This window comes from Aristolochia californica, unplaced genomic scaffold (assembly GCF_029961685.1).
Source record: "Aristolochia californica isolate CCGP_79_NKW_82.1479 unplaced genomic scaffold, dmAriCali1.0.hap1 SCAF_11, whole genome shotgun sequence".
NCBI lineage: Eukaryota > Viridiplantae > Streptophyta > Magnoliopsida > Piperales > Aristolochiaceae > Aristolochia > Aristolochia californica.
In genome coordinates this window covers 2,980,725-3,051,384 of record NW_027181782.1, presented here as the reverse complement: position 1 = coordinate 3,051,384, position 70,660 = coordinate 2,980,725, and the positions used below count along the sequence as shown (strand labels likewise).

Genomic DNA, 70,660 nt, shown 5'->3' with positions numbered 1-70,660 from the left:
ACGGAGGTCAAGAGGGAGAGGAGAGGGAGGCCGAGATAGAAGAGAAGTCGAAGGCACCGAAGGTCGCGAGCAAGCGAGAGAGAAATTTTTTTTTCTCTGAAACCTCGTTCGACAGAGCTTCCTTCTTGACAGCCCGAGCCCGAGATGTAATTGAACGATGGTAAGTGAATTCAGAGCTCGACCCCTCTGAATTCACTTACCATCGTTTTATGCCAAAAACGAGGGGGAGCAAAATTCATCTGTATTTCACTTTCCCCAGTCACTTACGCTGCGCACTAACAGGTTTTACCTCCGTTTCCCCAGCGTAAGTGAAATACATTTCACTTATGCTATGCACTAATAGGGCCTTGAAGTATAAACATCAAAATGAGTCAAGCTTTTACAAAGGAATCGATCCCCTTATAATGGTGTCATCCCTTGCAAATTATAAGGAGTCGAATCCACTAGAATAAAGAATTTTGAACTCAAAACAAATCAACCCTTTTGTCCAATAGACAAGTAGTTGAAAAAGGAAATGAATCAATTCTATGTAAGGGATTGAGTACTATAGCTTACTGAATCTAGCAACATTTTCACAATGGAGTTGAGCCCTTGCAAGAAAGATGACTCCCACTTACGGACCTAGAGGTGGCAAAACAATCAGATGATCTTTACCACAAACCAACTCAAGGAATAGCTCCCATGTCCGAGGTGCAGCCAAAGATGGGGGACTTTGACAAATCTTTTTAGATCATTGAATAATTAGGTATTACACTAGGCTAAAAGAGAGACGGAATTTCTTTCGATTGCCAACTTCAGTTAAAAGAGATTAATAGTGGAATGTCCCTCAGCAAGAGTTCATAGACAATGACTTCCATTAGGAGAACATTAAGAATAAAAAATTATTGTCTCCTTGTGGTGTGTGCTTATTAATTATTTATCATATTTTTTCACACTAGGATTGATGGAGAGAGTTCTAAATCACCACAATCTGTTGATGGAGAGCATGAGCCTGTTCCAAACATGTAATGTGGGTGGGTGTTAGACTAGGTTGGTGGGTTGAAGGATAACTTTTAGAAAGTTGTGTCCATTGATAGTGGTTTGAGAAACTGGTACGGTTTGGGTAGAGAAATCAATAGTTGGGGTGAGCGATAGGGTGGGGAAAACCGAATAAAGTCTCATAGTTGCCTGCTTGTTTACATCCACCTGTTCAAACATCAAATGACTTCATGAGCAAACAAACAAAAGACAAAAGCATTACTTCACCTCAGTGCAATTCGCTTTGCAGAAAGAAATGTCCCTACTAGGTCCTACTTCTGGAACTAGAGGTGGCAAAACAATCAGATGATCTTTACCACAAATAAACCCTAGGAGTAGCTCCCAAATCCAAGGTGCAGCCAAAGAAGGAGGACCTTCACAAAAAAATTTAGATCATTGAATAATTAAGATAGTCGGAATATCTTTCGATTGCAAACTTCAGCTAAAAGATTATATTAATGGAATTTCCCAAAGCAAGGGTTCTTAGGCAACGACTACCAGTAGGAGAACATTGAGAACAAAGAATCATTGTATTCTTGTGGTGTGTGCTTATTAATTATTTGTCATATTTTTTTCTCTAAAGGATTAAAGGGGAGAGTTCTAAATCACCACAATCTATTGATGGTGAGCATGAGCTTGTTGCAGATAGGTAATGTGGGTCAGACTAGGTTGGTAGGTTGAAGGACAACTTGAGAAAGTTCGGTACATAGATAGTGGTTTGAGGAACAAGTACAGTATGTGCAGAGAAATATACAGTTGGGGCGAGAGATAGGGTGAGGAAAACTAGAGAAAGTCCCATAGTTGCCTACTTGTTTACATCCACCTGTTTAAACATCAAATGACTGCATGAGTAAACAACCAAAAGATAAAAGCATTACTTCTCCTAGGTGCAATTCCTCTTTGCAAAAAGAAATGTCCACTGCTAGGTCCTACTTACAGACCTAGAGGTGGCAAAACAATCAAATGATCTTTACCACAAACCAACTCGAGGAGTAGCTCCCATGCCTGAGGTGCAGCCAAAGATCCAGGACCTTTACAAAAATTTTTAGATGATTGAATAATTAGGTATTACACTAGGCTTAAAGAGAGTCGGAATTTCTTTTGAATGTAAACTTCAGCTAAAAGATCTAATTAGTGGAATTTCCATGAGAAATGGTTCTTAGGCAACGACTACCATTAAGGGAACATTGAGAAGAAAAAATCATTGTCTCCCTGTGGTGTATGCTTATATATTATTTATAATATTTTTATAACGGTAGGATTGATGGGGAGAATTCTAAATCAATAATCTGTTGAGGAGAGCATGAACTTGCAGCATTCAGGTAATGTGGCTCAAACTGGTTGGTGGGTTGAAGGATAACTTGAGAAAGTTGGGACCATATATAGCTCTTTAAGAAATAGGTACAGTTTGGGCTGAGAAATCAAATTTTGGGGTAAGAGATACGGTGGGGAAAACTGGAGAAAGTCCCATAGTTGCCTGCTTGTTTACATCCACCTATTCAAATATCAAATGACTTCTTGAGTAAACAACAACAAGATAAAAGCATAACTTCTCGTCAGTACAATTCCTCTTTGCAGAAAGAAATGTCCATTGCCATGTCCCACTTACGGACCTAGAGATGGTAAATCAACCAGATGATCTTTACCACAAACCAACCCGTGGAGTAGCTCCCATGTCTGAGATGCAACCAAAGATGGGGGACTTTGACAAATCTTTTTAGATCATTGAATAATTAGGTATTACACTAGGCTTAGAGAGAGTCAGAATTTATTTTGTTTGTAAACTAAGCAAAAATAGCTTATTAGTGCAATGTCCCTGAGCAAGGGTTATTAGGCAATGACTACCATTAGGGGAACATTGGGATCAAAAAATAATTATCTCCTTGTGGTGTGTCCTTATATATTATTTATAATATTATTTTAACACAAGGAATGATGGGGAGAGTTCTAAATCACCACAATTTGTTGGAGTGCATGAGCTTGTTGCAGACAGGTAATGTGGGTATGACAAGGTTGGTGGGTTTAAGGATAACTTGAAAAAGTTGGGTCCATTGATAGTAGTTTGAGAAACAGGTACAGTCTAGGCAGAGAAATAACCAGTTGGGCTAATAGATAGGGTGGAAAAAACAGGAGAAAGTCCCATAGTTTACATCCACTAGTTCAAACATCAAATGACTGCATGAGGAAACAACCAAAAGATAAAAGCATTACTTCTCCCTTTTCCAGAAAGAAATGTCCACTACGAGGTCCTTCTTCCTGACCTAGAAGTGGCAAAACAATTAGATGATCGTTACCACAAACCAACCCTTGGAGTAGCTCCCAATTCGAAGGTGCAACCAAAGATGGGGAACCTTGACACAAAAATTTAGATTATTGAATAAATAGCTATTACACTTGGCTTAGATAGAGTTGAAATTTCTTTCGATTGTAAACTTTAGCTAAAAGTGCTTATTAGTGAAATTTCTCTGAGCAAGGGTTATTAGGCAATGACTACCATTATGGGAACATTGAGAATAAAAAATCATTGTCTCCTTGTGGTGTGTGCTTGTTAATTATTTGACATATTTTTTTCACACTAGGATTGATGGGGAGAGTTCAAAATCACTACAATGTGTTGATGGAGAGCATGATCTTGCTGCAAACAGGTAATGTGGGTCAGACGAGATTGGTGGGTTGAAGGATAACTTGAGAAAGTTGGGTCCATAGATAGAGGTTTGAGAAACAAGTACAGTCTGTGTAGAGAAATCAACAGTTGGGGTGAGAGATAGGTTGGGGAAAATCGGAGTAAGTCCCATAGTTGCCTGCTTGTTTACATCCACCTGTTCAAATATCAAATGACTGCATGAGTAAACAACCAAAAGATAAAATCATTACCTCTCCCTCAGTGCAACTCCCCTTTGTGGAAAGAAATGTGCACAACCAGGTCGCACTTACGGACCTAGAGGTGGCAAAACAATCAGATAATCTTTACCACAAATTAACCTGAGGAATAGCTCCCATGTTTGAGGTGCAGCCAAAGATGGAGGACCTTGACAAATCATTCTATATCATTGAATACTTAGGTATTACACTAGGCTTAAAGAGAGTAAAAAAAAATTTGATCGTAAACTTCAGCTAAAAGAGCTTATTAGTGGAATTTCCCTGAGCAAGGGTTCTTAGGCAATGGTTACCATTAGGAGAACATTCATAACAAAAAAATCATTGGCTCCTTCTGTTGTGTGCTTATTAATTATTTGTCATATTTTTTTTAACACTAAAATTGATGAGGAGAGTTCTAAATTACCACAATATGTTGATGGAGAGCATGAGCTTATTGCAGATAGGTAATGTGAGTCATACTGCGTTGGTGGCTTGAAGAACAACTTGAGAAAGTTGTGTCCATATATAGTGGTTTAAGAAACAGGTACAATCCTGGCAAAGAAATCAACAATTGGGGTTATAGATAGGGTGGGTAAAACCGGAGAGTCCCATAGTTGCCTGCTTGTTTACATCTACCTATTCAAACATCAAATGACTGCATGAGTAAATAACCAAAAGATAAAAGCATTACTTCTCCTGATTGCAATTCCCCTTTGCAGATGGGGGACCTTGACAAATCTTTTTGATCATTGAATAATTAGGTATTACACTAGGCAAAAAGAGAGTTGGAATTTCTTTCAATTGTAAACTTCGGCTAAAAGAACTTATTAATGGTTTTCCTAAGAAAGGGTTCTTTGGCAATGACTGCATTTAGGGGAACATTGAGAACAAAAAATTACTGTCTCCTTGTGGTTTGTGTTTATTAATTATTTGTCATATTTTTTCACACTAGGATTGGTGGGGAGAGTTCTAAACCACCACAATCTGTTGATGGAGAGCATGAGCTTGTTGTAGACAGGTAATGTGGGTCAGACTAGTGTGGTGGGTTGAAGAATAACTTGAGAAAGTTGGTTCCATAGATAGTGATTTAAGAAACAGGTATAGTCTGGGCAGAGAAATCAATAGTTGGGGTAATAGATTGGGTGGGGAAAACCAGAGAAAGTCCCATAGTTGCTTGCTTGTTTATTTCCACTTGTTCAAACATCACATGATTGCATGAGTAATGCTTTTATCTTTTGGTTGTTACACTTGCAGTCATATGATGTTTCAACAGGTGGAAGTAAACAAGTAGGCAACTGTGAGACTTTCTTCGTTTTTCCACAACCTATCTCTCACCTCAATTGTTGATTTCTCTTCCTAGACTATACCTATTTCTCAAACCACTATCTATGGACCCAACTTTCTCAAGTTATCCTTCAACCCACCAACCCCGTCTGACCCACATTACCTGTCTGCAACAAGCTCATGCTATCTATCAATAGATTGAGGTGATTTAGAACTCTCCCCACCAATCCTAGTGTGAAGAAAATATGACAAGTAATTAATAAGCACACACCACAAGGAAACTGTGATTTTTCATTCACAAGGTTTCCCTAATGGTAGTCATTGCCAAAGAACACTTCATAAGGGAAATTCCACTAATAAGCTCTTTTAGTTGAAGTTTACAATTGAAATAAATTTCGACTCTCTTTAAGCCTAGTGTAATACCTAAATATTAAATGATCATTAAAAAGATTTGTCGAGGTCCTCCATCTTTGGCTTCATCTTAGACATGGGAGCTACTCCTCGAGTTGGTTTGTGGTAAAGGTCATCTGATTGCTTTGCCACCTCTAGGTCTGTAAGTGGGACTTGGCAGTGGACATTTCCTTCTACAAAGTGAAATTGCACTGAGAAGAAGTAATATTTTTACCATTTGGTTGTTTACTCATGCAGTCATTTAATGTTTGAATAGGTGGATGTAAACAAGCAGGCAACTATGGGACTTTCTCCGATTTTCTCCACCCTATTTGTCACCTCAATTGTTGATTTCTCTGTCCAGATTGTACCTGTTTCTCAAACAACTATCTATGGACCCAACTTTCTCAAGTTATCCTTCAACCCACCAACCCAGTTTTGACCCACATTACCTGTTTGTTGCAAGTTCATGCTCTCCATCAACAAATTGTGGTAATTTTGAACTCTCTCCATCAATCCTAGTGTGAAAACAATATGACATATAATGAATAAGCACACACCACAAGGAGACAATGATTTTTTTATTCTCAGTGTCCCCTAATGGTTGTCAATGCCTAAGAACCCTTACTCTGGGAAATTCCACTAATAAGCTCTTTTAGCTGAAGTTTACAATCGAAAGAAATTTCGACTCTCTTTAAGTTTAGTGTAATACCTAGTAATTCAATTATCATTAAAAAAAATTGTCAAGGTCCCTCATCTTTTGTTGCACCTCAAATATGGGAGCTACTCGTCAGGTTGGTTTGTTGTAAAGATCATCTAATTGTTTTGCCACCTCCAGGTTCATAAGTAGGACCTGGTAGTGGACATTTCTTTCTACACATGGCAATTGCACTAAGGTGAAGTAATGGTTTTATATTTTGGTTGTTTACTCATGCAGTCATTTGATGTTTCAACCAGTGGATGTAAACAAACAAGAAACTGTGGGACTTTCTCCGATTTTCCCCACCCTATCTCTCACCCCCAACTATTGATTTCTTTGCCCTGACTGTATCTGTTTCACAAATCACTATCTATGGACCCAAATTTCCCAAGTTATCCTTCAACCCACCAACCAAGTCTAACCCACATTACTTATCTACAGAAAGCTCATACTCTCCATCAATAGATTGTGATGATTTAGAACTCTCCCCATCAATCCTAGTGTGAAAAAAATGGCATATAATTAATAAGCACACATCACAAGGAGACAATGATTTTTGTTCTCAATGTTTCCCTAATGGAAGCCATCGCCTAAGAACCCTTGCTTAGGGAAATTCCACTAATAAGATCTTTTAGCTGAAGTATACAATCGAAAGTAATTCCGACTCTTTTTAAGCCTTGTGTAATACCTAATTATTCAATTATCTAAAAATATTTGTCAAGGTCCCTCATCTTTGACTGCACTTCAGACATGGGAGTTACTCCTCGAGTTAGTTTTTGGAAAAGATCATCTAATTGTTTTGCCACCTCTAGGTCTGTAAGAGGGACCTGGCAGTGCACATTTCTTTCCGCAAAGGGGAATTGCACTGAGGAGAAGTAATGCTTTTATCTTTTGGGTGTTTACTCATGCAGTCATTTGATGTTTGAACATTTCGATGTAAACAAGTTGGCATCTATGGGACTTTCTCCAGTTTTCCCTACGCTATCTCTTACCCCAACTATTGATTTCTCTGCCTAGATTGTATCTATTTCTCAAACCACTATCTATGGACCCAACTTTCTCAAGTTGTCCTTCAACCCACCAACCCTGTCTAACCCAGATTACCTGTCTGCAGTAAGCTATGCTCTCCATCAACAGATTGTGGTGATTTAGAACTCTCTCCATCAATCCTAGTGTAAAAAAAATATAACATATAATTAATAAGCACACACCACAAGGAGACAATGATTTTTTGTTCTCAATGTTCCCCTAATAGTAGTCATTGCCTAAAAACCCTTGCTGTGGGAAATTCCACTAATAAGCTCCTTTAGCTTAAGTTTACTATGAAAAAAAAAATCTGACCCTCTTTAAGCCTAGGTTCTCAAAAGATTTGGCAAGGTCCTCCATCTTTAATTGCACCTCAGACATGGGAGTTCGTCCTTGGATTGGTCATAGGTAAAGATCATCTGAATCTTTTGCCACCTCTAGGTCTGTAAGTGGGACCTAGCAGTGCACAGTTCTTTCCGCAAAAGGGGAATTGCACTGAGAAGAAGTAATGCTTTTATCTTTTGATTGTGTACTCATGAAGTCATTTGATGTTTGAACAGGTTGATGTAAACAAGCAGGCAACGATGGGACTTTCTCCGGTTTTCCTCTCCCTATCTCTCACCCCAACTATTAATTTTTCTGCCAAGACTATACCTGTTTCTCAAACCACTATCTATGGACCCAACTTTCACAATTTATCCTTCAACACACCAACCCAGTTTGACCCACATTACTTGTCTGCAGCAAGCTCATGCTCTCCATCAACAAATTATGGTGATATAGAACTCTCTCCATCAATCCTAGTATGAAAAAAATATGAGATATAATTAATAAGCACAGCCCACAATGAGACAATGAGTTCTTGTTCTTGTTCTCAATGTTCCCATAATGGTAGTCATTGCATAAGAACCCTTGCTCTGGGAAATTCCACTAATATGATCTTTTAGCTGAAGTATACAATCGAAAGAAATTTTGACTTTGTTTAAGCCTAGTGTAATACCTAATTATTCAATGATCTAATAAGATAACTTGTGGTTGCACCTCGGATATGGGAGAAACTCCTTTGGTTAGTTTGTGGTAAAGATCATTTGATTGTTTTGCCACCTCTATGTTCGTAAGTGGGACCTAGTAGTGCACATTTCTTTCTGCGGAGGGGAATTGCACTGAGGAGAAGTAATGCTTTTATATTTTGGTTGCTTACTCGTGTAGTCATGTGATGTTTAAACCAGCGGATGTAAACAAGTAAGCAACTATGGGACTTTCTTCGATTTTCCCCTTCCTATCTCTCACCCCAACTATTGATTTCTCTACCCTGATTGTACCTATTTCTCAAACCATTATCTATGGACCCAATTTTCTCAAGTTATCCGTCAAACCACCAACCCAGTCTGACCCACATTACTTGTCTGTAGAAATCTCAAGCTCTCCATCAACAGATTATGGTGATTTAGAACTCTCTCCATCAATCCTAGTGTGAAAAAAATGACATATAATTAATATGCACATACAACAAGGAGACAATGATTTTTGTTCTCAATGTTCCCCTAATGGAAGTCATTGCCTAAGAACCCTTGCTCTAGGAAATTCCACTAATAAGATCTTGTAGCTGAAGTACACAATCGAAAGAAATTTCAACTCTCTTTAAGTCTAGTGTAATACCTAATTATTCAATGACCATTAAAAAGTTTTGTCAAGGTCCTCCATCTTTGGTTGCACCTCAAACATGGGAGCTACTCTTCGGGTTAGTTTGTGGTAAAGATCATCTAATTGTTTTGCCACCTCTAGGTCCATAAGTGGGACCAGCCAATGGACATTTATTTCTACAAAGTGGAATTTCACTGAGGAGAAGTATTGTTTTTATCTTTTGGTTGTTTACTCATGCAGTCATTTGATGTTTGAATAGGTAGATGTAAATAAGCAGGCAACTTTGGGACCTTCTCCAGTTTTGCCCACCCTATCTCTCTCCCCAACTATTGATTTATCTACCCTGACTATACCTATTTCTCAAATCACTATCTATGGACCCAACTTTCTCAAGTTATCCTTCAACCCACCAACCCCGTTTGACCCACATTACTTGTCTGTTGCAAGCTCATGCTCTCCATCAACAGATTGTGGCAATTTAGAACTCTCCCCTTCAATCCTAGTGTGAAAAAAATATAACATATAATTAATAAGCACACACCACAACGAGACAATGATTTTTTGTTCTCAATGTTTCCCTAATAATAGTCATCGCCAAAGAACCCTTGCTCTTGGAAATTCAACTAATAAGCTCTTTTAGCTGAAGTTTACAATCAAAGTTTTTTTTACTCTCTTTAAGCCTGTATAATACCCAATTATTCAATGATCTCAAAAGATTTATCAAGGTCCTCCATCTTTAGCTGCACCTCAAACATGGGAGTTACTCCTTGGGTTGGTTAGTGGTAAAGATCATCTAATTGTCTTGCTTCCTCTAGGTCCATAAGTGCGACCTGGTCGTGGACATTTCTTTCCTGCTAAAGGGAATTTCACTGAGGAGAAGTAATGCTTTTATCTTTTGGTTGTGTACTCATGTAGTCATTTGATGTTTGAACAAGTGGAAGTAAACAAGCAGGCAAATATGGGATTTTCTCCGGTTGTCCCCACCCTATCTATCACCCCAACTATTGATTTCACTTCCAAGATTACCTGTTTCTCGAACCACTATCTATGGACCCAACTTTCTCAAGTTATCCTTCAACCCACCAACCCAGTTTGACCCACATTACCTGTTTGCAGCAAGTTCATGCTCTCCATCAACAAATTGTGATGATTTAAAACTCTCTCCATCAATCCAAGTGTGAAAAAAATATGACATAATTAATAAGCACACACCACAAGGAGACAATGATTTTTTGTTCTCAATGTTCCCCTAATGGTAGTCATTGCCTAAGAACCCTTGCTCTGGGAAATTCCACTAATAAACTCTTTTAGCTGAAGTTTACAATCAAAAGAAACTTCAACTCTCTGTAAGTCTAGTGTAATACCTAATTATTCAATGATCATTAAATTTTTTTGTCAAGGTCCTCCATCTTTGATTGCACCTCAAACATGGGAGCTACTCTTCGGGTTGGTTTGTGGTAAAGATCATCTGATTGTTTTGCCACCTCTAAGTCCATAAGTGGGACCTGCTAGTGGACATTTCTTTCTACAAAGGGGAATTGCACTAAGGAGAAGTAATGCTTTTATATTATGGTTGTTTACTCATGCAGCCATTTGATGTTTGAACAGGTGGATGTAAACAACTAGGCGACTTTGGGACTTTCACCAGTTTTCCCTACCCTCTCTCACCCCAACTATTGATTTCTCTGCCCTCACAATACCTGTTTCTCAAACCACTATATATGGACCCAACTTTCTCAAGTTGACCTTCAACCCACCAACCCAACCTGACCCACATTACTTGTCTACAGAAAGCTCATGCTCTCCATCAACAAATTGTGGTGATTTAGAATTCTCTCCATCAATCCTCATGTGAAAAAAAGACATATAATTCATAAGCACACACCCCCAAAGAGACAATGATATTGGTTCTCATTGTTCCCCTAATGGAAGCCATTGCCTAAGAACCCTTGCTCAGAGATATTCCACTAGTAAGATCTTTTAGCTGAAGTACACAATAGAAAGAAATTCTCTCTCTTTAGGCTTAGTGTAATACCTAATTATTCAATGATCAAAAAAGATTTGTCAACGTCCCCCATCTTTGATTGAACCTCAGACATGGGATCTACTCCTCGGGTAAGTTTTTGGTAAAGATCATCTGATTGTCTTACCACCACTAGACGTGTAAGTCGGACCTAGCAATGTACATTTCTTTCCACAAAGGGGAATTTCACTAAGGAGAAGTAATGCTTTTATTTTTTGGCTTTTTACTCATGTAATCATTTAATGTTTGACAGGTGAATGTAAACAAGCAAGCAACTATGGGACTTTAGCCGGTTTTCCCCACCCTATCTCTCACCCCAACTGTTGATTTCGCTACCTAGACTATACCTATTTATCAAACCACTATCTATGGACCCAACTGTCTCAAGTTAGCCTTCAACCCACCAACCCAGTTTGACCCACACATTACCTTTCTGCAACACGCTCATGCTCTCCATCAACATATTGCGGTGATTTAGAACTCACTCCATCAATCCTAGTGTGAAAAAATATGACAAATAATTAATAAGCACACACCACAAGGTGACAATGATTTTTTGTTCTCAATGTCCCTCTAATGGTAGTCATTGCCTAATAACCCTTTCTCTGAGAAATTTCACTAATAAGCGCTTTTACCTGAAGTTTAAAATTGAAAGAAATTTTGACTCTTTTTAAGCCTAGTGTAATACTTAATTATTCAATGATCTCAAAAGATTTGTCAAGGTCCTCCATCTTTGGCTGCACCTCAGACATTGAGTTGGTTTGTGATAAAAATTATCTGATTGTTTTGCCACCTCTAGGTCCGTAAGTGGAACATGGCAGTGGACATTTCTTTCTGCAAAAGGGAATTGCACTGAGGAGAAGTAATGCTTTTATATTTTGTTGTTTTCTCATGCAATCATTTTTTGTTTGAACAGGTGGATGTAAAAAGTAGGCAACTATAGGTCTTTCTCCGGTTTTCCCCACCCAATCACTTACCCAACTGTTGATTTCTCTACCCAGTTTGTTTCTGTTTCACAAACCACTATCTATGGACCTAACTTTCTCAAGTTATCCTTCAACCCACCACCCTAGTCTGGGCAGAGAAATTGACAGTTGGGGGTGAGAGATAGGGTGAGGAAAACTGAAGAAAGTCCCATTGTTGCCTACTTGTTTACATCCACCTGTTCAAACATCAAATGATTGGATAAGTAAACAACCAAAAGTTATAGGCATTACTTCTCCTAGGTGCAATTCCCCTTTGAAAAAAGAAATGTCCACTAACAGGTCCCACTTACGGACCTAGAGGTGGCAAAACAATCAAATGATCTTTACCACAAACAAACTCAAAGAGTAGCTACCATGCCTGAGGTGCAGCCAAAGTTCGATGTTCTTAGGCAACGACTACCATTAAGGGAACATTGAGAACAAAAAATCATTCTCCCTGTGGTGTGTGCTTATATATTATTTATAATATTTTTTTAACGCTAGGATTGATGGGGAGAGTTCTAAATCAACACAATCTTTTGAGGAGAGCAAGAGCTTGTTGCAGACAGGTAATGTGGCTCAAACTGGGTTGGTGGGTTGAAGGATAACTTGAGAAAGTTGGGTCCATAGATAGCTCTTTAAGAAACAGGTACAGTTTGGGCAGAGAAATCAAATTTTGGGGTAAGAGATAGGGTGGGGAAACTAGAGAAAGTCCCATAGTTGCCTACTTGTTTACATCCACCTGTTCAAATATCAAATGGTTGCTTGAGTAAACAAAAAAAAAAAAAAAAGCATTACTTCTCCTCAATGCAATTCCTTTTTGCAGAAAGAAATGTCCATTGCCAAGTCCACTTACAGACCTAGAGGTGGTAAAACAACCACATGATCTTTCCCACAAACCAACCAGAGGAGTAGCTCCCATATCTGAGGTTCAGCCAGAGATGGGGGACCTTGACAAATATTATTCGATCATTGAATAATTAGGTATTACACTAGGCTTAGAGAGAGTCAGAATTTATTTCATTTGTAAACTTCAGCAAAAAGAGCTTATTAGTGCAATGTCCATGAGCAAGGGTTCTTTAGCAATGAATACATTAGGGGAACATTGGGACCAAAAAATAATTATCTCCTAGCGGTGTGAGCTTATATATTATTTATAAAAAATTTTAACACTAGGAATGATGAGGAGAGTTCTAAATCACCACAATTTGTTGATAGAGTACATGAGCTTGTTGCAGACAGGTAATGTGGGTATGACTGGGTTGGTGGGTTGAAGGATAACTTAAAAAAGTTAAAAGATCTAATTAGTGTAATTTCCATGAGAAATGGTTCTTAGGCAATGACTACCATTAAGGGAACATTGAGAAGAAAAAACCATTGTCTCCCTATGGTGTATGCTTATATATTATTTATAATATTTTTATAACGGTAGGATTGATGGGGAGAATTCTAAATCAATACAATCTGTTGAGGAGAGCATGAACTTGCAGCAGACAGGTAATGTGGCTCAAACTGGGTTGGTGGGTTGAAGGATAACTTGAGAAAGTTGGGTCCATATATAGTCTTTAAGAAATAGGTACAGTTTAGGCAGAGAAATCAAATTTTGGGGTAAGAGACGGTGGGGAAAACTGGAGAAAGTCCCATAGTTGCCTGCTTGTTTACATCCACCTATTCAAATATCAAATGACTGCTTGAGTAAACAACAACAAGATAAAAGCATAACTTCTCGTCAGTACAATTCCTCTTTGTAGAAAGAAACGTCCATTGCCATGTCCCACTTACGGACCTAGAGATGGTAAATCAACCAGATGATCTTTACCACAAACCAACCCGTGGAGTAGCTCCCATGTCTGAGGTGCAACCAAAGATGGGGGACCTTGACAAATCTTTTTAGATCATTGAATAATTAGGTATTACACTAGGCTTAGAGAGAGTCAGAATTTCTTTCGTTTGTAAACTAAAGCAAAAATAGCTTATTAGTGCAATGTCCCTGAGCAAGGGTTATTAGGCAATGACTACCATTAGGGGAACATTGGGACCAAAAAATAATTATCTCCTTGTGGTGTGTCCTTATATATTATTTATAATATTATTTTAACACAAGGAATGATGGGGAGAGTTCTAAATCACCACAATTTGTTGATGGAGTGCATGAGCTTGTTGCAAACAGGTAATGTGGGTATGACAGGGTTGGTGGGTTTAAGGATAACTTGAAAAAGTTGGGTCCATTGATAGTAGTTTGATAAACAGGTACAGTCTAGGCAGAGAAATAACCAGTTGGGCTAATAGATAGGGTGGAAAAAACTGGAGAAAGTCCCATAGTTTACATCCACCAGTTCAAACATCAAATGACTGCATGAGGAAACAACCAAAAGATAAAAGCATTACTTCACCCTTTTCCAGAAAGAAATGTCCACTACTAGGTCCTTCTTCCTAACCCAGAGGTGGCAAAACAATTAGATGACCGTTACCACAAACCAACCCTTGGAGTAGCTCCCAATTCGGAGGTGCAGCCAAAGATGGGGAACCTTGACAAAAAAATTTAGATCATTGAATAAATAGCTATTACACTTGGTTTAAATAGAGTCGGAATTTCTTTCGATTTTAAACTTCAATTAAAAGTACTTATTAGTGGAATTTCCCTAAGCAAGGGTTATTAGGCAATGACAACCATTAGGGGAACAATTAGAACAAAAAATCATTGTCTCCTTGTGGTGTGTGCTTTCAATTATTTGACATATTTTTTTCACTCTAGGATTGATGGGGAGAGTTCAAAATCACTACAATGTGTTGATGGAGAGCATGAGCTTGCTGCGGACAGGTAATGTGGGTCCGACGGGATTGGTGGATTGAAGGATAACTTGAGAAAGTTGGGTCCATAGATAGTGGTTTGAGAAACAAGTACAGTCAGGGCAGAGAAATCAATAGTTGGGGTGAGAGATAGGTTGGGGAAATTCGGAGAAAGTCCAATAGTTGCCTGCTTGTCTACATCCACCGGTTCAAATATCAAATGACTGCATGAGTAAACAACCAAAAGATAAAATCATTACCTCTCCTCAGTGCAATTCTCCTTTTGATGAAAGAAATGTGCACAACCGGGTCCCACTTACTGACCTAGAGGTGGCAAAACAATCAGATGATTTTTACCACAAATTAAACTGAAGAATAGGCCCCATGTCTGAGGTGTAGCCAAAGATGGAGGACCTTGATAAATCATTTTATATCATTGAGTAATTAGGTATTACACTAGGCTTAAATAGAGTCGAAATTTCTTTCAATTGTAAACTTCAACTAAAAGAGTTTATTAGTGGAATTTCCCTAAGCAAGGGTTCTTAGGCAAAGGTTACCAGTAGGAGAACATTCAGTACAAAAATATCATTGGCTCCTTGTGGTGTGTGTTTATTAATTATTTGTTATATTTTTTTAACACTAGGATTGATAGGGAGAGTTCTAAATCACCACAATTTGTTGATGGAGAGCATGAGTTTGTTGCAGATAGGTAATGTAGGTCATACTGCACTGGTGGGTTGAAGGAAAACTTGAGAAAGTTGGGTCCATATATAGTAGTTTAAGAAACAGGTACAATCCTGGCAAAGAAATCAAAAATTGGGGTTATAGATAGGGTGGGGAAAATTGAAGAAAGTCCCATAGTTGCCTGCTTGTTTACATCTACCTATTCAAACATCAAATGACTGCATGAGTAAACAACCAAAAGATAAAAGCATTACTTCTCCTAAGTGCAATTCCCCTTTGCAGAAAGAAGTATCCACTGCTAGGTCCCACTTACGGACCTTGAGGTGGCCAAACAATCAGATGATCTTTATCAGAAACCAACCCAAGGAGTATAGCTCCCATGTCCGAGGTGCAGCCAAAGATGGGGGACCTTGAGAAATCTTTTGGATCATTGAATAATTAGGTATTACACTAGGCATAAAGAGAGTCGGAATTTCTTTCAATTTTAAACTTCAGCTAAAATAATTTATTAATGGAATTTTCCTGAGCAATGGTTTGTTGGCAATGACTAGCATTAAGGGAACATTGAGAACAAAAAATCAGTCTCCTTGTGGTGTGTGTTTATTAATTATTTTTCATATTTTTTTCACACTATGATTGATGGGGAGAGTTCTAAACTACCACAATCTGTTGATGGAGAGCATGAGCTTGTTTTAGACAGGTAATGTGGGTCAGACTAGGGTGGTGGGTTGAAGGATAACTTGAGAAAGTTGGTTCCATAGATAGTGGTTTAAGAAACAAGTATAGTCTGGGCAGAGAAAACAATAGTTGGGGTAAGAGATAGGGTGGGGAAAACCAGAGACAACCCCATAGTTGCTTGATTGTTTATATCTACTTGTTCAAACATCAAATGATTGCATGAGTAATGCTTTTATCTTTTGGTTGTTTACATTTGCAATCATTTGATGTTTGAACAGGTGGATGTAAACAAGTAGGCAACTATGAGACTTTCTTCGGTTTTCCACACCCTATCTCTCACCCCAACTGTTGATTTCTCTTCCCAGACTATACCTGTTTCTCAAACCACTATCTATGGACCCAACTTTCTCAAGTTATCCTTCAACCAACCAACCCAGTTTGACCCACATTAATGTCTGCAGCAAGCTCATGCTCTCCATCAATAGATTGTGGTGATTTAGAACTCTCTCCATCAATCCTAGTGTGAAAAAAATATGACATATAATTAATAAGCACACACCACAACAAGACAATGATTTTTTGTTCTCAATGTTCCCCTAATGATAATCATTGCCTAAGAACCCTTGTTCTGGGAAATTCCACTAATAAGATTTTTTAGCAAAAGTTTACAATCAAAAGAAATTTCAACTCTCTTTAAGTCTAGTGTAACACCTAATTATTGAATGATCATTAAAATATTTGTCAAGGTCCTCCATCTTTGGCTGCACCTCAGACATGGGAGTTACTCCTCAGGTTGGTATGTGGTAAAGATCATCTGATTGTTTTGCAACCTTTGGGTCCGTAAGTGGGACCTGCCAGTTGACATTTCTTTCTACAAAGGGGAATTGCACAAAGGAGAAGTGATGCATTTATATTTTGGTTGTTTGCTCATGCAGTCATTTGATGTTTAAACAGGTAGATGTAAACAAGCAGGTAACTATGGGACTTTCTCCGTTTTTCCCAACCCTATCTCTCACCCCAACTATTCATTTCTCTACCTTGATTATACCTGTTTCTCAAACTACTATCTATGGACCCAACTTTCTCAAGTTATCCTTCAACCCACCAACCCAGTCTGACCTACATTACTTGTCTGCAGAAAGCTCATGCTCTCCCTCAACAAATTGTGGTGATTTAGAACTCTCTCCATCAATCTTAGTGTGAGGAAAAATGACATATAATTAATAAGCACACACCACAAGGAGATAATGATTTTTGTTCTCAATGTTCCCCTAATGGAAGTCATTGCCTAAGAACCCTTGCTCAGAAAAATTCCACTAATAAGATCTTTTAGCTGAAGTATACAATCGAAAAAAATTCCAACTCTCTTTAAGCCTAGTGTAATACCTAATTACTCAATGATCTAAAAAGATTTGTCAAGGTCCCCCATCTTTGGCTGCACCTCAGACGTGGGAGCCACCCCTCAGGTTAATTTTTGGTAAAGATCATCTGATTGTTTTGCCACCTCTAGGTCTGTAAGTGGGACCTAGCTATGCACGTTTCTTTCTGCAAAAGAGAATTGCATTAAGGAGAAGTAATCTTTTGGTTGTTTGCTCATGCAGTCATTTGATGTTTGAACATGTGGATGTAAACAAGCAGGCAACAATGGGACTTTCTCCGGTTTTCCCCAAGCTATCTCTCACCCCAATTATTGATTTCTCTACCCAGATTGTACCTATTTCTCAAACCATTATCTATGGACCCAACTTTCTCAAGTCATCCTTCAACCCACCAATCCCATCTGACCCACATTACTTGTCTGTAGCAAGCTCATGCTCTCCATCAACAAATTGTGGTGATTTATAACTCTCGCCATCAATCCTAGTGTGAAAAAAATATGACATTTAATTAATAAACACACACCACAAGGAGACGATGATTTTTTGTTCTCAATGTTTTCCTAATGGTAGTCATTGCCTAAGAACCCTTGCTCTGGAAAATTCCACTAACAAGCTCTTTTAGCTAAAGTTTACGATCGAAAAAAAATTCGACTCTCTTTAAGCCTAGTGTAATACCTAATTATTCAATGGTCTCAAAAAATTTGTCAAAGTCCTTCATCTTTGGTTGCACCTCAGACAAGGGAGCTAATCCTTGGGTTGGTTAGTGGTAAAGATCATCTGGTTGTTTTGCCACCTCTAGGTCCGTAAGTGCGACCTGGATGTGGACATTTCTTTCTGCTACGGGGAATTGCACTGAGGAGAAGTAATGCTTTTATCTTTTGGTTGTGTACTCATACAATCATTTGATGTTTGAATAGGTGGAAGTAAATAAGCAGGCAACTATGGGACTTTCTCCGGTTTTCCCCACCCTATCTCTTACCCCAATTGTTGATTTCTCTGCCCAGACTATACCTATTTCTCAAACCACTATCTATGGACCCAACTTTCTCAAGTTATCCTTCAACCCACCAATCCAGTTTGACCCACATTACCTGTCTACAGCAAGCTCATGCTCTCCATTAATGGATTGTGGTGATTTAGAACTCCCGCCATCAGTCCTAGTGCGAAAAAAATATGACATAATTAATAAGAACACACTACATGGAGACAACGATTTTTTGTTCTCAATGTTCCCCTAATGGTAGTCATTGCCTAAGAGCCCTTGCTATGAGAAATTCCATTAATAAGCTCTTTTACTTGAAGTTTACAATCAAAAGAAATTTCAACTCTATTTAAGCCTAGTGTAATACCTAATTATTCAATGATCTCAAAAGATTTGTCAAGGTCCTCCATCTTTGGCTAATCCTCATACATGGGAGTTACTTCTCGAGTTGGTTTGTGGTAAAGATTATTTGATTGTTTTGCCACCTCTAGGTCCGTAAGTGGAACCTGGCAGTGGACATTTCTTTCTGCAAAAGGGAATTGCACTGAGAAGTAATGCTTTTATATTTTTGTTGTTTTCTCATGCGATCATTTGTTGTTTGAACATGTGGATTTAAACAAGCATTCAACTATAAATCTTTCTCCGGTTTTCCCCACCCAATCTCTCACCCAACTGTTGATTTCGCTGCCCAATTTGTTTCTGTTTCGCAAACCACTATCTATGGACCTAACTTTCTCAAGTTATCCTTCAACCCACATTACCTGTCTGCGGCAAGCTCATACTTTCCATTAACAGAATGTGATGATTTAAAACTTTCCCCCCATCTTCCTTTCCTTAAACCCATGTGTTTGCCCATTTGTTGGCTTCTATTGGATTTTGATCATTAAAAAATGGTCAAATTAAAATCAACATATTGTAAAACACAAAGATGCGACGTATGAACCCCCGAAATATGATTTACATACTGACACACTACACAGGATTTTAATACTTCACTATAGCAACATCCTTACCTGTGATGCAGTTAGCTTATATTGGAAATTTAAAGAATGAGATGAGTTGATGTGTTCAAACAAGCTTGGTTTTGGTTTAAGATAGATGTTGGATCAACCCAAAACTACAGGCATTTTCATGTCAAAGTCGAAGAATCCTCAATTTAGCATCTTCCATCTAAGAATTGTGAAGTTGACATCAATTAATCTTTGATCAATTAATTTTCCTAACATTTTCATTTCCCACTTTAAGTGTCAAAGACTGTTCAACCCAATGCATCAATGGGATTTGCCACATTTCTTCTACCGTTAGGATCATGAAACAAAACACATTAAATAATCTAAAACACATGTTCTTATCTTACAACAATGATTTATCAGAATAAACTATTGAGAGCAAATTGATTGTAAGAACTTCGAAACCAACCACAGACAAATTCCATGCACTCAAACCTTGTTTTCTTTCCGCCAACTAGTAAGCAGGAGACCCATTCTTCGAGTCTGTACTAGTGGTTGAGTCATGAGCTCAGAGCCTCAGACAGATTATATACAAGCAACAACCTGGAATGATTTGAAGAAACCTTTGCAAAAAATCTCATTGTTCATCAAACCCACCTTCATTAGAATATTCATCCACCCCATTGGCTCTGTTGGAATTGGAATAAGGAGGGTAGAGCGAGATAGGACTGCTACGAGAGTGCCGGGTTTGTGATGCTGTACTGCTTCTTGTTGCTTTCAACCGAGCCTTCCGACCCTGAAAAACAATTTGGTGTTCAGAATTCTTAAAACACAAAAGTAGATCAAGACAAGAATTTGGGATTGTAGAGATATATTCCCTCAAAAACACATTGAACTGTTATTAAGACATGAAAAATTACAAGCAGGTTCTTAGAATAATCACAAAAGTATGAATCAGTATAGCTACTTTAAGGAACCACCACATGAGCAAGGAGGTAAAACTCATACAAAGGTCACTTGCGCGCATAACATGTCTCCATTTGGAGGTCATTGAATCCCTTATGCAACTCATGCCTAGAAATTAACATTTGGAAACTCTTATCCACCTTGTCAATGACCCCCAACTAAATGGTGCATAGACTAACTAGTAGCTCATTTTTATAAGCATTGTCCAACTATGCTGGGCCAAATCTTCGTCCATTCTGCTCTATTATTACTAACTCCATTATCAGCCAGTGATCTTCAAGTCTTATACCACCTCTACCACCCATGTTATTTCTGTCTTCCTATAATCTCTTGTTTAACCTTCAACCCTAACATCCGATCTAACTAGAGTACGAATGGATCTTCTTCAAGAAAACCAAACCATCTGAAAGGACTCTTTGTATAATTTCACTTTCATCCTTTTCGGCATACACCAAATTGTCAAGCACCACTGACATTATTAGTCTGCAAGGTATAAAGTGTTTATTACATTATTTACATTTCAAAGTTTCTTCATTTTAAATGACAGCACTTCAATAGCCTGCAAACATATGACACATTTTCTTCAATTTATCCATTTAAAATTAAAGGTCATAAGATCCAGTCTTCGATCTGATAGCAGAGTATTGATTAGGATGAAGAAAACCAATGGTTCAATAACTAATATTGTTTATGAAACTGGCTTTTCTTGAGTGGCTTAACTCCAATTACTCACCTGCAGATCTAGAAGAAAAAGACCAAAGGCAAATTGAAAAAAAAATCAAATAATTCAAGAGAATGTATTTTGAAAACCAACCTTTCCCATGCACTTCTCAAGATGGGGGGCAAACCTTCCTGCCATAATAGAACGTCCACAGTTCATGCACTCAAATATCTCACTGGCAACAGCTGGATGTGTTTGCCCGAATATGTCAACCACATACTTGCTATTTGTTTCACTGCCATTGCTTGGATCTGCAACCCTAACTCGAGCTTGTGCTGACAACCTCAATTCTTCTTCCTCTTCTTCCAAATTGCGATCAAGCCCAAGTCTAGCAATTCGATGGCACTCCGATGCAATGTCAACAATTATGGAGTCCAGAAGATCCCCAAAGAAATGAGATGATAACTACAAGAAGAAAAACAGAAAATAAATAAATAAAGAGATACAACTGCATATAAATGAGTGGATGCTTCACACATATTTACAAAATCTTAAGAGCTAAATAAAAAATGAAAGCATACCAAAAACTTACTTGAGAATCAGGAGATGCATACTCATCATTTGGTGCTGACATGTATACAAGTGTCTATCAGACAGTGCCTGCTGACTTCTTTTTTCTTTTTCCTCTTTTTGAAAAGTAAATTCTTGCTGATCTTTGATGGGGTGCTCTTGCCGTGTACAATCAAAACATCTGTCTGACGCCCGTATTTTAGTAACTCGTTCTATGGGGAAACATGAGAATGAAGACATGAATGGATCAGCTTGAAAGTTCAAAAGGTTGGTAAAGCATACAGAGACAAGAAAGTTCACATATGAATTGACTATTGGGACCTAAACACCACAAAATATAAAACATATATGGTAAAATAACTGGTCCCATTAACAGTTCCAGAAGACCCCATTCTAAGTTATAAGCAACTATATTTAAGAGCAGGTAATGAATAAACTGATTCATGCAAAGCCACATTATTTCAACTCATAAAATTTTTGAGAAATATAAAAATTCATTTTTTTAGAGGCAATAAAAAGCATTGATTCAAGATAAAATGGGGAGGAAGCCTCCCGAATGAGAGCCTGGTGGTTAGCTTAGCCATCTCTTACACTGGAGGCAGCCAAGTGAAGACCTGGTGGAGCATGTAATTACAATACAGAGCAATGGAAACCTGATCTGGTATTCCCTCAAAGTAATGTTCTAGCAACATGAAGGGATAGAATTATTTTTCACCCGGCTAATTGCCACCTTATGATTGCCTTCAACCACTCAAGGCAGTGAGAGAATGAGTCCACAAAATGTTTAGCACAATTGAGAAGGCCAGTAACTCCACTTTATAGAGCTGATAGACCTGATGATTTTATAGTAAGGGGAGGGCATCGGATCAGATTTCACGGGGAACCCATCCCAACCAAACCCAATCCAAAAACCCTATGTTTGGGTTTCAGGTTTCCCTCCGCGGGTTGGGAACGGGGCAGGAAAAAAAACCGCAGGGTTTCAGGTCGGGGATGGGTTTTCCCAAACCCGACCCACAGGGACGAGACGGGGATATAAAATACGATAGGAAGGGTCGGAGATGGATTGGGTTGGGGATGGGGTGGGGATGGGATGGGGATGGATTGGCTTTATAGGGATGAGGCGGGGATGGATCAGGTTTATAGGGAACAAAGCGGGGATGGTGATCGGATCGGGTTTGACGTTTCTTTTTTTTTTGGGTTCAAGTTTCGGGGTCCAAGTCCAGGACAAGTTCAGGTTTCGGGAAACCCGACCCCAACCTAACCCGTGCCCACCCCTACTTATAGTTGTTAAGGAATAGTCCCACATGGATTAGTGAATACAAAGATTTTGAGTTTATTAGTTAGGAAAGAGGTTTCCTAAGGTGGCTAGTCATTTTGGGATGGGCCTTGGACCCAACTTAACATGGTATCAGAGCAGGTACTCATATGTGGGCCTGCACCTAAACTATCTACTTGTAGAGCCACAAAAATAAGGCCTACACCTAAACTATCTACTTGTATAGCCACAAAAATAAGGCCTACACCTAAACTATCCACTTGTAGAGCTACAAAAGAGGGCCTACACCTAAACTACCTACTCCTAAAATTATCTACCTGTAGAGCCACAAAAAGAAGGTCTACACGTGAGGGGGAGTGTTAAGGAATAGTCTCACATGGACTAGTGAGTACAGAGATCTTGAGTTTATTAGTTGGGAAAGAGGTTTCCTAAGGTGGCTAGTCATTTTGGGATGGGTCTTAGACCCAACTTAACAATAGTATCCAGTAGAAATCCCACCCATTAAAACAAGGAGAAACCTGAATCTTTTCACTCATTATTACTTGAAAGTAAGTGATACTCTTCTTTCAGGGAGATCCTCGACAACATCATTGACAGAAGTGAACTAGTTTAGAAGCATAAATTTTATCTGTTTCTGTAGAAACAGGAAAAAAGGGAAAACACAGTAACAAGAAATTCTACAGGTTCACTTCATATTCAAATACCTAAAAAGCATCCCATAGATAACATTTAGAATGTGAATAGACATCCAACATCACAAGTTATGAGAATGGATATACCAACATCACATGTGCATAAAAAAGCAAAGATGCAATTCACACATGCTGCATAATATATGCAAAAAGTATTTAACAAGACGTCCAGAAATCAAACTGAGGCTAAATAAATAGTCTTATCCACAAAATCTTGCTGTCAGATTCCAAAAGATGAGAAAATAGTCAGAGTCTCGATTGAATCTTCAGATTTCTAAACTCAGTCTCGTCCAAGGAGAGCAAAAACGCAGGCAAGAAATGCAACGAAACAAAAGCATGAAAATAAGATTAACCTTGTTAAACTCAAACCAAGCTATTTAACTAAACTTAGTAAGCCAACAATTAAAGCTAAGAAAGGACTTGGGCCAACAACCCTACTAGTCTCTGCCTTTCATCTGATTTCCTTCTCTAAACCGCAACCTATTGTTTTCTGGTTCTATCATCCCCTCCTAAATAACAATGAAATTGTCACTTCCGAAGGGGAATGGAACAGTATCTGAATATCTGCACATATTTTGGGTTCAGAGGGAATTGAAAAGGGGAATTTCAAGTGTCCTTCAGAAATTTAGTTATCTTATTAATAAAGTGAAAGAGCCATCTCTGCAAATTCTTTAAATCATTCTAACAAGGAAGTGATCGACAAGCAGTTTTTTGCTGCCAGAGGATGGAACATGGGAATTCGGAAAGAGATTTCACATTGGAATTGGAGATAAACGGGCTTCAACAACAAATGTAAGTGATATCTTTACCAATTAAATTAGGACCATTAAAACAGACTTCCATTATCAAGCAGTGAAATAAAGCTGAAATTAGGACCAATTAAAAAGGACCATTAAATTAGGGCCGAAATGGCTCTTTTGCTAACAGGTGAAATTAAGTATATGACGTGATAAAATAAGAAATGGGGAGTGCTTAAAATCTATCGTAGAAGAATCCCTGCAACTATTTCCCTTAGACAAGGTCCCTAGCTCGAACTACCAATTTTCCACCATTCCTGCCATAAGTTTTATCTATCCCTTAATTTACAGTCCATTTACTAAATTCCAAGAACAACAATCAAAGAAATCCTGATCTTACAGTCTTCTGAACAGAATTCCTAAACCAAGAATTAAGAATATTCTCCTCTCCAGGAGACAAGAACTTTCGAATAAGAAGAGAGAACTGTAAAATTGAAAGCCCAGAATGTACCCGCCAGGATAACAAGGAATAATCGACGCCGGCATTCAGCACATTCGCAATCTGTAGCCTTCTCCGTCGATTACTCAGCAAGAAGTGGTAGAGCGTCGCATTTCGCTTATCTATAGTCTTGATCGAAATCTTTGATCAGCAACTACAACAGAAAGAAAAAGAAACCATCACCGACAGCTCTGCAGCGATAAAGAGAGAAAAGTTTCAAGAGATCTCACCGATGATGGATGCGGGTTTACAATGTCTTCGATTCCAAAGATCGAAAGTCGAAAGAATCTTTATAAGGAATATTGGTATATTTTTCTAATTGTCATATTTTTCTCACCGATGATGAATAAATCATTTATTCTTTAGAGTACCGTGTGTTTTTCCCTAATTTGAAATGAATCCAAGATTTATTATGAATTTATTTTTTGAAATCAAGCTATTAAGGATTATTTGAGCTGCTATTACATTGAGTAGGTTTTTTGGATTGGAGTTCCTATATTTTTATTCTTGATTGTAAATTATGCTTATTGAAGAAGCTTTTAAATGTGTTGAAGTTTAAGCAAACAACCCTTGCAAGAACCGGTCAAACCTTGTGTAGGTACGACCATCCTCTTTTCAATTTTATGGAGCAAAGCAGGTTTAGCTGAGGAGAAAAGGTCGAGAGCCGATGTTTGTTGTTGTATGACCCATAAGACCTTGTGAAGGTAGGCAATGTTGGAAATCCCTATGTGGATCTAGCCTAGTGTGCCTAATGAGTTGTTGCAAATCCCTGTATGAGACTAGGCTTGTGTAGCCTACTTAGATACTAGAAAATTCTAAGTTGTGTGCCTAGGTTTTTGTTGTAAATTTATGTAATGGCTTACGTTATAAATTAGCCATTGTGGTAAATTAAATGGCGTAAATACCTGTATAGACAACATTGGTTGGTAACCCTACATAGTAAAACTCCAAGGTACAAAACATCTTGGGAGTGGATTAGCAGTTCGTAGAAAGGATTGTGAACTACTATAAATGGCTTCATGTTTCTTGTATGTTTATTGCTTAAGCTATTACTTGTGCCTAAACTTTGATTGTAAAATAAAGTTTTCACATTAATTTTTTAAAAGTATACACATACATGAACTTAATTAAAAGGAAATAAAAAATTAGCAAAACAGTGAACAAACCTATTCACCTCCCCCCTATAGGTTTATTCTTCACTGAATCTAACAAGTGGTACCAGAGCCAATGTACTCTATAAGTCTAGTGTTAGGTTGAGTCTTAAAGATCCTAAGTGGGGAATTAGGTCAATAATAACTTGGCCGTTATTATGTTAGGAAAGAGAAGATATGGTAGCATAGGAGAGCCTACATTCTTGGAGGGACATGACCCTTTCGCCTCTAATGTTTGATGGGACCAAATAACAATATCGAAAACATAGAATGAAAGTCTTCATTCAATCAGAAAACCTTGACATGTAGGAATCCATTTGTGAGGGACCCAAATCCTATCTCAAAATTGGATGATAAACTGATCCCCAAACCTGTTTGTAAATGGGACAATGTGGACATTGCCTAAGTAAATGATAATATCATGGCCATGGGCAATTGCTTAAAACATTCAACAATGATATAGTTGATTCAATGTCATCTTGTAAATCAACTAAAAAAATTTGGGACAAATTAAAGTTAAAATAGTATAGGAACATGGAGTGCAACTCTTCTCACTCTGAGTGCTCATCCATGCACTTATGCTTAATTGGTAATATCATCTCAGATGAAGATGATGAGATTAAGAATGAGAATGCTGAAGAAGTTGACTTGGGTGAACTACTAACCTTGTTAGATGCATCAATCATTGTTATCGAGAGAACAACCCCAAAAAGACAAAAAACTTAGTTTGCAACTCATTAAGTTAGAAAAGGATTTTGAAATCTTAAGAGAAGAAAGTTTCTTAAGGTCTAGAGAGTTCAAGAAAGAAAATGACATGCTTAATTCCAAGTGTGTTAAACTAAATGTCTTAGAAGACTTGAGAGTCATATATGAAAATTTATGTGAGAAGATATTGGAGTTCTAAGAAGAAAATGAACTCTTAAAATCCCAAAAATAGTGGGCTGAGAGAAGATAAAAAAAAAAAAGAGCATTGGGGGTGCTCATTAGATGAAGTTGGTAGTGACCAGAGGTCTTCTCATGGTTTTTTATGTCACTATTGTAGATATGATGGACACTATACATTTGAATGTTCAATTAGAAAACCGATCTTAATGAGGTGAAACAAGTTAGGAGGTCCAAGAGTATCCAAAACTTGTTTTAAATAATGCGGGCTATGAGACCCAATCAAATTTGGTGCCTAGGTTCACATGATCACCATGAATGATAAGTGTGGCCGAACTCAAGCTAAGATAAAAAGTAGTTTGAAAACCGTTACTAGATTGAGGTGTTTGGGTGTGAAAATCTGAATGGGCAAAGCAAGCCAATTTGGGAGACATTGACCTGTTTCATATGGCCCTAGACCATGGATTGTAGTGATGATGAGAGGAGTGAGACTATATATATTGAAATTAACTAACCCTCCTCAACTAATGCATATGATTTCTCCTTTACTTGAGTTGATCTACATAGAGAAATCAATGAACAATATTTGAAAATGAAGAATAATATTGGAGATTCTAAGGGACTCATCCACTCCATAGTAAGTAGTGTCACCAAGTTAGAAGTTTAGCACACTTAAATTTGAAATCCATTAAATTTGAGAAATTTGACCAATTGGATGATGGTCATCTTGAAGACAACTACCAGACCACACAGAAGTGTTTCGTAAGGTATATGAACTATCAGATGAACCATTACAAAAAAACGGAGGGTGGGAATATTTTTTCCATTTTACATAAGATTAATATGGCGTCGCCTTGCAATTTATTCAACACATCAACTCTTAACATAACTATTTGAAGAAAAATCTCAGTTAAATAATTGGAGTAATTATATTTTTTGATAGATAACCATATAAATCCACCAAAAGCAAATATTGCATCAGTATGTGACAATTATGATTCTTTAATCCCTATACGTTTGGGGGATCCACCTTAGACATGCTGCGATATATTTGAAGCGACTCTATCTAGAAACTTAATGTTATAAAGCTATGTATAAAATCATTTTTCTCCTGCTTTTCACTGATCAAACTGTAGAGAATACCAGATAGAGAAGAAAAATCTTTTCATATTTACATTGATGGAGACGAGCTCAATTTATAGATTACAGGAAAGATTAATCCTAAGAGAAGATAAACATTAAAGTGAGGATAAGATTTATCCTTGAGAGTAAGATACGTATCTGTTCTATCCTTTATCTCTACCACACACCATATTGTTCTTCTTCAAGGCCAACAAGAAATCAATTAGATCAGTAAGTTTGATTTTAGCCATGTCCTGAAGCACAAGCAAGGAAAAAAGTAAAACCAGTGTAAAGAGTTCTTAGGTGTGACATTGAGGAGTTTGGCCATCACAAAGGTCAAGACGAGAATAAAACGAAACCTTGGAACTCTATTATTACATAAGCACTTACCTGATTTCATGAGCAAACAAAAAAATCTCGTCCTCCATTACCTATCCTCCTCTCCCTTGTCCATCCTCCCAGAACAGATAGAAAATTACAGTGCCATACAATGGAATTACGACCTGGCTGATAGGGCGAGATCACCTGTCTTGGACAACTAGGTTTTGACCCACTTCAAGTTACAGATGTATAATCTGAACAAGAGAAGGAATTTAACTGAACCAGGTTTATTTGACCAGTCTTATGTGGGTTTTGTGACGCTGCTTATAATTCCAAGGAGTTCAGTTTCCATTAGCTAAAAAAGTAAAATTATCCACTGAAAGCAGCATTTTTCTAAGATTACAAAAAGATGAGATGGAAGATAGATGGTCAAGGAAATCATGGTCCTAACTCTAAATATAAAGGTTAGTTGGGGTTGATCTCCATGATCTTTGTTATAAATCCAAGTTAGATTGTATGAAATATTTGGTGATTTTACCACTAAAGGACATTCATACAGGAACATAAGATCCTACTAAACTCGCCGTTAAGTACGTGGAGATATAAATTTGGTCGAACCAGTCCAAATTTGAGGGGCACAGGTTTAAGACAGCTTATGAAACTCATTTCCCATTTCTGAATCAAGTTTAAAATCCATAACCCAAATTTGATAGGCACGAGTATGATTCATAGTACTACAAAAAAAACATATCTATTGGCATAAAAATGTGAGAATTGAATACCAAGTTCAGCTTAGCCTTGACAACTAAGTCCAGTTATTTAACAAGACTCATTAGGTTAAACTCACTAGGTCTTAGTGTCAAACCCAAACCCAAACTCAGATAATTAAAATGTTCAAGAGTATAAGTCCCAATCAGTCTTACTTCCAACTCAAGCAAGGTTTAACTCAAATTAAAGGGTCAGATAACAGGGTTGAACCTAATTTAATCACCCCTATTTGAAATAAAAAAATATCTCATGCTTCTGTTAGAACAACCTTTCATGAGACCATAGAAACCAAGTTTTATTTAAAAGCAATCCTGATCACAGTTCACAACTAACACTTCTTTGAAAATATGTAAACTGGAAGCAATTTTATTTCCACTAAACATGCTTCAACAAGTCTAATGTTTCCTACGAATGAAGAAATTTGGCTCATCCTAAATATCTAATCCTGTCTGAAATGAGCACTATAATCGCTAGCATCATAGCTTAAACTTGTCTAAGGCAGGCATGCCATCCAGACCCTTTCCATTGTAATGAGAAAGAAAATCCTGCAAAGGAATCTCCTTGTAGATGGGAGGGTGGTCTTCAGTTAATAGCTCCTTGATTGGGCCATACATTCTTGTTGGTGACCTATTCTTGATGAAAAAACAGGCTATAGAGATTCTTGGTCCTACAGGACTGGCTATTACCCTGTGCTCCACACTCTTGAATTTCCCATTTGAGACCAGCTGCAGCAAGAGAGCAGTTGAGTAATGAAAGACAAGTGTAGAACACTTTTGGCATAAAAGAACACTTCTAGTGCAGATAATCGCCTGAATGAAAGTAGACTTAACAGTCTCTCATATAAATCAAACACATTCCCACTGGATTCATGCATTAAAAGAAAAAAAAAGGGACTCGGAGGTGATTTACCAAAGTAGAAGCATGTTCAAGGAAATAAACGAAATAAAAATTGGTGAAACCATAAAAGTATAAGTTAAAAATTCTCCTTTGTGTTATACTAAGAAATTTACAAAATTCAGAAATCTTTCACTCTGGTGGCCTAGCTCATGAACTAGACAAGTTTCGTTCACCCATGAGTGTGAAATATATGCAAATGACCATCTTTGTCACCTCTATCAAAGATTGAATCATTCAATCCGATCTCAATTTCTGGGTGTTCGAAATATGTCTAGTGGTTATTGTTTTCCTCCACTTTCATCAAATATTCCATATTCAAGAACAGAGTCCCAACGGAACATGTTAGACTTTACCTGGCAACATGTGCTACACAATCTTCAACAATAACTTGTATTCACTTTAACTTGGACGAGGTAGCACTTAAAACAAAGTATGAGGACCAGAAGGTTGAGAATCATTAGCATACCTGCAGAAGATCCCCAATGTTGACTACCAGAGCTCCTTTAACAGGGGTGACATTCATCCAGTGACGTTGATGAAGAACTTGGAGGCCACCAATATGGTCTTGGAGAAGAATGGTGAAGAAATCTGGGTCCGAGTGCTTGCTAGCGCCTAGAGTCAGTTCTGGCTCAGGGCAAGCAGGGTAGTAGTGTAAAAGAAGAGCTTGGCCTTCGGCACAACCTATATTTTGCAGATAGGATGACCGCAAGCCAAGTGCTTCGGAGAAAAGATCCAGCAATGTGTTCCCAAGCGCACTAACATTCTTCCCGTATTCGATTGACTCCTCTCTGTACAGATACCCAGTGAGTGTCAAGTCATGAATGCATAAATGGGATCATCAATCCTCTCAAACGTTGATGTTAATTTTAGTTTTTAAAAAACACAAAAACAGAATTGTAAAACCTAAACCAAACCAGGTTGTTGAATAAGGTTCACTAGACAGGTTTGGTCACGGGCTCAGACTTGAACCTTCTGCTCCCAGTACCTCTTCCATTCCCTTTCTTTCTCGTGGGTAGGGATGGGCACGGCTCAGGTTGGGATCGGGTATACTAAAACCTGAACCCAAACTTGATCCCTGATCTTAAAAGAAAACCCAAAACAAACCCGAATCATCAAACCGTACTTGTAACCTCATCACCGCCCCGTTCCCGTAAACCTAGCTTAAACCCAACCCGAGCCACTCCAACTCTTTGTCATGGTGACCAGAGCCCTTCCCCCTGCCGGTGGTGGAGACAAGAGAGGGGCCGGCCATATCAGGACCTAAGCTCTCCCTGATCTTTGATTTTTTATTCTTTGAAACAAAGATATAATTGCGACATCATCGATCTCAACTGTCAGCAGAACCTTATCGAGGTCTGATTTTATAGCATTGTTCCAGATGCAAAGGGTAAAAGAAATTTTCATTGATTGCAGAAGCCTAATATATACGCTTTTCACTGATTGCAGTAGAGATACTACCTGAAAGTGAGTGGCACATCTTGGGGATCCAGGGGTTCCGGAGCCGTATCAAAATACAAAGTGTCTCTCCAATTTGCTGTCCGTACCTTGTATAGATCAAAATTGCTGTTGAACTTCACTTTAGCTTTCGAATCCCTCGAGTAGAATTTTATTTTTTCCACATCAGGCAGCTCATGAAATCTCCTCCCACCTTCAATCATCTCATCCAAAACACTCTGTTGGATTCCATGGTTCACCACCTGGAAGAAGCCCCAAGTTTCACATGCCCACCCAATTCTCTTCACAACCTCTTCCCGTCGATGACTCCCTTTTCCAGCACTCTCGAGGTCGATGATCGGAATATCGAGCTGACCCACTTCACCATTGTCAGACCTCAGCCTTCCAGCGAGTACTTCCGGCGGCTCGATGAAGAAACGAGGAATTTTAGTAATGCCAGCATCCACTAATCCCTTCACTCCTTTCTTCGATTCGTCGAAGGCCTTTATCTCTTTGTCCCGATCATACTCTAACCCAGGTCCGGCAGAGTAATACCCGGCATCGGCTTTTGCCATTTACCCTTCCTGTGATCTTGTGTAAATCGTTGAAGCTGTGGTGTATTAGAACTTTACTTCAAATGTGAGAAGAAACGATTGAGAACTAGAGTGGTGGTTCTCATAAAAAGCTTGCCTGTAACAGCCTAAAACGCTGCGCTGTCAGCTGACGGGGATACAGTTTTTTGCTGGCGTCTTTAACCATCGCTTCATTTTTCGCTGGCGTCTTTAACCATCACAATCAAAATCTATAACGTTTTGAATTCCATTGCCTTCATCTAGGAACCACACCTGCATGACAGCAAGTTAACCAGGCGGCTTCTCAATGACCAAATCGAGCAAGAACTTGTGTCAGGTGATTCTATTCTATCAATTCCATCGTTTGCAAATTCCTCAAACATCCTTTTGCATTTCTCGTGATTGAGGAATTAATTAAAGGTAAGGTACGCTAAAAAATGACGGAATGCTAGCGAGAACATTGTCATGGGCAGAGGGGCCATGGAGTCCACCATGTCATGCTCGATAGCAACGTTTTTCCGGCGTGTCTCGACGACTCCAGCGATTGACATTGAGATAATGGAGAGGACTAGCCCAACTCCAATGCGCTGAAGTAATGTGATGCCGGTGGGGATACCAGTGAATTTGCGTGCAAAGGGGACGAACACCCGTTCGTATAAGGGATGCAGCCGTTACTCGGAAGCCGAAGAGGTCGGGGTCCATGGTGAATCCTTATTGCACAGAGAAGGTGAGAAGCTGTGCCAACGATATATAATTCTTCTCTGGTTTTTTTCCTTCCTACTCCCTATTCCCTTTTTGCTCTTTATCCTCCTCCTCCTTTTTCCTCGTGGAAGAAAAGAAAAAATTGAAAAAAAAAAAGGAAATTTTTTATTTCTCTCAACGCAATTAAGAAATTTGCTAGGAGAGGATACCTTCTCCCACCAAATTTCCCAATTTCACTTGGAATTTTTTTTCTATTTTCCCTTGTTCTTTTTTCCTTTTCTTCTTTATTCTCCTTTTCCCCCCTACTTCTCTTTTTTTCTTCTTCTTCTTTTTTCCTTTTTTCCTCCTTTCTTATTTTCCCTTTTTTTCTCCTTTTTTTTCCCTCTTTTCCTTCTCCTATTTTTCTTTTTATCCTTTCCTTCCTCCTTTTCCTTTTTTCTTTTTCTTTTTTCCTTTGTTTTATTCATCCCCTTTTTCCTTTTTGCCACTCCTTATCTTTTTTTTTTTTGTCCATATATTTGTTTCCTACTATCCCTTCAATATTTTTTTCTTCTCTGTTTTCCCTTTCTCTTCAATATGTTCATTTGACCAGTCTTATGAAACTCATTTCCCATTTCTGAATCAAGTTTAAAATCCATAACCCAAATTTGATAGGCCTGAGTATGGTTCAAAGTACTACAAAAAACAAATATCTATTGGCATAAAAATGTGAGAATTGAATGCCAAGTTCAGCTTAGCCTTGACAACTAAGTCCAGTTATTTAACAAGACTCATTAGATTAAACTCACTAGGTCCTAGTGTCAAACCCAAACTCAAATACTTAAGAAGTTCAAGAGTATAAGTCCCAACCAGTCTTATTTCCAACTCAAGAAGGTTTAACTCAAATTAAAGGGTCAGATAACAGGGTTGAATCTAATTTAATCACCCCTATTTGTAAGAAAAAATATCTCATGCTTCTGTTAGAACAACCTTTCATGAGAACATAGAAACCAAGTTTTATTTAAAAGCAATCCTGATCACAGTTCACAACTTACACTTCTTTGAAAATATGTAAACTGGAATCAATTTTATTTCCACTAAACATGCTTCAACAAGTCTAATGCTTCCTATGAATGGAGAAATTTGGCTCATCCTAAATATCTAACCCTGTCTTAAATGAGCACTAATATTGCTAGCATCATAGCTTAAACTTGTCCAAGGCAGGCCTGCCATCCAGGCCCTTTGCATTGTAATGAGAAAGAAAATCCTGCAAAGGAATCTCCTTGTAGATGGGAGGATTGTCTTCAGTTAATAGCTCCTTGATTGGACCATACACTCTTGTTGGTGACCTATTCGAGATGAAAAAACAGGCTATAGAGATTCTTGGTCCTACAGGGCTGGCTATTACCCTGTGCTCCACACTCTTGAATTTCCCATTGGAGACCAGCTGCAGCAAGAGAGCAGTTGAGTAATGAAAGTGTAGAACGCTTTTGGCATAAAAGAACACTTCTAGTGCAGATAATCGCCTGAATGAAAGAAGACTGAACAGTCTCTCATATAAATCAAACACATTCCCACTGGATTCATGCATTAAAAGCTAAAAAAACATCACTCAGAAATGAAATTTAACTAGAATAGCTACCTAAATTTCTTATTTTCATTCTTCCTTCTTGGAGGTGATTTTCCAAAGTAGAAGCATGTTCAAGGAAATAAACGAAATAGAAATTGGTGAAACCCCATAAAAGTATAAGAAGTTAAAATTCTCCTTTGTGTCATACAAAATTGAGAAATCTTTCACTCTGGTAGCCTAGTTCATGAACTAGACAAGTTTCATTTAAAATTCTCCTGTGTCATACAAATTTGAGAAATCTTTCACTCTGGTGGCCTAGTTCATGAACTAGACAAGTTTCATTCACACATGAGTGTGAAATGTATGCAAATGACCATCTTTGTCACTTCTATCAAAGATTGAGTCATTCAATCTGATCTCAATTTCTGGGTGTTCGAAATATGTCTAGTGGTTATTGTTCTCCTTCACTTTCATCAAATATTTCATATTCAGGAACAGAGTCCCAATGGAACATGTTAGACTTTACCTGGCAACATGTGCTACACAATCTTCAACAATAACCTGTATTCACTTTAACTTGGACGAGGTAGCACTTAAAACAAAGTATGAGGACCAGAAGGTTGAGAATCATTAGCATACCTGCAGAAGATCCCCAATGTTGACTACCAGAGCTCCTTTAACAGGGGTGACATTCATCCAGTGACGTTGATGAAGAACTTGGAGGCCACCGATATGGTCTTGGAGAAGAATGGTGAAGAAATCTGGGTCCGAGTGCTTGCTAGCGCCTAGAGTCAGTTCTGGCTCAGGGCAAGCAGGGTAGTAGTGTAAAAGAAGAGCTTGGCCTTCGGCACAACCTATATTTTGCAGATAGGATGACTGCAAGCCGAGTGCTTCGGAGAAAAGATCAAGCAAGGTCTTCCCAAGCGCACTTATATTCTTCCAGTATTCGATTGCCTCCTTTCTGTACAGGTACCCAGTGAGTCTAAAGTCATGAATGCATAAATGGGATCATCAATCCTCTTAAACGTTGATGTTAATCTCAGTTTTTAAAAAACACAAAAACAGAGTTGTAAAACCTAAACCAAACCAGGTGGTTGAACAATGTTCAATCAGAGTCGTCTAGTCCGTTGTCTGGGTCAGAGCATATGAAGAGTTTTTATGTCAGAACCTAATCGAGGACTGATTTTATATGCTTTAAAAGGTATATGCTTATTCAGTATATGCCAAAGGGTAAAACAAATATTCACTGATTGCAGTCGAGATAGTACCTGCAAGTGAGTGGCATGTCTTGGGGATCCAGTGGTTCCGGAGCCATATCCAAAAACATAGTGTCTCTCCAATTTGCTGTCCGTACCTTGTATAGATCAAAATTGCTGTTGAACCTCACTTTAGCCTTGAAATCCCTCGAATAGATTCTTATTTTTTCCTCATCAGGCAGCTCATGAAATCTCCTCCCAGCTTCAATCATCTCATCCAAAACACTCTGTTGGATTCCATGGTTCACCACCTGGAAGAAGCCCCAAGTTTCACACGCCCACCCAATTCTCTTAGCAGCCTCTTCCGGTTGATGACCCCCTTTTCCAGCACTCTCGAGGTCGATGATCGGAATATCGAGCTGACCCACTTCACCATTGTCAGAACTCAGCCTTCCGGCGAACACTTCCGGCGGCTCGATGAACAAACGAGGAATTTTAGTAACGCCAGCATCAACTAATCCCTTCACTCCTTTCTTCGATTCGTCGAAGGCCTTTACCTCTTTGTCCCGATCATACTCTAACCCAGTTCCGGTAGAGTAATACCCCGCATCGGCTTTTGCCATTTCCCCTTCCTGTGATCTTGTGTAAATCGTTGAAGCTGCGGTGTATTAGAACTTTTCTTCAAATGAGAGACAAGAAACGATTGAGAAATACAGTGGTTGAAACGTGTGGCGCTCGCTGTTCCCATAAAAAGCTTGCCTGTCACAGCCCTCAAGAGTTATCACAAGACAGAGATTATCCAATTTCGTGTATTCGTAGAATAATTTTCACGTCCATTGGTCTATCAACAGGACAGGGAGGTGTACTTCATTCTCATGGGTCTTATAAAGAGAGACAAAAAGGAGGATAGGAAACTTCGATTAGAGAAAGTGGAGCAACCAACCACACTGTCACTTTTTTATTGTTTTTATGTTGGCATCACCGAAAGAATTAGTAGATCGTACAGATGACCATATGCAAATTCTTTTCTTAATATATTTAAATGATTTCAATTCTTTCAAATGTTTCCAGTACAATTGATTTCTCATTGCATTTCTCATGGTTGCGGAATAAAATTAAAGGTAAGGTACTCTCAAACAATCCCTCCCACCCCAACTAACCCCCTGCTCAAACTTTTCATAGTTCATCGTTCTCATCCGCTTTTTTCACCTCCACTTCCTTGTATCTGTACCATGAAGAGCACATATCAAGTAAAAGCCAAAGTTGAACACACTCAGTGCTGCCAAGAGCCAATAGAAGTAGTTCAGTTGGTCCCTGTTCAAGTAATTGCTGGCCAGCCACCCTCCGCTAACCTTGTTCACCGCATTCACCACCACTGAGCTCAAGTAGTAGCTGAATGCCAAAGAACACCATGATATGGCAGTCCCCAGTGACTTCATCCCCACTGAACTCTCTGCATAGAAGAACTCCATGAGTCCCACCAGTGTAAACATGTCATCTGCCCCAAAGATTGCATACTGGAATGCTAGCCAGAACACTGTCATGGGCAGAGGGGCCATGGAGTCCACCATGTTATGCTCAATAGCAACGTTTTTCTGGCATGTCTCGACGACTCCGGCGATTGACATTGAGATAATGGAGAGGACGAGCCCGACTCCGATGCACTGAAGTAATGTGATGCCGGTGGGGATACCAGTGAATTTGCGTGCATAAGGGACGAACACCCGGTCGTATAAGGGAACGAGGGGGACGACGAAGAGGAAGGGGATGACAGGAAACGATGCTGTCGGCACTCGGAAACCGAAAAGGTCGGGGTCCATGGTGAGTCCTTGTTGCACAGAGAAGGTAAGAAGCTGTGCCAGGCATGTTTTCATGAAAATTGTGCTGAGAATGATAGGAAGCGTGCGGATTATAATTTTTGTTTCCTCAACATGGGTCACTGTGCAAAGTCTCCAATGTGATGTTGAATCACAGGGGTGTTAGAGTTGATGTCTAATAATAATAAAATAAACATCATAGAAATAAATATTAAATCTTCCATAATTTTTTTTATCATGAGAGTCATACATATATCATAGAATTGAAATAATAAGAATAAAGAGAACATACCTTTCATCTTGAAGAATATAAATAGAACTTGAAGTGCACTAGATAACCTTTTATAATTTGTTTACAAGTGATAAGCTTGCTCCCATTCAGCCAAACTGGGTGTGCAAATAGCCTTAGCCTCATTTGTAAGACCATTGAGGAATTTATAGATTTCCAAAAGGTGTGACACTAACGACTATTCATAAGGATACATCCCCTTAGGAGAGATACATCCTCTAAGGAGAGATACATCTCCTTATGCCCAAGGGATGTGTCCAGTCAATGCACCCAATGAATCTACCTCTACAGGGGGATGTGTTGGCCATTATTCCCTGTATTGAACATTCAATGATAAAACATCTAGAAGTGGGCCCCACGCCTTTAATATCATGCTAATTTTATTTTATAAATAATATAATATAATTTTATAAATAATATATTTAAAATCATAATTCCACCACGGGGTTCTTCTGGATTGCAGCTCTGTCCAATAATCCGCATAAAGAAAAAAAAAAACAAGGGTCTTAAAGAAAGCTCTGCTCCATTTTCTGTTAAAAACCCAGGATCATCTGCTTTTTGTACCTTAGTTGATGAGTTCTCTTAAGGATTTCAGTCTCATCCTTAAGAGAACCCCGGTGGCTCCGCTTCTTTATCTTCAACTTCATGTAGTTTTTCGTCTAGGGCTGGTACAGGGAGCTTCCGATTCCTTCCAGCGGCTACAAACACCTGGTGAAATACGAAACATTCAATAATTAGTTGTCATGCCCAGTCAGTTTTTGAACAAGAATTACCAAGTCAAGAGGGCCTATACTCACAAACTCAACGGCTATGCTCATTGCTTACCTGCAGTACCCAAACAATAGGGCTTCTTCCATCAGGAATGTTAATTTTATAAAAAAAATTCCCCGAGAAGACAAAGATGACGCCCACAAAGAGAGCCATGGCGCAGATTCCAAATGCCCAAGCCCGGCCTTTGTTAGTACTCACCCACACCACAAAGGTGAGACCCAAAGCAGACCCGAAGGTGAGGCTGAAGACGAACCAGTTGAAGAAGCTGGAGAGACTCTTGGGGTCCCTCTCATCAAATTGGTCAGCCCCAAGAGAAGGCACTGATGCTCTGATCCCACTTGCTCCCAGTGCAACCAAGTATAAGCCAGAGTAGAGCATGGCCAGTTGCCCAGTGCTTGCAGCCTCACATGCGCTGTTGTTTATTACAGCTAGTTCTCTGCAAGGGGTTGGCTTCAGTACATCAAAGTGAGATTGCATAGTAAGTGTAAGGTACCCCTGGCATAGAATTGCAGGAAGCCGGAGTTAGAACTCTCAACTTCTGTCTAAACTGCGGAAAGTTAATTTCTAGTTTCTGAAAGCAGAAAGCAGAAAAGAAGCTTCAGTAACTGGTTGCAGGGACTCAAGAAGGAAAGACTGATCGGACAGGATGCTTACCACCATCTCAATGCATTCGAAAAGGATGCATGTCTTGAATCTATTCATATAGGTATCAGATATGAATCCTCCGAGAATGGCCAGCAAGAAAGCAGTCCCCATATAGTTTGTGAGAGTGTTGGCTGATTTTGTTAGACTAAAACTCATAAAGCCACTGAAGTAAGTTACTAAGCTCACTGCATTTGACATGAATGCCATGTTCTCCACTGCCTGCCTGCCTGTAAAGATAAATCGACACAAAAAATCCCTTTCAGCACAAGAGCTAGAATTACAAAACCAAGTTTGGTGAGAAAGAGAGAGAGACAGAGAGTTAATTTTTATAATTGTAAACTAATAGTAAGAGTAACAACATGTTAATACTTGTGCATAATATGAAAGCATAAACAATAAGATGCATAACAACTAAGATGCTCAGTCAAACTTTAACTTGGGTAGTTGGGAATATACTATGTTGTTTATATACTTGTGCAACACTTGAAGTGTCCTATAGGATAGTTTGGGACTCACAAATATATTTTACTATTATAAGTATTACAGTTTGAGACCGTTGTTGTTGCATTCACATGCATCTCCCACAAATTTCTTAAGTGTTATATTGTGTACTTCATTGACTAATATGCACTATGCTCTGGAAACAGAATGTGGTACAAGCACGCCAACTAGTTATATTGAAATATATTCCATACATATTGGAGTCACTTAAGTATCACTTTTATTCATGTTTTAAAAATCCACATTGTGAACTGGCATTGGACTGATCAATCAACATCTGTCAATGATCAATCAACCAAAAGTGCACAAGCAAAAAATATAAAGCATGATCAATCAATCAAAATCAATTGATCGATCAACTTCTTGAGACTGATCGATCATACATAACTTTGCCAACTAGGGACATAAAGCATGATCGATTATAGCAAAGTCATTGATCAATTACACTTGTTATGCACTGTCAAAAGGAATTTTGATTGATCGATCAACTTGATTTTAACTGATTTTTCCAAGTTGAACCAAATTTTGAAGGAAAGAAAGAAAAAAAGGTGAAGAGACAGAAATCTTCTGTCTAATGTTGGCTGACAAAGGGTTTCCTATTCATTATCATCTATTTATGTGAAGTAAGCCAATTCATTTTTTAGCCCAAATTGTCACTTGTCGATCACTTGCCAAATGGGTCCTAGGGTTTATGATGTTTAAAACGTAAGGGATGTGCGTCAGTCATTTGTTTTTGAATTGTCCTGTTCAATCGCACAACAATCCTCTTCGTTTAATTAAAAAGAACAAGTCGTCCATCGTTAGAACATGATTTAAAAAATCTGGATTGGGAGGGGAGGAACTATATCACCTACTAAGTTGCTTCAGTTTAACCCTTAACCAACCATTTAAAATAAAATAAAGAGTCAATAAAAGATTCCTACTAATCTACTGACTCGGACTACAGACTTGGGTTTTCAATAGTGTCTCAATTAAAAAAGTTAAAACTCGATATGCTTAGCTGAGGATATTCTAAGAATTGAGTTTAGTGCCTTTCACTAGAAATGATAATCCTAGGAAGAAAACACTAATTATATTTTTTTTAAAATTTATGAAAACATTACTATGATCCTTATAGGATATTGCCTAAATTTTACAAAAAAAATTATAATTAATATAATCTCCTCAAAATTGAAAATTTATATTTGGTGTGTCACTAAATTAACTTGGATTTGGACTTCGGCATTATAGTATCGTGCAAGGAAGGACTTAACTAGTTAGACCATGTTTTGTTTCATGTTACAATACAAGTTATTGGATTCCCTCAACTCAAAAATGTGTCGACTCATATTTTTTAGAGTCTTCTTATAGTGATGGCATTGCGTTAGTATCGCCAAGCCGTCCTCTCTTAAACTTGTGAAGGTTGAGTTTCAACTTCATCTCTACCAAGTCAACTCGATTTTGAAGTTAAAATTATACCCTTCCTCTTATTTAAAAATATGTAGATATATAATATATTATAAAAAACTATCATAAAATATTATATAATATGAATATATTTTTATGTAATGAATATTATTCAAATAATATGATATACAAATAATATAAAAAAGTTATTATAAAATGATATAAATTCTTTAAAATAATTTTTTAAATATTTTTATATAATTTTACATAGTATTATGTATAATTTTAATTTTAAGTTATTAGAAACCATCATTGTTTAAGAGTTGAATTGATACAAATACTTCCTTAAGTAAATCATTAAATTTAAAATTAATTTTTAGTAAATTAAAAAATAAATAATAAAATAATAAATATTATTTTTCAAATATTACTAATTTTATAGTAAATAAAAATAAGTAAATTATAAATTTTACTATAAAATGTAATTTATAATTTTTTAAAATTTTAAAATAAACTAACTTCCTTCTTTACTCAACCATTGATAGGTTTTCTATGGGAACATGCCCCTAATTAAAGGATAAAATGAGTAACCGTCTAAGCTTCAAGCGAGTCGAGTTGGGTTAATTCTCCATTAAATGCACCTGCTTGCAATAAAAAAAAATATTTTAATTTATAAATTTATTTTACTTATTAATTTAATATAAAAACTAATATATCTAATATATCGAAGAAATATAATTAATTTATATAATTTAAAATAAAATTTTGAGTTACATATAAATAAAAAAGTGAGTGATAAAATTCAAAAAACATATACCACTACAAGAAAAATGACTTTTTTTGACAAAAAATTTCATAGAAGAAAGTTTATTTTTCGTCGCGAAAGGATTTCTCAATGACTTTTTTGGTCAAGAATTTTCATCAGGAATAACCCACCAAAGAAACAATTGCCACCATAAAGCAAATTTTAATCACAATAATTAAACATTCCTCAATGAAATAATTTCATCAAGATTTTTTTAATTTTTAAAAATAATTCTCAATGAAATAATTTCAGCAAGAATTCTTTTTATTGTGAAATTATTTCAAGAATTAATTTTCCTTATTTTTTTACAAAAAAATCTCAAAGAAATTCTGATATTTTAGATAGGGGTCAACATTTCTGATACTTTAGAAAATCCATTTTCTGTCTGAAAACATAAAGTTCTATTCGATCTGATCCAACATGTTATTGGCCCTAGCAAGGAACATGCAAAGCCCATGATAACTTGTTGGTCATATATCTATCCTTGTGCCATCAAAGAGAGACCAACCAGAACTGATCCTGGAACCAAACTTGGTACTGAGTAAAAGATAATCTCACAAGATTAAAACAAGTCCTAGATTTTCTTATATCTTAGCAGTCAGTAGAGTGCTGATCCTTTCCTACAAAATGGTTTGGAACATGATTTACTCAATGAAGAGATTTTCTCTTGAAGACAACTGATAATTAAAAAATAATACAGATAATAACAAACAGAAGGTCTCAAACTCTTTAAAACATACAAGAAATAGAGAAGGGTAACATCTGAATTATAACTCTGATGGGAAATGAGTTCTCAAACCATGAATACTACACCTGAATTACAATCTTGATTAGGTTCAGCTAATTATCAAAGACAAAATAACTACTTTAGCTCAGGTCTCTAGATACCTCAACAGAGATCCCCACAAGAACTATTACATAAGGAATCTCCAGACTTCAATTTCATACCACCATTGTTGGAAGAAACTAACAGTATGATGAAGAGAGTTCTTACCCAGTTGTATACCCAGCAAAAAATTTCAGAAATATAGCATAGCAACACATACAAAGGGATCACACTAGGGGCATCTTGATGGAACCTCAATAGAAGGAGATGCTGTACAAGAGTTTCCTCCTGTGCTGCTTCTCAAATGCAGTAACTATGTCATCAATGTTATCCTCCCATGAGTCTGTTGCCTCAAGCTGCATTCAATATCCCAGAAGTTAGCCTTCTCAATTATTGAACATCTATAAACACATGAAGCACAACCAAATTGATCACAAAAGGAAAAAGGGTAACCTCAATTAGCAAAAGTTGCAGTTTCAAATTGTATGACGATAGTATTCACCAAAACTAACTAGTTTACCAATTGAACTTGACTAAAAATGTATGCAAAGTTAAACTGATAATATGCACATATTGGGGTTCCATATGCTATGTTCGTCTTTTCAAATACTCTCATATCTTAAGAATTTTATATATGATATGCATAGATATTGAGATACTTGGAAGGAACCAAAGTTAACAGCATGTGACAGCAACCAATACAAAACAAGTTCAGAGAAAACTAGGTGTTCTTCTTTTGTGGAACAAAAAACAAACTGAAGATGCTTCACTTATTTTTTTTTTTTTTTTTAATAGTTGAAGAGTTAGTGTCAAACCTCTTCGCATAATTCAAGTGCAAGTCTTGCCCCCACAGCCGCCTCCTCATGGTTATCTTTAACATCCAAATTGAGCACTAATACACATTTCATGAGTACATGTTCTCTATTGTGAAGATCTGCAGAATTCATGGACATGCTCTTAGCTCCTTATAACCTCCACAAAGCCAAGTTTGATATTCTGCTTCTATGCTTAAATTTCTAGAAGGGGCATTCAAGAAAAGTTATAACAAGAAAATTCCCCCATAGCCAAAGAGCAACTTCAACCACCATCTCAGTACATGAAGAGCTCAGAAATCATAGGACCATCAATCATATGAAACAATCTCAGCCGATATTTTGCCACAAAATTGGAAATACAACAGCATGGCAGCCTATGCATGCAATTTCAAACCCATCCTTTTTGTGTGTGTGGGTGTGTTGATGTCCTGTCAAATTTGCCTATACATGGATATATTGCCCATGCTTAAAATGATGTAGTCGAAAATATTCGAGATATTAGGCTTAAAAATGGTAGCTTGTATATCTGGTAGTTCTTGACAATCACTGTGGATTCAGATGGAGGATTTCACTAGGATGCCAGACCAAAAAAATGATGAAACTGTTTAAGGCTCAAAAGGAAAAAAAGCATAACATTATTTAAGTTGAAGGAAAACCAACGATGAAGATGCACTGAACACATATAGGTATGCTGCCCAAAAGCTCATCAGGCAACCTATCCATCCTATTATATAATCAGAAAAGTTGCACATTTAGTCATTTGGCCACCAAACAGTAACCATAGCATGCAGTATACTTTATTCTGTATGTAGGAAGAAAAAAATCAGGTCGTATTTCAGATGTCATAAACTAACAGATGGTTCAGTATACAAAATGTATAAGAAAAACCATACAAAAGTAATCAAACAATTGAATTAATGCCACATATAGGACTGCTTGTTTTCAGTAGCTATCTGAAGTAGATTGTCATTGATTTTACAATAGCTAACCTACTACAAGGCAAGAGAGGAGGTTTGAAATGACATACAAATAAAAGACACACCAAGAAATGCAAGCAAAATCAACGACTCTGACAGAAACAGCAAAATTGAAGGATTATAAGCTCAAAGAACAGAATCACAATGATAGTAAGGAACAAGGCAGTAATATGCACTAAGCACTTGGCATAATAGTTAAAATGAACTAATAGTTGGCGAAAATTAGGTTCTTTCTCTGCAAATTAATATCGGAGAGTTCAGGTACATGAGAAAGGCCATAAGCTTGAAGAACAAATGACATAAGATTCTCTACCCCTTTGAACAATAAGCAGAGTAGAACTAGTAACAAAAGAAAAAGTAAAATCAAACACAAAGAGGATTATTTTCACAATGCAAAAGTAATATCCTTTTATATTATGTTTAAAGTCTGGCACGAGCAAGTTAAAGCAGTTGCAAAGAAATAATAATTAGCATATAACCTTCAAGTACCATATCAAAGACCTTCTCTTCAAATGCAAACACTACATCAAAACAACCATCAGCAGCATTCTGTTGCCAACGCTGAGGGGCTAACTTTACAGATGAATTCCTTTTAAGCATGGGAAGAATCCCATTTCTCCTGTATCTGAATGAAACGTCAAGGATTCAGGAATTTAATCAAATAGGTAGCACTATAGTAAATCAACTTTCCTATTTCAAAGGCAAAAGAACAGCAGCACATATTTTATACACTACGAGTGAAGCTAGTCCCCAAGCAGAGAACCAATTCCGAGCTTGAGCTTGAGGTCAATTTTCTAAAAAGCATAAATTGACACCCACGACCACACTACTCGAACCATCCTCATACCGACATTTTGGGTGCACGAACTAAGTCTCGAGCCTTAGGAATAGAGAACAAGAAGGAGACAGAGGAAGGGGAAGACCAAGAAGGATACAGTTCCGAATCCCTGCGACGGAGATCGTCCAGCATCTGCTTGTAAGGGGTTCCGAAGTCATAGACGTTGGGCTCACGGAGAGAAGGACCGGGGAGCTTCACATGGGCCCCTGTTCCATAAGAATAGACGTCGAAGCCTTGCCTCTTGAGGAGAGAATGAGCTTCCATACTACGATTCTGGTTTGAGGAGCAGACCATCGCGTGACGGAGTTTCATCTTTCTTGAGGTTTCCACGCTCTGTAGTTCGTACAGGGCTACAATGAATCGTCAGTCTATCGAAGCGAACCACGCAAGTGCGCACACCGGCCTATGTACTCTGCGCATTGACAAGCGTATCGGATTTTCGAAACGTACAGGGACCTCAATATTCGATACATATCATGTATATCGGCTAGCGTCGGTCTAAGGACAAGGCAAAATCCGATACAATATCGAATTTGTGAGACATACGGAAAACCTCAAAATCTGATATTGAGTGTATCGGCTTATATCGGTCAAGGCTAAAGCAAAATCTGATCTATATTGACCCATATGCTCTACATATTAGTGATACGTCCATCCCTAACCTGCATTTCACATAGTCAATTTTATATTATTCCGTATTATTCTAAAAATCTTACTAAAGAGCATAAGTAAGTAAGAGTTGTACCGGAATTTTACCTCCAAGAACATAAGAAAGACATCCTCCTAAACGAAAGACAAGAAGTAAATGAAGGAAAAAACTAAACCAAATTTAATAGGGGTTGATGACCTAACCGTAAATGTCACTGTAGTACATTATCTAGTAAGTGACTCTCCAATTAATGCAATGTGCCTCTCTCACACGCGGACCAATCATCCTCTTCGTCACGAGATCCCGAAACGCATAATAAATAGTTCATTGATTTTATCAATTGACTAATAGACAACAGGCTAAGAGGAAACTTAGAAACAAATAACATAGATTGAGGAGACATGAATGATGTAGAAGTAGATGTACCAATCCCTTGAACCAATGAAACAAAACATCAGCTAAGGTAACATGTTTAATATCATATGACTCTTTTAAATTTGAAATTAAAGATAACATACTGACATATGGGTTATAGCTCCTGAGTCAAGAACCTAGGTGGATGATGGATGCACTCGATGAACATGCTTACCTGAACTAACCAAAGTAGTTGTAGTCGGAGCAACAAATGTTGAGGAAGAAGCAATTGAGAGTTGAGCCATACATTGTACTAGTTATTATTGTTGTAGTAATTGGTGCATTTTGGCTAGTCGTTTCTTTCACAAATCCTTTTGTTCTTTTTCCTATATTTTGTTTGGGGACATAGTTGGTCAATTGTTGGGTGCTCCTTTTGCTAACTCCTATCAAGCATACAAAAGATGAAAAGATTAATTACCAAGATGCACGGATCTTCCTTGACTAATGGAGGGAGGCATTTCTTATGTTTATGAGATTCCCTATAAAACCTGATATTTTATGCATGGTTTACTTCTGATGGATCCCCTCCCCCCCCCCCCCCCCTCCTCAATTTGTTCTTAATAACTTACAGTCATGCAAAATTTTTGTTGGAAGACACCTCAAGTGACATTAAAGTAATAACCTTACCCGTGTCAAGGAGGTGATACAAAGAGTAATTAAATACTCTTCTCATAAGGATGACACATTGGTGTAATTAAAGAAGGTGATGCATGTCAACTAATGTTTTTTTTCTTTTGAAACCTTGCAACCCTAAGTACATTGTAACCTTCCTTCATTAACTATAAATAAAGGCTCAAGGCAAGAGGTAGATAATTAAGTCTCCCATATTCTCTCTCAAATTCGTCCTTGTATTTTCCTCTCAAAGTCTCTTCCTTTCTCCTCTCCTTAGTCGTCCAACTCTCTCTCTCTTCTCCTATCTTCCTCTCTTTTCTTCTCCTATCCTTCTTTCTCTCCTCTCTCTCACCCTCTACTCAAGGACTTTATCATGGGTTCCTAAATCCAACAAGTATGTTGCAATTTATATAAAATCTTGAATTTGGAAAAATGTTCATGACTGATAGCAAAATGGTTTTTACTTTTTTCCCATTTTAACAACCATGGGAATTTTTTGGCCTATGCTTTCCTTTTGCCCTTTTGTAAAATCTTATCTTTTGGTTATATTTATGATTAGGGTAATCTTATTCAGTTGCGAGGGTCACTTGGTATTTTGGAGTTGTTTTTTTACTCTGATAGTTTATGGATGATTGTGTTCTAGGTATAATATTAGAAGGGGACTGAAGGAATTGCCTCAAATTGGAAAAACTCTATGCCAATGTTGGACCTGAGCCCTAATGAATTGAGAGAAAAATTGATCTATAATGTGGGGCACTAAGAAAGAGAATTAAGCTTGGACTTATAAGCAGAGTAGAATTTATGTGAATTCCGATTAATGCAAAAGTGGAATTATTGAAAGTTCTTAAGGGAATTTTTACAAATAGAACCATTAATTTTTTAGGCTTACTTTAATGATGTGATTATGCCATAGGATTCTTGAGCCCTATGCTTCAACACTCTTGTAATGGTTTAAATATCAAATTGGATCATGGGTCTTTTCTTATTCACTCATATGCTTGTTGTTGACTCTTTCTACCTCCATTCAATATTCAATTTAGTTTTAAAATTTTAAAATTTTCTTAATGGATCTTTAAGCTGAAAAAGGGAAGAGCAGTGAAAGTGCTTTTTGAGAGTATGGTTGTTCAAATCCACCAAGATCCAGATTGTTATTATAATTCTTATAGGTATTTTAGTTTTTATGAATATGTAGTCGTATTATTAGCACTTAATTCTTAATGTAAATTATTGTACTTAAATAAAATTTTATTTCACGTTTGTATCAAGATTAACTTTTTAATTATATAAACAAATATTCTAAAGTTACTTTAGTTTAGGTTGGCAGTGTTTTTTATTTATGTTTAACAACCGATATATTATTGATTTGAATGTTAATACTTCAAAGTGATTGGATTCGATATATAGTACAAAGTAATTCCAAGTTAAAAAATGAAGATTGAATGTTAACCTCCCCAAAGATTATTGGAAACATTTCTTTATGATCTCTAAATTTTAAGGTTGTTCCATCTCCATGTCAAGTGGTATCAACATTTTTGGAGAAATTGAATTAGCTTTAGTGAAAAGTAGAAAAAGGTTAATCTTTTATTTCTTTAATCCTAAAATTTGGGTTTACTGTTTGAATGGTTTAGTCACCCATTTAAATTGTAGCTTTGGGTTTAAAAATATAACATCACCAATCTTCAAAACACTTGGGTGATGCAAAGGCGTAACCAAAAATAAAAAATAAATGTTTTTGCCTTTGACATTATTATTTATGGTATTTACATTTATATAATAAAATATTTGCATTTCTTGGATTAATTCATAATTATTATTTAAACTTTCTAAAAGTGCGATGTTTGTATCTTTTTAAAACTATAAAAAAAATAAACTATTCTATTAAGTCCAAGTGATAAAAGCCAATCATCAAATTCCTATTCCATTTTCCTATATGGGATTTCTCATCAATACTTCAATATCTCTATGAAAATTGCAAACATTAAAGAAAGGGTAAATTCATATTTAATCAATTATATCTAAGAAGCCAAAAAAGTATACCCAAAAAGAGAAAATAGAGACTAGAAATGTTAAGTTTGAGAAGTCAAGCTACAAAGCATAAAGTTATAGATCTTTTTGTTAATATAATGAAAATGAAATAAATGTTATGTCATAAATTCATGTCCATCATTTTTCCCGTGCATGGGATGAAATACTTATTCTTGTTAGTTAAAGAAGTCATTATTTATTGTAACGAAACACATTATTAGAGACAAAATGAAATAACGGTGAATGACAAGTATTGAGCTCCTCTGCGAGACCCTCCTTTAATGATATATGTGCAACAATGTTAATCACAACAAAAACAAGTTGAAAGTTCTGTCATGTACACCCATGGATAGGAGAGTAAAAATCAAGGAAGAGGTCGAGGTAAAGGAAGAAGTAGAAATAATTTCAACTTTAGTTACTCTTCCATTCCATGTCAAAATAGAAAGTGCACCTTTTGTAAACTCAATAATCATTTGGTTGAAAAGTGCTGGAATTTACATGCCAAACTAGATTATTTTAAAGCTAATCACGTATCCACCTCTGCCACACCAACAAACAATGAAGTGTCTAATGAACCCACCAAAGGAAAGACCTTGTTAGAAGAAGCCTATACCCTATTTCAAAAATTCAAGAGTTTAATGGCTACCCCTTAGAATACAACTACAACTATTGTTGCCACCTTAGGTGTGTTCTCTTTAATCTCAGATTCTAGTGGTAGCTCTTCATCTTAGATAATTGATATAGGTGCCACTAAAAATCTTATTGGTCACATACATAACCTTTCAAATTTGTCACCATGCCCTATGAATCAGTTTCTTTCCATTGTAGATGGATCTCAACAAAAAAAAATTATGCACTGATACATCACTTTTTCTTCTTAATATCCTACCAAACATCCCATTGTGAAACTAATGAGCATTTATTGGCATATCCTTGAGCCTCTATTCTCAAATACTTGAAAAACTTCTCAAAGTGCTTTGGAGTGAAACAGAGAGCTATTTCTTTTGAAAATTCTCATACTCTTTCATCCATTCCTCTCCTTGCATAAGCATTAGACAAGTTCCTATTCCTTTCAATGTGTTGCAAAGTTGGTCGCTTGGATATCTCAAGGAGAAGATACTCTCCATGCATAAAGGGTGTAAGTTTCTTACCTTTGTTTACATTTTTCTTTTGTGAAAGGTTCGTCTAGAACCTATTGCAATTTAGATAGAAACGAACTAGCTAGAGCTAAAATCTGGCCAATGTCTTGGAGTGATTATTTTATAAGTGTGTACTTGACCGACACGGGGCTTAAAGAGATCCAAAATCTCTTTGATGTAAATTTCAGCTATTAGAGTAAATAATGGAGTTTCCCAAGCACATGTTCTTGTGCAAAGTATACTAATAGGAAAACATAGATAAGAAATAATATTGTGTTATCCTATTGGGAGTGAATGCTTTTATTTTAAAATTACATGAATGCATATTTTACGTTTCCACAGCTTAGTTAAATTTTAATTTGAAAATCTCAATTCACTTCTCTTGATAAGCTATCTGGGCCAACAATTGAGTATCCGAAAGGACTAAGAATCATTGTGTGGGTCTAGGCTTGTGTAGTCTAGTTAACTGTTGGATAACGTTGATGTATAAGGCCAACACATAAACACAAGAGATCTCAAGAGAAAGAGAAAAGAGAGGAACTCTAGCTCTTGGAAGAGAGATGAAAAGAAACCAAGGGAGAGAAAGAACAGGAAAAAAGAGAAAAGTGTAAGGATGAATTTGACCCACGAGGAAGAGGCTTGAATGCTCTACCCTCTGCCTTGAGGTTGTATCTATAGTTGAGGAAATATGTTTACAATGATTATAGTGCCCTTAGGGTTACATGATTCAAAAGGAAAAATACATAAGAGGATATATACTAACTTGCATAATTACAATAATATGTCATCTTTATGGAAGTTCTCCTTATTTACTAGTCATGCCACCCCTACACATGTGGGTGTCTTTTAACATTCCCCCTCAAGATGGTGTTTGTAACCCCACTTTGTAAATAATCTTGTTCAAAAAACTCGTGTGCTTGAAAAATAAATTTCGATTACTTTCATTTGATTCATCTTGTTCTTGTTCACATTTTGTTCTCATCAAGTTCTCCCCTTTACTTCAATATTCTAATCACATAAAATTTGAATACCACAATAAGTAGAATTATTCATTTTAGAGTATGTTTCTTCTTCTCAAATGATAGCAACACCTACATTTCAATTCGGAAGGAGGCACAACCACTGCAACACTCAACTTCTAATTTGAATTCTTACATGTAAAGAAAAGAAGAAGAGGATGTATATCAAACCAATAGAGCATTAAATGTGACCAGACTTTCTTTAGTTTGTAGAATCCATCATGGTAGATTTTGTCACCTACCTCATCCTTCATACATTTCCTTCTATTCTCACCCTTAAGCTAGGAGGTAATGGTCTCAGTTGAAACAAAAAAAAAACTATTGTAATTATCTCCTCCATCAAAGTGTCCTAAGGATAAGTACTCAATTGGACCTAGACTCTTAAAAAAGCAAAACACATAGGTGATAAAGTAGGAGTTGAAAATAACCTCAACGGATTTTGAACAAAATAGTGATAATAATCTCAATAGAGGGTAATGCCTAACACTCAAAAGACAACGATAAAAACCCAAAGTTCTCTTTATTTACTAGTCATGCCACCCCTACACTTGTGGGTATCTTTTAATAGATAAATCCCTTTATGGGTTTGGGTTAGTTGCCTATTTTTTACTTTGGATTTTGAGTGTGAGCTTTTGTAAATTGACTGTCATGGTCAATTGAGTAGCATAAGTCCTTATGTGGGGAACATTGTAATTGGCCTTAGAGCCAATTTTGCTATAAGTGCCACTTGAGAAACTAAATATAAACGATTAACTCTGAGGAGAAAAACACTTTGGGAGTGGATTAACAATCAAAGAAAGGATTATGAACCACTATAAGTCATTGTGTATTTTTGTATGCTTTTTATGTGATTGCTTACTTGTGCCAAAATTTTGTTGTTAAAATTAAGAGTCTGCACTGAATTGTATAGAAGTAAGAACAAACATTAACGAAAACTTAAAAAGGAGTAAAACATTAGCATAAAAATTAACAAACCTATTTTCCATCTTCTAAGTTTGTTCCTCATTGGATTCAATGAGATCATGTGCTTATTATTTGGGAAGAGATCTCCTAACTCGGTTAAACATTTTGGTATGGACCATAGTCCAATTGGAAGGGCATTGTAACATAATTAAAATTGATAAGTTATAGCTTACTAATAAAAATTATTTGCATTAACTTCCAAGTTAAGAGATTCTACATATTTGATTGTGTATATAAGAAGGCAAAAAATAGCATGTAAAAGTTGAATTTTCTGAAGAGAGAGAGAGAGAGAGAGAGAGAGAGAGAGAGAGAGAGAGAGAGAGAGAAAGAATTCCCCTGTCTCTTTTTTTGTTCTAACCAAAACAAAGAGATGAAATATTGAAACTAAGAGCAAGTCAATATAAGCTCTTCTTTGCTTATGTTTCTAATCTCCTTAATTTTTGTTTCTTCATGCTTTCAGTCATGGCCTTACACATTCTTCAGCATTAGATCATACCATTTTATATTGTTTCTAAGCAGTATTCTTAAGACACAACAAGCATTGAAGAAACTAAACAACCCATTTATTTTTCTAGCAAACAGGTAATTTCTCCAATTAACATTTCAGGAGCTATAAACATATATAGAAATTTCCATAATAATACAAAGTTTTAAGGTATGATCCTAATAGATGCCTTATTTCCATGCTTGACCATCTGAATAGAACTTTATGCAACATATAGTGAGACAAATGTCACCTTGCTATTACTTGTATTTATGTTGTCACTAAGTGGACAAGGTTATGATCATATAGAGTTATATATAGGAAAACAGAAATATACTTAAAATCATATTGGCAGCAACAGCTCCTCTAGGCAGAGGAATTAAGATCGATAAAGGGATCTTAATAATAACAAAACAAGTTTAAGGACTCATTTCACTTGATATGCATAAGTGAGAAAAGATGTTCCTTTGAAACTGAAGAATAATTATCATCGCACATCATCGACAAGGTCGAAATTTTATATAACATATGAATATGACATAGTTGAAATAATTCCGATTAACTAGACATTCATAGTAATATAATTAATATGATAAACAGGTATTATCAAACCTAAGATTGCATCAACTGCCAAAAACAAGAATTATGTTCATAAACAACTTTATTTCACAATCTAAGACTTTATGATAGTAAATACAACATTACTTTCCATGATCAGAGTTTAAATTCAGCCAAGCCGCTGGTGCAGTCCACCACTTTAGAGAGTAAATGGACAAAATACTCTTGACTGGTGATTTCTCTATACAGGGATCCATTGCCTTCAGAGACAAATTCTTTCAAGGGGCCAAACGGCATCGTCGATGTCGGATAAACGAAGAGACATGCCACAGATAACCTTGGAGAAACGTCGTCTACCATCACCCTGTGCACCACACTTTTCAATTTATCATTTGTTACAAGCTGCGAGCATGGAAGACAATCAAAGAAATCTGTTAGTGATTTTTCTTGTTTCAAAATCCAATATTTCTTGTTCGCATTCCTTTTCATTCTTGAGTTGAAACAGCATGTTCTTGGGGAAAAAAAGAAATCCTTACAGAGCCTGCACCTGAGACAAGTTTCTGTAGTAAATATGCTGCAACTTGTAGAGGAATATATTGTATATTTATATCTAATATACAGATCCAGATCCCATAATCAAATCGGATTCAAGTTCCTACGATAGGAACTGGGTATAGTGTGATTTTCGGTGGTTGAGCCAGATTCAGGAAATAGAACATTTCTGAACTTGAATGCACCAAAATGAGGTAAGATTGTCACAGGAATTATGATAGTTATATTAACAGAAGATATTTATCTTCCCAGTGGGCATATTTTATTGAAATCAACATAAATAAATTTTATGTTTTCTCTGTAAAAATGAAAAGTAAAAAAAAAAATTATCTTGGATTATTTCTATCATCAATCACTATAATTTTTGAAAGAAATAAAATGTTGAAATAGTAAAAGAGTCAAGCATCTCTTCCAAAAAGAGAGAACGGAAGATTTCGTTTCATCCACTTATCTTTTATTTTTCTGTAGCAAAAGAGAGAAGAAAAACAAAACTCAGAAGCTGATCAATGGCAACCATAAATAGCGTGATCATGCAAAGAAGAAATTCTACTGTTGGATGCAGATATCTTGTAAACAGTTCATATATCTTACGGAGTTAACTACGTGACGGATATGTTTTTACTTTCGTTTCAGAAATCAGAAATATGGAAAAAAGTACCCGAAGGAAATCTCCAACATTGACGACTAAAGCTCCATGCACAGGAGTAACATTGACCCAGTTACCATCATGGAGAACCTGGAGACCTCCAATCTGGTCTTGGAGCAGAACTGTCAAGAACGATGGATCGGAATGCTGAACACTGCCGATCTTGGGTTCAGAGTTGGGACAGGGAGGATAGTAGTGGCAGCTGACCAGCATGCCCTCGTCGCATTTCGCCTGCTTCAGGCGATCAGCTTCGAGACCGAGTGCCTCAGAGATCACCTCAAACAACGTCTCTCCGAGACTGCTTACATGCTTCACATACTCGATCAAAATCTCTCTGCAAAACCAACATCAAGCTCGTGTTTTAATTCAAAATAACTCGGAAAATCGGTGCATGGGAGATCGTAGACCAAGGACCATTTTCCCAGTTTACAGGGCCACGACCAGACTATCTCTGCCTCCTCGTTCTCAGGGGCAAAGAATCAAACACCTTCGCATTGGCGTCATTCGTGACGATTACAGAGAACCCTAGAGCCTAAGACCTAACACTAGAGAGGATTCGGAAGAGCTCCAAACCCTAAACTCTATAAAGTCTAGATGGGCTCAAGAGATGACTGTCTGGACCAATCATGAGATATTTCCTCGTATTTTAAAGTGAAGGGAAAATTTTAATTTGCTAGATGATGTCATGCATGACGTTTATGCCCTTGTCGTGTAGTTTTCACAACTGGGTTTTTAATATTTTCAGAAAAAAATGTCCTTGCATTGGCTAGCAGGCTTCCATGATCTGGGTCGATGGAAGCTTTTCTCCTACCTCACCACCTTCTGTCAAATGGTCAATTCGAAAACCTAATTTTAAAAATTTTCAGGTGTTTTGTCTAAACAGGTCACACTGTTTCGCTGAAAAGAGAATTAATATAGAAGGTCGACGGTTTTTAGAAGGAAAAAAAGGGAAAAAAAAACTGAAATCTGACGTGCATAGCCATGGAGAACGGCAAGTCTCTAGTTGAGATTCTGTTGTTCCGGACGTGAAACTCGATGGTAATCTATGATCTAGACGGACTGCTCCCTTGGTAGAGACGCAGCAGGGTCCCGCCATGCAGGCACAGTGGAAGCTCCACTGTCGATTGTAGCCGGAGAGTAGTCACCTTTGCAGAAATCAAGACAAGAAAGCAAGAAAACCTGCAAACTGATGGCAGCTCTTCATGGGCGGGTGGCTCGGGAGCCATCTCGACGATCAAGGAGCCTTTCCAGCCCGGGCGAGCGCCCTGCTGGCAGTAATGACTTCTGTACCTCACCTTCTTCTTCAGATCCCACGAGTAGAGGGCCTCCTGACCTCGCATGTCCTCTTCATGAAACCGCCGGCTCCCCTCCAACATTTCCTGCAGAACGTTGGAGGAGATGCCATGGTTCAAAACCTGAAAGATTCCCCACTCCGCCATAGCCCCTTGGATCTGCTTGACGATCCCCGCACGGCGAGAGCCATGGATAACTCCAGCAAGGTCGATTATGGGAATCATCAGTGTTCCTGTTTTGACCTCCGCCATGGCTACCGCCTCATTCACGGTGATAGTACTACTCTTTCCTCCTGCCATTTCTCTCAATTTCTCTGAATCAAACTCTCTGTTTTGCGGAGTGAAATTGGTGTTTGGGGTTCTCAAGGGTTGGAATTTGGAGAAGGCATGTGATCCTACCGTAAGATGGCGGTTGCTGCAAGCATATACTGTTGGAAGCTATAGGTGAATCTAGGGCATTTACAGATAAGCCAACCTATATGTCCTAGGTTGGACCTTCTTTGATGGCTGACCTACTTATTATATTATCAAATATGATTTCTCAAACCAATTTTTTTTTCTGCAGGTAGGAGTTGAAGCCATGTTCATGCTGTAAAAAATCATTGGACTCGTTGCTTGATAAAACTAGCAGTTTTCCATGGCTAAAACCACATGCCTCTAGGAAGAAGAGAAGCCTGGGAATGAAATTGGCAAGTCAAGCACATAAAGAAAAGACGTCAGGACCACTAATGCTGAAGAACACGGTAGCTGCTCTTGACAAATGAAGAGGATAACCCTTCTATGAATGTGGAAAATCCCTCCAGGCCGACTTGGTATCAGTTTCCAGCAAGAAGATAGGGAACATTTCTGCAAAAAAAAATCGGTGTTGGATTCTTTGGAAATGAAATTCAAGTGTTTGGAGGAATATTGGACTCTATAAACCTGTTGTTGATATTTGATACCAAATGTAAGTGGCACTCAATTAATTGAAAGTACATATTATATGGCAATGTTGATGATGAAGCAATTACTCAATCTTACGACAATCTTAATCCCAAAATTACTACAAGTAATCCTGGTTCATTATGAATTAAGCTAAGATTATTATTACTCCACTTTAAGTGGTAATTATAAACAAAGTACATATAGGATTTCTAGGTGATTAATGCTAGTCCATTCCCCAAGTTGTTTTAGCACCTTGAGGTTTTACTAAGTTTGGGTTGCCCTACAATATCTATAATAAATTATATCTAAATCAATTATAGTGCTACCCATACAGGGACTTATGCCACTCATTTGACCACAACTATCAATTTACTATAGCACAACCTCACTTAGATTTACAATAGCTAAATAGGAACACTATCCTAGACCCACAAAAAGGATTTTTCAATAGCTCAGGAGGCTATACAAGCCTAAAATCACACAGGAATTTTCAACAACTCACTAAGCACGCCATCCTAGACCCAAAAAAGGATTTTCAACATTGCTTACCTACACAAGGTCTTATGGCTCACCCAGCATTAAATTCAATTTGTTGATCCCAGTACCTCAACCATAACAATTTCTCTCAAATTCTTTAGGGTGTAAACCCTCATGCCTACTCAAAGTTTGACCCAAATTGCAAGGATTATTAGTCTTGAAGAGAAGATATGGAAGACTCTTATATGACTCTCATAGTAAGAAGTCTCACAGAGCCAAAATTAATTTGGTGGAATCTTACAAGAGTCTCACATAAGGTGGTCTCAAAGAAGATTCTCAGTTCAAAGGTGTTTTAGTTATGTTAATCTTTAATTTATGTTGAATTATTTAATTATGCTAGGACTTACCTTTAAGTGTTAGATTTTGGGTGTAATTGGTATAAGGGTAGTTTAATTGTAATTGGACTCTACTACTTTCCTTATAAATAGAGGCCCATGAACTCAAATTACATCAAGTCAATGGAGTTTTTCTCTTTTCTAGAAATTCAATAAGGTATCAGAGTTGGTTTTGTGAGTTGACTCGGTCAACCCATAAATAATGTGATCCTTTTATGATCAATCATCTCAAATAGTTTAGGTTTGTTTTTTATCCTTTTTCTTTCTTTCTTGTCCAAGTACCTATTTTTTTGGTGTTCACACCTGAATATGTATCTTTTTATAAGGAAAATTATATATTTACGGAAAGATCTCCAACTCTAATTTCCAACACAACAATAATTTTGGCAATCAGAGTTTTCTACAAAGAGAAATCAATATTTAAAGGAACTAAGGTCAAACTGCAAGAGAGGTTCAAGGTTCAACTAGCAACAAAAAGCTACACTTTTAGAGCCATTTAAGCCATCAATAACGAGGTTTTATATGGAGATTTATATGTCAAAGGAAAAATATTTAAGTCTATTTTCTACCTTATTAAATCAATTCTCAATATGATTTTACTAGAGGGAGATACCAATTTTGCGAGGATCAATGGTTATGTTGGCGTAAGAAGAAAGAGTACTCAGTTTAGCCCAATTTCAAAGTCCAAAAAATAGCAGGTTCTTTCTCTAAAAATAAGTTCATTTTATGAAGACTTGTTATACTTGGATGAAAGGTATCAAATTCTAGTTTCATAAGGATAAAATTTCATGCAATGTGATCTATATTTAAGGAGATATTCACATTGGATTCAACAAAGGTCAAGTTATATAATGAAAATAATTAAAAGGTCATAAAAGATTCAATAAAATTTTTGTTATGTCAAATTAGATATAAAATAAAAGATCGTTGAGTCTATTTTCTTTAGAAACAAACCGTTTGTGATTATGAGATGTATTTTGGGAGATATTTGTATCAGAAGTACCAAAGGTCAGTTCTGCCAAAAATCTCTCCTTTTTTTCTATTTTCTCTCTTATTATCTCTCCAAACATTGATGTGAATTGAGTTTATTTTTCTCCTAAAATCCGAGTTTTTTAGCCAAATTTGTTCTAATCAGAGATTTTTTTTGTCATACTTTAACACTATCTTCTTTTTTGAAGTCTCTTTCATCCAAAAAATCTCTTATCTTTTGAAAGTCTTATTTAATAGAGTGTTGCTAAATCTACAAAGTTTATCATTAGAAAGTTTCTATTTTGATTCTGCAGAATCTGAAAAGTATTCCGGATAGGAATTCATTGAGTATTTGATTAGAAAATTTCCTCATATGGATTGATCAATTTGGGAAAAAAAATTGAAGTAAAGTTATGCAATTACCAGTGTTGTCAAAGTCAATGTTTTTTTCAAGTTTTGTGTTTTTGTTACTTGGTTGTATATCTTCTACATAGTTAACTCCGAAAAATTGTGATCAACCCGAAAAAGTTATACTTGGTCAAGTTTATTAATTTTATCGTTCTAGTCTCCCCTAGTTTTTCAAAATAAAAAAAATGTCACTTTGGAAGTATGAGAGTTGCATAGTCACCGCCTTCCAATTAAATTTGTTTTCCTCAAGTATTTCTTCAGTTTGTCTTCTAGTGTTTTTATCACTTTAGAGTAATACCTAGACCCACTATCTAAAAAATATAGGAGTGTGCCCAACATCCAGCTTTGAGTCAAGTCTTTTATTCTTCACCCAATAGGTGATTTGTGTTTGAGGTACCCTTAAAAAGTGAGTAGTCTCTTTTTTAAGCCCTAAATTTGGGTTAGTTTTTCGCCTTTAAAATTGAGTGGAGTGTGTTTCAGACTATGACTATTTTGACTAGTGTATGGAGCTTTGTCGTACGGCTAGGAGTAATTTTCTTCTCCTATATTATGTTTTGTCCAAGTTGGGACTCTATGTCTTTTTTATCCCCAGCTTGAGGGGGAAAAGTATAAGAAGAAATACAAGAAAGAGGTATTTTGTTCCACATATTGTGGTAATTTTATGTGACTACAATATTCAAGAAAGGGGAAACACAAAAGGTGATGTTTCAGCATCTATGAAAAAAAATTTGCGGCAAAGAAAATTGAAGACCAAGAATCCTTATCATTGCAAGCTAAAGTTATAAACTTCACTTTAAGGGAGAATGTAGAAGAGAAGATATGGAAGGTTTACAGTAAAAAATCTGACAGAACTAGAATTAATATGGTGGAGTCTTACAAGAGTCTCACAAAAGGTGGTCTCACAAGAGTCTCAATTTAAATGTGTTTTAGTTATGTTAGTCTTCTATTTATGTTGAGTTATTTAATTATACTAGAACTTATCTTTAACTGTTAGACTTTGAGTGTATTTGGAATAATGGTAGTTTAATTGTAATTGGACTGTACTACTTTCCTTTATTATAAATAGAGGCTCATGTACTCAAATTACATCAAGTCAATGAAGTTTTTCTATTTTTCAGAAATTTAACAATTTGCTTAATGTATCCCAATGTATATTACCTCTCAATAGGGTGATTTGACAATTCAACACAAACAAATAGGTACACCACCAATCTTAAGTAGCTACCAATGTAATCAACAACTTAAATGAACCCGTCATAACTTAATTTGAAAATTTAGGCAACACAAGATAGTCCTTAATGATTTGATTTGAAAATACTAGTTCAATGTAAATCTAGGATTGGTTTTTTGAATGGATGAATGAACATAAAATAGCTCATTGTAATATTTGATTTCAACGTATAGCCCATGAATGGTAGTTTGAACTGAATTTAATGAATGATTTCAAAATGTTATTGCTCTAGTTCAATGTACTTGACCAAGGTAAACAATAAATCTAAAAATTTGAGCTTCCAAACACTTGGATTTGAAATCTTGGCCCCGAATATTAATGTTTTGTAAAGCCTATTTCCAATGTCCCAATAAACCAACATATAATTAGGTAAGATGCAATTTGAAAATAAAGAAGGTTGATAATACAGATTTTGAGTGGCAGAGTCTCATAATTACATACAATACAATTGTTGAATTAAATATGATCTTAAAAACACATGGCACATGTTCAACAATCGAGTTCTAACTATTCAATCAATATTTAACAGATAAGCATTAGAGTAAACAACACAATGGAACTTCCAAAAAATTACATTTTTGCTGTTGAACGTGTTGGTATGTCACTTTACAAATTTGGAGAGTTATAGCTTTCGGATATGGGCCTAATATTCTAAAATTTAAAATTTCTACAACATGAGATTGATCGTATGCCTTGGGTTCAACTCCTCTTGCTTTTGCATCCTATAGAAGTCAAATCCTTTTTTACTCCAAAAGTTTCTATTTGGTGGATTCAAATCCTTTTTTCTATCTTTGACATATATGGGATTGAACCCTTCTATAAATTAAACTTCTCTTGCTCAAATGGGTTCGGATCCTCCCATGGGTTTGAATCCTCCTAGTGGGTTCTACTCCTTCCAATGGGTTTGATATCTCTCTTTGGGTCCTACACATCTTAGTGGTTTCTACTCCTCCCAATGGGATTGAACCCTTCTATAAGTTAAACTTCTCTTGCTCAAATGGGTTCGGATCCTCCCATGGGTTTGAATCCTCCTAGTGGGTTCTACTCCTTCCAATGGGTTTGATATCTCTCTTTGGGTCCTACACATCTTAGTGGTTTCTACTCCTCCCAATGGGATTGAACCCTTCTATAAGTTAAACTTCTCTTGCTCAAATGGGTTCGGATCCTCCCATGGGTTTGAATCCTCCTAGTGGGTTCTACTCCTTCCAATGGGTTTGATATCTCTCTTTGGGTCCTACACATCTTAGTGGTTTCTACTCCTCCCAATGGGATTGAACCCTTCTATAAGTTAAACTTCTCTTGCTCAAATGGGTTCGGATCCTCCCATGGGTTTGAATCCTCCTAGTGGGTTCTACTCCTTCCAATGGGTTTGATATCTCTCTTTGGGTCCTACACATCTTAGTGGTTTCTACTCCTCCCAATGGGTTCTATACCTCCCAATGGGTTCTACTCATCCTAGTGAGCTCTAAACCTCTTCCTCTTTTGAATTTTTTTATTTCTCTATAGGTCACTCCTTTATTCTCTCTTTGTTATGACAAGGATTCCAATCCTTCCAACCCTAAACATTTAAATTTGAGCTGCCTTTTTAGACTGGTGTTTGGAGTTTTGTAGTTGGGCTAGGGGTGATTTTTCTTCTTTCGCATTTTTTTGTGTGCAAGTTTGACCTCTTGACAAAGAAAAAAAGTGATCCCCAACTTGAGTAGAGAAATAGAAGAAGAACTGCAAGTAAAAGGTAACTTACAATGAAGAATTCCTGAATTCCTTATATTATGGTAATTAAATTTTATGTAACCAAAATATCTACGTAACGAAGAGAACAAAAGATGGAGAATTGGGATCTTGGAAGATTTTTTTAGCCAATAAAGATTGAAGACCAAGACGAAGACTAAGAATGTTTTTCTTTGCAAGCTAAAGTTACAAACTCCAGCTTGAGGTAGGGGTTCTACTTTGTTAAGTGTTGTTTAACTATTCTAGGATTTATCTTTAAGTAGTTGTTTTGATTATGATTAGGAATTATATTCTGAGTGTAATTGGGACTTAGGTAGTTTAATCTCATTAAGATTCTACGTATTTCTATTATAAATAGAGGCCCAATGTACTCAAATTAAATAAGTCAATGAATTATTTTCTCTTTTCCAGAAATTCAACATAGAAAATTTGAATGCAATTGACATTGAGGTTATTTCAAAAGTTGATGCCTTAAGTGATGAACATGAGAACGTGGTCAAATTGCACTATGAATGTGCTAAGAGAGATGAATATCTAGAGATACACGACGCTTGTGTCAGCATGAATGAACACGAGGCCTTGAAGACCAAATGTGTCTCTCTAGAAAATGAAAGAGATTGTTGAAAGGAGATTTTGAATGATCCAATCACAAAAGAGACTTAGGTTATGATGAAAAAGCTAGTCTTGGAAACTTGAAAGACTATTTTGTAAGACCTAGGACTAGTGAACTTTTTTACATTTGTGGGGGAACCAAATGAGGAACCTTGCACCTAAAAAAAAGAAGTCAAAAGGCAAGGGGGTGTTTAATGTGCCTAAGGTGCTTAAAGGAGCTGGCAACTCCCCTACAAACTCTAAGACAACCCCTCAAGGACCTGGAGTTCAATCCAATAGTGCAAGAACCACAAAACGTGAACCAGCCACATGTTTTTACTGTGGAAGAAGAGGACATGCCAACATAGATTGTTCGTATAAAAATAAAAAGGACAAAACCAGCACTCGTGACAAAAAAAAGGTGCCAACCCTTATGGACCCATTCATAGGGTACAACACCATCCAAGAATTTGTCAATGCATATCGAGGAGGACAGAATCTATCTCAAAGGTCATGGGAAAGAAGGAACTTGGTTCCTAGATAGTGGATCTTTAGAGTACATGACAGGAGATAAGAGTATATCCATTCATCTAGATCTCAGGAAATGAGGAATAGTCACGTTTGGAACTGGGGAAGGACACATAAAAGGTATAGGGACTATATGTATGTTCTTTCTCCCTACTACACACAATGTCCTTTATGTTGAATGACTCTATTACAATCTCTTGACCACAAGTCAATTATGTGACAAGGGATTCAAGGTTGAGTTTGGCTTGAATGGATGACCTGAATTTTCCTCGATTTGAGCTAAGAGAAAAGAAAACGTGTATATGTTCATAAAATAGATGACCAACTTAGAAAAAGTGTTGCATGTCTTATGGCTAGTAATGAAAATACTTGTGGCATAGAAGATTAGGCCATGTTGATGTGAAATCTTTAAGAAATCTTTTAACCAAAAACATTGTTCAAGGTCTACCAAAATTAAGTTTTGAAAATCAATTATTTGGTGATGCATTTATGGAGGCATTGGAGTAGCTAATCTTGATGTAAAGCATTTTTTATTTACAATTTTTAATGATTTTTCTTAGTATATATGGACATGATCTCTTGCACATAAAAGTGATGCATTTAGAGAATTTATAAAATGGTCTAATATGGTTGAAAATGAGAAAAAAGTAAAATTTCTAGGATTAGAAGTGATAGAGGAGGTGAATTTATGGGAGACTTTGATTAAATATTGCAATGAGAATGGTTATAAACACGAATACTCTGCCCCAAGAACACCTTAACAAAGCAGGGTGGCTGAAAGGAAAAGTAGAATGGTTCAAGACATGTGTAGAACCATGTTAAATGAATTTAACATACCCAAGTATCTATGGGTTAAGGATTTTAGCACAAGTTGCTACGTTGTGAATAGAGTATACATGAGACCCAACTTAATAATATTAAGTTGTGGAGCCTAATTAATGCCTTACGTTGAGTCGGTATACGGATTGACCTTCGAGGTAAGGTCGTCATGGGGGTTGGAAGGGGGGCGGGAAGCCCCTCTCCCCAGGGGTTCGGGGGTGCCAGATCTACGGTATATTGACTGTTGTCTCATTAAGGGTGGTTTGGGGATTTCACACTTGTAATCCAGTTGCCCTAATTTTCTCTTTATTTTTGGAGGCGTCATTGTTAGGGTTTTATCATTGGAGAAGGATCTTGAATTGCGGCCTGAGATAGGTTAGAGAAAACACCTGTAAGTGTGCGATTTTTCTTGTAAACTATTTCATCTTCATAGTGGATTATTGCGGCGGCGGAAGACAGGACTTAGTCTCACTTTGAGGCAAACTTGTATAAATCTTGATGTATTTTCATGTTTGTTTTTTTGTTCTTCTGCGATTATTATTATTGCTCTCACTAGTTTGGAATTAGTGCGTCTTCTTCCTAACAAATAAAACCCCCTTATAAGCTTTGGAATGGTAGAGCACCCAACATTGGATATTTCAAAGTATTTAGATAATCGATGTTACATTCTAAAAACTAAGAATAACCTAGACAAACTAGATTCAAAATCTGATTAGGGAGCCTTTGTAGGAAACTCAACCAAATGCAAAGCCTATAGAGTACTTAACAAGATAACCTTGGTTTTAGAAGAGTCAATTCATGTAAAGTTTGATGAAAGTAACACTAGAAAATCTACCCCGATTCAACCCAAAAAAAATGAAAAGGAAACTTGTGAGATTCAAGAAAGACTTCAAGAAACTGATCTTGACAAAAACCTTGAGCAACCTCAAAGTGTGCCAAATCCAAAAGAAAGATTTAGTTTAGAACTACCAGGACCAAGAATTTGAATTGCCCTATCAAAAAAATCACCTTAGCCAAACATTAGGGAAGAAGAAGTGCATAAGTTGCCCAAAGTTTGGCAATGTAAGGCTGACCATCCTAGAGAGCATGTAATAGGTGAATCAAGTGACCTCACTAGAAAACAAGCTAGAAAAGAAGTAAATCAAGCCTTCATCTTTCAAATAAAACCTAAGGATTTTAGAGAGGCACACAAAGACCTCTTTGGATTGAAGTTGTGCGATTAGAGGAATCAATTCACTAAAAGTTCAGTATGTGACTTGGTTCCATTACCTAATGATCGAAATGTCATAAGCCAAATGGGTATTTAGGAATAAATTAGATGAATAATGCAAGGTAGTAAGAAACAAGGCTGCTCATAGGAAGAAGGGATTGATTATGAGGAGACTTTTGCTTATGTGGCTCGGCGTGAAGCCTCTATGATTTTATTGTCTTTCTCTGGCTATAAAAAATTAAAATCTATAAAATGGGATGGGAAATCAGCCTTCTTAAATGGTCTCATAGAAGAAGAAGTAGATGTAATCCAATCAGCAGGCTTTGAAGACTTGTCTAAGCCAAATCATGTGTACAAACTCAAAAAGGTTCGGTATGGCCTGAAACAAGCACCAAGGGCCTGGTATGAGAGGTTGAGTCTATTCTTAATTGAGAATGACTTCACTAGAGGCAAGGTTGACATCTATCCATAAAAAATAGAGGACCACACATATTAGTTGTCCAAATTTATGTAGATGACAGTGTTAGGTTCTATAAATGGAAACTTATGTAAAGAACTTTCTAGCCTAATAAAAAGTGAATTTGAAATGAGCATGATGATAGAGTCAAACTTCTTTTTAAAATTACAAATAAAACAAAGTGAAGATGGAATTTATATCTCTCAAACTAAATACATGATTAAAATATTAAATAAATACAGCATAGATGACAAGAGGAGTGTAGCAACCTTACTTAGCTCTACAACAAGGTTGTGCAAGGATGAAGCTAGAAAGAGTGTAGATCAAATCAAATTTACTTGATCGCCAGTAGACCAGATATTCCATATGTTGTTGCCTATATACTAAATCTCAATCAAATCTCAAAAAAAATCCCAAGTGATGGTTGTAAAAACAATTTTTAGATACTTAATGGGAACACTTCATTATGCCCCATTTTATCCCAAAACCGGCGACTTTTCGATTGTAGGGTACTCAGATTGTGATTTTTCAGGCAGCCTTGATGATAGAAAGAGCACCTCTGGCACATGTCACTTTTTGGAAAATTATTTAGTGCCATGGTTCTCAAAGAAACATAATTAGTGGCTCTCTCAATGGCTATGTTACACTTGAATATTTTGGAAGAAGGAAACCATACGAGACTGCAAGCTATAGTTTGATTCTAAAATTAATTTATCCTTGAATCATGTGCATATGACAAAAGCATATTAATATCAAGCATAATTTATTTAAGGATTGTGTTGAAAATGGGGTAATAAACTTAAAATATGTGACAACAATTGATCAAATTACTGACTTCTTCACAAATCCCTTTCATAAGAAAGTTCTTAAAAAATTAGAAGTGAATTAGAGATGGCAAATATGGGATTTTTTAAATCTTAAAATTTTCAAAGTGTTGGAGTCGAATCCACCATGAATAGGAGTTGAATCTTGACCAAAATATGTGGACTTGGAGCAGAATCCTTCTGAAGGAGTAGACTCCTCCTGGGGAAATGGAGTCAATTTGTTTTGATCGTTGGAGCCAAAGGACTCGACACCAATGCATTGGAATCGAGTCTCAGTTTATTCGCAGTTCAACTTCTGCTTCATAAGGAGTCAAATGCTTTTACAATGGTAGTCGGCTAGTAAAATATTTTTGAAACTCCCCGCTTCATTGCCAGTCAACTACTGCTTACTTAGCTTAGGCTTGCTGCCATAGACTTCTTCAACTAGAAAATCGAAGTTGACAATTCTCTGTTACCTATCATTGCCTAATCTCACAGTGTGCCAACCCTGCAATTTGATATAATCAACGAATTCTCCAATGGCATCGCCAAAGAAATGATCTAAACGTCTCAACCACCAGGTATCTTGACTGGAACTTTTTTTTATCAGAAAAGGATGCTCCTGGTTCTATCTCACCATGAGAGGTGACTTAGGATACCCAACCATGAACTACCCAAGTCAATTTATTTTAGCTTTTACCTTTTCTATTTGGATGGATTTTAGATTGATCCAAGGTGATGACTAATTGAGTCCTCCAAATTCCAACTAAAAAGCTTCTTAGAAAACTTCTGGGCACGAAAACTTCCAATCTTCATCCTCACTTTTCGTCTTCACAAAAACATGAACACATTGATGGGATCAACAGTTGACTTCCATTAATCTTATTTTCAAGCCTGCATACATCTGAACTTTTTTCTTGGTTATCAGGTTTTGATCCCATGGCAAATTTTCAACCCAGAAAAAACTGTCTCCAGTCTCGACAACAACCCATCACCCAACAAATTGAAGATAAGAACAAATAGAAGAATCATCAAGGCGACGATTGAATACTCTGCCATTGTTGGTGGCTTTTCGTGGTCTCAACGTCTAAATCATTTCTTATTGGACGATCTGGAGATTAAATTTCACAAGTTAGAATAATTTTTGGTTTTGGATTTTCCTATGTCACTGGTCCCCTCTGTCCTCTCAAATTATTGTCTCCACTTAGGAACCTAGACATTTGGTTTAACAGCTAACATGGTGCTGGTTGACTAAACCCTAATCCATCCGAGGTTGATATTTGGGAACAAATTAATCTAGTATTCTTAGCAGAAGAAACCTGAAGAAAGAAAGAATGAAAAGAAGATACAAATGTATTAATGTTCTGCACATCGGAGTACCCATTTGCATGTTTTCAAACAGCTCACATGTGAAATCAATCGCTGTTACAGATTCATTTCATTGATAGAAAAAGACAGCATAAAGTTCAGTCATGAGCCACTTGCGTTTTTTCAAAACCATAACTTCTTTTGAAGGAATACCCACTTGCTAGATCAAGTGTTTAGTCCATCACCCCAAGCAGAGAGAGATCTAGAGTGAGCGAGAGAGAGAGAGAGAGAGAGAGAGAGAGAGAGAGAGAGAGAGAGAGAGAGAGAGAGAGAGAAAGAGAGAGAAAGAGAGAGAGACAGAGAGAGAGGGAGATGACAGTGGAAGGGAGGAGCAGCAATTTACCAACTGTAGATGGGATCAAGCAAGTCGACTCGATTGACGGTCTGAGAACGGTGGCAGAGATACCGATAATCGACCTTGGCAACATAAACGATCTTGTTGGACGACAGAAAATCGTGGCGGAGGTCCGAAGTGCAACGTTGACATGGGGAATGTTTCAGTTAGTGAATCATGGGATCCCACAGAACGTAATGGAGGAGATGTTGGAAGGAAGCCGTCGGTTCCACGAAGATAACAAGCATAAAAAAGTACTGGAATCGCTCGCAGTACCGGACCTCAGCAAGAAGGTGAGGCTCAAGGCTGGTTTCAGTCAGGCCGGCATTCGTCGAAAGTTGAAAGACACCTTGGTCGTAGACATCGCTCCAGAGGCTCCTTCCCCAGAAGAGATCCCATCCGCTTGCAGGTTTTTACTATCTTGTTTCCTTTCAGCACTCACTCCCCTCATGCATCTTTTCTCCATCGTTTCCTTCATGAATAGAGACTACTTGAAGAACTTGCACAAACAGCAGACTCCCCCACTTGTCTGTGAATCTGTGTAGTCTGTCACTTTCTCGTTTCTTAAGACTTTTACCTTGTCGCTCAAGCTTAGATCTTTGTGAGATCCTGTTGCAGATACTGCACGCAGAGTTTTACTCCTGGATTCTGAATCTTCACCGCTCCAACCAATGGAAATGTTTTCTCTTGTTTAATTCGAATTAATCTCCATTAATAGGATTCAAATGCTGGGAGTAGGTATTGATCCCTTTCGGTCATAAGCAAGAGAGAAACGAGTGAGAAATTCCCACTTTACTCTGCGAGAAGATGACAAAAGATTAATCGTCATGCGTGACGTCAAACGAAAGAATAATAAAAAAAATTATTAGGTACGAGGACAGAAAGTCGTCTCTCGAGCCCATCCAGCTTTTAGGGTTTTGAGTTCTTCGAGTTTCTCTAAACCTTTTTGCAGTATGGATTGCTGGTTTTGAACAGTCACGTAGGTATGACTCTCTACTCCAGAAACCAGAACAGTCAGTAATGTTGGCAGAGTTATTCCTTTTATTATTACTTCTTTTCTTAATATCGTTTGAAGTGATGATCTGAGAAGATGAACTCCACAGAGACATTATGTTGGAGTATGTGAACCATGTTACGAGGTTGGGGGAGAGTTTATTTGAGATTATCTCAGAGATGCTTGGCCTGAGGCGTGATCGACTGAAAGCTGCAAAATGCACGGAGGAGATGACAGTGGGTTGCCACTACTATTTTCCAGCCCCCGACTCTCAGCCTATTATCGGCAATGTTTCACATTGTGATCCATCTTTTCTCACAGTTTTGCTGCAAGACCAACTTGGAGGGCTCCAGTTTCTTCATCAGCAAACTTGGGTTGATATTCCTCCTCTGCATGGAGCTCTTCTGGTTAACACTGGAGTCCTCCTTCAGGTATAATTGATCATTTTTTCTCTTTTCAGTCTCCATGTAGTAACTAGTACTGTACTTATCTGTGGGCGGGTTTCCTAAACCATGTCTCATCATGATCTGGACTCATTATAATGTGTTTTCCTCAGATCTTTTTTTTTTTTTTTTCTTTCCCAAATGAATCTGCAGCATTTTATAATACTTCTATCACATAATATATAACTGGATAAACTTGGATCAAGTGAGTGTTTCCTTGCATTGTAAGTTTACACATTTTGTTAAGATGGGGAATGATCTTAATGTGGTTCTTTTGTTTTTTGTTCAATTGATTATGTGATCAATGGTTATTTATCTCATCTTTAACAGGTTCAAAGTGGGATAGTCCCTTCAAATCACATGGAGACAATAAATTAAAAAATCTAATAAATGAATGGGTCATGTTCACTCAGAACATCCCCATGCTAGTCCATACATTTAATACATCTTATTGTTATTTTCAAATTGACATGTTGCCTTATCTCATTATCTTATAAACCCTTTCTCTTTTAATTTTTCTCCACTTTCACGATATTCCTTCCATAACCAAAACCATTCTCTATTGTAATCCTCAAAAGGGGCATAAAAAATGACTAAGTTCTAATGTTTACTGCTCTTTGCAGCTTATAACCAATGATCAAATCAAAAGCGTGGCTCACAGAGTTTTGGTTAGGAATGCAAGCCCAAGGACATCGGTTGCATGCCTGTATGGCTCTCCCAGTTCCAAGTCTCTGCATGGCCCCTTGAAAGAGTTCATTCTGACTGAAGGCCATGCGGTTTATAAGTCCATCACTACTAAAGAATATTACCTTCATATATTAACTAACTTGAAGGACTTTACTGCTGGGTTGCAGGGGTTTAAACTTCATTACTGAGAGCAAGTTTTATTGAACTGTAATAATCTCAGTCGAATAAATGGTGTGCCTTCTTTTATTGTGTTTGTGATATTGAGGCTACAGTTCTTTCCAACCATAGGGAGAAGATGTCTCCCTTTGTGACAGGAAGGGATTAAATCCCAAAACCTCTTTTCTTAATTATTTCTTATATTTGAAAATTTTAGATCCTCTGGTAATGAATCCAATTCATTATTTGAATAGATACATCTATGCTTATTAGATCATTGATTGACATGGACTTGCTAAATACAAGTTTCTTTGCAAATATGATCATATATTGTCTCCACATATACTTATTAGAATGGATCATTTCCACTTCTTGGATACTATGTATTTCCAAATGTGTTAACTAAATTGATTATTTCTTAATATGGTCAAGATCTGATAAAGGCCAATCGAATCTATTGAATGTAGATGTAGAATAGTTATTAGAATTTTTTTTAAAATAGATAAGAAATTCAAACAAAAAAAGGGCCCTTGTCTTTGAAAAGAAAAAAGGTTAGGAATGCCTCTAAAACACCAGAATTTTAATGATAACACATACTTGCTACACTGTCCATTTGATGAGAATTTTACAGAAATTAAGATATTTCCAGAATTTTTTGAAAAATTGATTCGCATCCGTAGCTGGATTCGGACCTAGCTGAATGAAGAAAAAAGAAAAAAGGATGCACATCCTACTTATAGAAAGTTTTC

At 37.0% G+C, this 70,660-nt stretch overlaps 6 protein-coding genes and 1 pseudogene across 7 annotated transcripts; 1 reads left to right on the top strand and 6 right to left on the bottom strand.

The window, feature by feature from the left end:
* Positions 1 to 19,634: 19,634 nt before the first annotated feature.
* Positions 19,635 to 25,088, bottom strand: LOC137944629 (SAGA-associated factor 11-like). 2 transcript variants are annotated; one of them, XM_068790329.1, is made up of 5 exons: positions 25,003 to 25,088; positions 24,785 to 24,926; positions 21,591 to 21,780; positions 21,152 to 21,463; positions 19,635 to 20,167 (listed from the first exon to the last, which is right to left on the bottom strand). In XM_068790329.1, exons 3-5 carry the CDS (start codon positions 21,630 to 21,632, stop codon positions 20,009 to 20,011), a joined length of 513 nt encoding a protein of 170 aa, XP_068646430.1. In that variant the 5' UTR covers positions 21,633 to 21,780; positions 24,785 to 24,926; positions 25,003 to 25,088; the 3' UTR covers positions 19,635 to 20,008. The 2 variants fall into 2 exon arrangements, with proteins under 2 accessions (XP_068646430.1, XP_068646432.1); XM_068790331.1 differs by lacking the exon at positions 25,003 to 25,088 and having other exon boundaries at positions 24,785 to 24,951.
* Positions 25,089 to 29,279: 4,191 nt separating this feature from the next.
* Positions 29,280 to 32,132, bottom strand: LOC137944296 (1-aminocyclopropane-1-carboxylate oxidase homolog 1-like). Its single transcript, XM_068789939.1, has 3 exons — positions 31,372 to 32,132; positions 30,380 to 30,701; positions 29,280 to 29,741 (listed from the first exon to the last, which is right to left on the bottom strand). The coding sequence occupies exons 1-3, from the start codon at positions 31,920 to 31,922 to the stop codon at positions 29,493 to 29,495; spliced, it is 1,122 nt and encodes a 373-aa protein (XP_068646040.1). The 5' UTR covers positions 31,923 to 32,132; the 3' UTR covers positions 29,280 to 29,492.
* A 1,503-nt stretch (positions 32,133 to 33,635) lies between these two features.
* Positions 33,636 to 36,053, bottom strand: LOC137944574 (1-aminocyclopropane-1-carboxylate oxidase homolog 1-like). Its single transcript, XM_068790258.1, has 3 exons — positions 35,439 to 36,053; positions 34,810 to 35,131; positions 33,636 to 34,047 (listed from the first exon to the last, which is right to left on the bottom strand). Exons 1-3 carry the CDS (start codon positions 35,987 to 35,989, stop codon positions 33,799 to 33,801), a joined length of 1,122 nt encoding a protein of 373 aa, XP_068646359.1. The 5' UTR covers positions 35,990 to 36,053; the 3' UTR covers positions 33,636 to 33,798.
* Positions 36,054 to 36,533: 480 nt separating this feature from the next.
* Positions 36,534 to 39,466, bottom strand: LOC137944572 (protein NRT1/ PTR FAMILY 4.6-like; annotated as a pseudogene).
* Positions 39,467 to 42,359: 2,893 nt separating this feature from the next.
* Positions 42,360 to 45,396, bottom strand: LOC137944617 (uncharacterized). Its single transcript, XM_068790312.1, has 4 exons — positions 45,134 to 45,396; positions 44,678 to 44,823; positions 43,222 to 43,340; positions 42,360 to 42,762 (listed from the first exon to the last, which is right to left on the bottom strand). The coding sequence occupies exons 1-4, from the start codon at positions 45,346 to 45,348 to the stop codon at positions 42,661 to 42,663; spliced, it is 582 nt and encodes a 193-aa protein (XP_068646413.1). The 5' UTR covers positions 45,349 to 45,396; the 3' UTR covers positions 42,360 to 42,660.
* Positions 45,397 to 53,055: 7,659 nt separating this feature from the next.
* Positions 53,056 to 55,689, bottom strand: LOC137944571 (1-aminocyclopropane-1-carboxylate oxidase homolog 11-like). The gene is made up of 3 exons (XM_068790254.1): positions 55,277 to 55,689; positions 54,110 to 54,431; positions 53,056 to 53,301 (listed from the first exon to the last, which is right to left on the bottom strand). The coding sequence occupies exons 1-3, from the start codon at positions 55,687 to 55,689 to the stop codon at positions 53,056 to 53,058; spliced, it is 981 nt and encodes a 326-aa protein (XP_068646355.1).
* An 11,920-nt stretch (positions 55,690 to 67,609) lies between these two features.
* LOC137944570 (1-aminocyclopropane-1-carboxylate oxidase homolog 11-like) lies at positions 67,610 to 69,943 on the top strand. The gene is made up of 3 exons (XM_068790253.1): positions 67,610 to 68,040; positions 68,735 to 69,056; positions 69,692 to 69,943. Exons 1-3 carry the CDS (start codon positions 67,610 to 67,612, stop codon positions 69,941 to 69,943), a joined length of 1,005 nt encoding a protein of 334 aa, XP_068646354.1.
* Positions 69,944 to 70,660: the final 717 nt, after the last annotated feature.

Excerpts from the sequence above, each read along its gene's own strand:
- LOC137944629 (XM_068790329.1), bottom strand. The coding sequence starts at position 21,632 with ATGTCAGCACCAAATGATGAGTATGCATCTCCTGATTCTCAA. Across the intron at positions 21,464-21,590 it reads ATGCATCTCCTGATTCTCAA|TTATCATCTCATTTCTTTGG; the intron begins GTAAGTTTTTGG and ends TTCTTCTTGTAG. Across the intron at positions 20,168-21,151 it reads TTGAGAAGTGCATGGGAAAG|GGTCGGAAGGCTCGGTTGAA; the intron begins GTTGGTTTTCAA and ends ATTGTTTTTCAG.
- LOC137944296 (XM_068789939.1), bottom strand. The coding sequence starts at position 31,922 with ATGGCAAAAGCCGATGCCGGGTATTACTCTGCCGGACCTGGGTTAGAG. Across the intron at positions 30,702-31,371 it reads GATGTGCCACTCACTTTCAG|AGAGGAGTCAATCGAATACG; the intron begins GTAGTATCTCTA and ends GTATCTGTACAG. Across the intron at positions 29,742-30,379 it reads ACATTGGGGATCTTCTGCAG|CTGGTCTCAAATGGGAAATT; the intron begins GTATGCTAATGA and ends CTCTTGCTGCAG.
- LOC137944574 (XM_068790258.1), bottom strand. The coding sequence starts at position 35,989 with ATGGCAAAAGCCGATGCGGGGTATTACTCTACCGGAACTGGGTTAGAG. Across the intron at positions 35,132-35,438 it reads GACATGCCACTCACTTGCAG|AAAGGAGGCAATCGAATACT; the intron begins GTACTATCTCGA and ends GTACCTGTACAG. Across the intron at positions 34,048-34,809 it reads ACATTGGGGATCTTCTGCAG|CTGGTCTCCAATGGGAAATT; the intron begins GTATGCTAATGA and ends CTCTTGCTGCAG.
- LOC137944617 (XM_068790312.1), bottom strand. The coding sequence starts at position 45,348 with ATGAAACTCCGTCACGCGATGGTCTGCTCCTCAAACCAGAATCGTAGT. Across the intron at positions 43,341-44,677 it reads CTTTGATATGGTACTTGAAG|ATCTTCACAATAGAGAACAT; the intron begins GTTATATGCTAA and ends TGAATTCTGCAG. Across the intron at positions 42,763-43,221 it reads CACTTGAATTATGCGAAGAG|CTTGAGGCAACAGACTCATG; the intron begins GTTTGACACTAA and ends TATTGAATGCAG.
- LOC137944571 (XM_068790254.1), bottom strand. The coding sequence starts at position 55,689 with ATGGCAGGAGGAAAGAGTAGTACTATCACCGTGAATGAGGCGGTAGCC. Across the intron at positions 54,432-55,276 it reads GAGCTGCCATCAGTTTGCAG|AGAGATTTTGATCGAGTATG; the intron begins GTTTTCTTGCTT and ends TTGGTTTTGCAG. Across the intron at positions 53,302-54,109 it reads ATGTTGGAGATTTCCTTCGG|CTTGTAACAAATGATAAATT; the intron begins GTACTTTTTTCC and ends CCATGCTCGCAG.
- LOC137944570 (XM_068790253.1), top strand. The coding sequence starts at position 67,610 with ATGACAGTGGAAGGGAGGAGCAGCAATTTACCAACTGTAGATGGGATC. Across the intron at positions 68,041-68,734 it reads GAGATCCCATCCGCTTGCAG|AGACATTATGTTGGAGTATG; the intron begins GTTTTTACTATC and ends TGAACTCCACAG. Across the intron at positions 69,057-69,691 it reads ACACTGGAGTCCTCCTTCAG|CTTATAACCAATGATCAAAT; the intron begins GTATAATTGATC and ends TGCTCTTTGCAG.